This window comes from Monodelphis domestica, chromosome 2 (assembly GCF_027887165.1).
Source record: "Monodelphis domestica isolate mMonDom1 chromosome 2, mMonDom1.pri, whole genome shotgun sequence".
Classification (NCBI taxonomy): Eukaryota; Metazoa; Chordata; class Mammalia; order Didelphimorphia; family Didelphidae; genus Monodelphis; species Monodelphis domestica.
Window position 1 is genome coordinate 506,761,890 of NC_077228.1, and position 59,369 is coordinate 506,821,258.

At 44.1% G+C, this 59,369-nt stretch overlaps 1 protein-coding gene across 1 annotated transcript; it reads left to right on the plus strand.

Moving 5' to 3' along the window:
- The first annotated feature begins 9,797 nt into the window (after window positions 1-9,797).
- On the plus strand, window positions 9,798-53,873 carry SLC13A2 (solute carrier family 13 member 2). The gene is made up of 12 exons (XM_001368620.5): window positions 9,798-10,016; window positions 29,975-30,103; window positions 31,899-32,035; window positions 33,708-33,928; window positions 36,007-36,205; window positions 37,677-37,799; window positions 43,160-43,378; window positions 45,256-45,344; window positions 45,713-45,831; window positions 48,328-48,489; window positions 49,372-49,509; window positions 53,169-53,873. Exons 1-12 carry the CDS (start codon window positions 9,915-9,917, stop codon window positions 53,337-53,339), a joined length of 1,809 nt encoding a protein of 602 aa, XP_001368657.1. The 5' UTR covers window positions 9,798-9,914; the 3' UTR covers window positions 53,340-53,873.
- The last annotated feature ends 5,496 nt before the right edge of the window (window positions 53,874-59,369 follow it).

Sequence of the window (59,369 nt, forward strand, 5' to 3'; positions counted from 1 at the left end):
TTCCTTGGAACCCATACTTAGTATTGATTCTAAGAATGAAGGTAAGGGTTATTAAAAAAAAAAGTCAGTGCTCTTTGCATGGGTTCCAAGGGTCCAAATGCTCTCCTTTGTCTCAGTGACCTTGAATAAGTCCCTTCCCTCATCCTTTATTATAGTGGATCCAGCACTAGACTTGCAGTTGGAAGGATTGGGGATCAAATCACAATTCAGACATTTACTGGCTCTGTGACCCAAGGTGAGGCGCTTAACTTCTCTCGGTCCCAGTTTACTCATCTGTAAAACGGTGATAATAATCACAGCCCCCACCTCCCAGGGTTGTTGTGAGGAGCCAATGAGGTCACATATGTAAAGTGGCAAACCTTAAATGCTATATAAATGCTGGCTATTATTATGAGTCAGCTGGACTAAATGGTCCCCATTCATGGCTCCTTCCCAAATTAAAAATCCTATGAAGTTGCTGATTGCTAAATACAAATGACATTGTGGAAGCAAAAGGCCACCTGGGAATTCGTAAGGCAGAAGAGGAGACAAAGGTCTAGCCACAATTAAGAATGACAGTGGGGGCAGCTGGGTGGCTCAGTGGATTGAGAATCAGTCCCAGAGAGGGAGGTCCTGGGTTCAAATTTGGATTCAGACACTTCCTAGCTGTGTGACCCTGGGCAAGTCACTTAACCTCCATTGCCCAGCCCTTACCACTCTTCTGCCTTGGAACCAATATACAGTATTGATTCCAAGACGGAAGGTAAGGGTTTAAAAAAAAAAAAGAATGACAAACAGGGTGGGCAGTTGGGTGGCTCAATAGACTTGACAGTCAGATCTAAAGACAGGAAGGTCCTGGGTTCAACTCTGACCTCAGACACTGTAAAAATTAAAAATTAATCTCAAATAATAAAATGTTCTGTTTTAAGGAATTTATTAATGATCATTAGAAATCAAGGAATAAAGAGAATACAAAATAAAGACCACATGCCCATGGCTGATCAGCCATTTCAAAATCCCTGAACTTAGCTTACCACCTCCACCACACTTGCTGCATCATGCCAAAGAGAGAGGGGAAGGACCGCCCACTCAATCTTTATCCTCTGTCTACAGGAAGTACCTAATAACAGGAAGTCAGTGGGCTCCCAGGAAATGTAGTTCTTTTTTAGAGTAAAAGATTTTCAATTATACAACATTTCCCAGCTGTGTGACCCTGGGCAAGTCACTTAACCCTCATTGCCTAGTCCTTACCACTCAGAAGCCAGGATGTGATCAGGATCATAAACTCGACCCAAAGTTTGGAGAAAGAAGATGACACTTGACCCCTTGGGCCCCTACCTGGAAGAGGGAGGATAATTTCAACCAGCCAAGGAGGAAAATCAGGGTGTTCTGGGGAGAGGGCATTCCAAGAGGAAGGACTACTTGAAGCAGAAACAAGGATGTTTCCCTCAAGAACAAAAAGCATTGGCTCTGGGATCCAAAGAGCTGGGTTCACATCTTGCCCCTTGTCACTTATTACCTGGGTGACTTTGGCTTAGCGATTTCAGCTTCCTAACCTTGGTATCCTTGGGTGAAAATGAAGCTGTTGGACTAGCTGGTTCCCGAGGATCCCTCTCAGCTCTAGATGCACAATCAGCCCTGTGACTTATGATGCAACAGAAACTAAAGGCTTTCATTTTCTGTCACATAACCTTGGGCAGTTGTGATAACAACAGCTCACATTTATACAACACTTGGAGATTTGTCAGTGTTATCTCTTCAGATTTTCATAATAACCTTGGGAGGTGGGTGCTAGTATTGCCATTTTATAGATGAAGAAGGGGCAGCTAGATAATCTGATGCAATGGATAAAGTGTCAAGCCTGGATTCAGGAAGACCTGAATTCAAATCCAGACTCAGACACTCACTAGCTGTGGGTCCCTGGGCAAGTCACTTAACCCTACTTGCCTCAGTGTCTTCATCTGTCAAACGAACTAGAGAAGGAAATGGCAAACCACTCCAGGATATCTGCCAAGAAAATGGTAAATGGGGTCAGGAAGAGTTGGACACAATTGAAAAAAAAAATTATTAAGCAACAACAAATGAAGAAATTGAGCCTGAGAAAGGTTGGGTTAGCTATTAAGTGTCTGAGACAGCCCTCTTGATTCCAAGGCCAGCACTCTATCCACTTCAAAGTCATTTTGGCTCTCTGGGCCTCAGTTTCCTGTCTGTGAATGAGGGATCTTAACTTGATGACCCTGAGGTTCCTTAAAGTTCTGGTAACGATTCTAGGTCGATGCTCCTATATGTGATTCAACTTCCTTGGGCCTGTTTCCTAATATGTCAAACAAGAGATTAGATGGACTAAATAAACTAAATCAGAGGTGTCAAAACAGGGACCATAACACTCTTGAATGTGGCTAAACCAGAATAAAATATAATTGGGAAATAGTTAACAAAAAGAAAATATAATAAAACATAGATAATATTACATTATATATAGACAACATTACATTAAAACTGAGTCAATATGTGCCCACTAGAATCCTTTTCTAAGGCCATTTGAGTTTTTTATTTTGTTGTGTTTTTAGGCAAATAAGGTTAAGTGACTTGCCCAGGGTCATACAGCTAGGAAGTCTGAGATCAAACTGAACTGCCTTCTATTCCTGTGGCCATTTGAGTTTGAGGCCAATGGACTGGTCTAGAGTTTCTGATTCTATAAGTGACTTAACTTGGCTGGACTTCACTGTCATCTGTCAACTGGGAGGATTAGGCTAGTTGGTATCTTCCATTGATCTTTGGATCAATGAGTCCAGAATACTCCAGAGAGCCATGATTTCATCCCTGGGGTTGGGGTGACCTCCCTCCAGCCTCTCTAAGACTGGATCAATAATCTGGAAGAGTTTCTAGGACCAAAAACCGGTCAGTCTAGCACCATGTTGTATCAATGAGCTCTTCCTGATCTGGTGACAAGAGCTCCATCACTAAGCCTGTTCCCATACTCTTTCTAACATGTGGAGATCTGCCAGGGCTCTCCATGGCATCACCTTCAAGAACTCCCACGCCAGGGCTTCTGAATCTGGTGCCTGTCAGCTTATTTTGATAACTTCACTCCAATAGAATCAGTTTCTACTGTAATCTCATGCATTTTACTTTATACATTTACAAACATGATTCTTCTGGAAGCTAGGTATCACCGTGGATAGAGCACCAAGCCTGGAGTTAGAAGGATCTGACTTCAAATATGGCCTCAGACACTTCCTAGCTGTGTGACCCTGGCCAAGTCACTTAACTCCAATTGCCTAGTGCTTGTTACTCTTCTGTCTTAGAACTGATACTAAGACAAAAGATAAGGGTTTCCAAATAAATCAATAAAAACATGATTCTGAGACTTCATCAGATTGTCAAAGGGGTCCAGGATATAGAGATGGTGAAGAACTCCTGCTTGAAGGAAATCGACAGATGTTGGAAATTAGACACCAAAGTGCTAGAGGATCAGGCTGTGGGTAGGGGTTTCTGGGGATGGCTTCTTAGGAGAGGCAGTTAGACTGAATTAAGACCTTCCCCATCAGCAAGGACCTTTGTGCCTCGTAGACCTTTGGGTCTGGGCCACTGATTCCATGACTGAATTAGTCACTGCCAAAAACTATTGGTTATTCTGCTATGGAAGTCCCAGCTCATCAGATATGCTACAGAGCAATCTTTTGTGAAAGGAAGAGTCAGTTGATGCAGGAAACCTCACTGCTGTCTTATTTTACAAAACTACCACCCCCAGCCTGCCAACCACCACTCCAATAAGTCATCTGCCATCATCATCAAGGCAAGTCCTTCCATCAGCAAAATGATTCCCCCTCGCTGAAGGCTCAGGTGATGATTAGCATTTTTTCTAGCAATAAGTTATTGGATTGTTTTTTGTTTTTTTTAACCCTTACCTTCTGTCTTAGAATCAATACAGTGTATTGGTTGCAAGGCAGAAGAGTGGTAGGTTAAGTGACTTGCCCAGAGTCACTCAGCTAGGAAGTATCTGAGACCAGATTTAAGCCTAGGACCTCTTATCTCTAGTTCTGGCTCTCTATCCACTGAGCCACCTAGTTGCCCTTGCAATAAGGTATTCTTAATTAAGGTATATAATTTGTTTATTTAAGACATCATAATATTTGCACACTTTGTTGACTATAGTATAGTGTAAACATAATTTTTGTATGCACTGGGGAACCGAAAATTCATGTGACTCACTTTATTGTGATATTGGCTTTCATCTAGTAGTCTAGAGTCAAACCCACAGTATCTCCAAGGTATACCTGGCCAGAAGTGAACCTCCCTTCTTTGCAGAAGTAGAGAACTATAAAGGTGGAATACTATAGACTTAAATGAGATATAGATTTGTTTTACTAAGGTTCTTTCTTCCTTCCTCTTTCTCTTTTCTTCCCTTCTTTCTTTTCTTCCTTCTTTCTTTCCTCCCTCCTTCATCCCTCATTCTTTTCCTTTTCCTCCTTTCTCTCTTGTTTCCTTCATTTTTCCTCTTTTTTCTACCTTCCTTCTTTCCTTTCTTTACTTCTTTTCTTTCTTTTCCTTTCTTCTATTCTTTTTCTCTTCCTTACTTCTTTTCTTTTTTCCTTTCTTTAGATTTATAATCAGAAAGACCAGAATTCAAGTCCTACCTCCGACCCTTACTAGCTGTGTGACATAAGTCAAGTTGCTTAACCACTTTTAGCCCATTTCCTCATCTGTATAAATGGTGAGAATAATTACACATACATCATAAAAAGAGTTGCTGTGAAGAACAAATGAAAGAATATCTATAAAGTGCTTTGCAGACCTTAAAGTCTTAGATAGTGCTAGCTGGCTGGCTGCCTTTCTTCATTTTGTTATTTTAGGCTTATCTTTCTAGGCTAGGGGAAATCTATACATAAATCATAATATAAACACATTCATAATAAATATATCTATCTATACATATGACTTATATGAATATATGCAAATAAATATCAAAGACATCAACTTTCCCCCCAAAACTTATATATTTGTTCACACACTTCCTAGCTGTGTGACCCTAGCCAAGTCACTTAACTCCCATTGCCTGTCCCTTACCACTCCTCTGCCTTGGAACCAATACACAGTACTGATTCGATGAAGGAAGGAATAGGGTTTAAAAAAAAAAACTTCAATTGGACAATGTCTTTTAAATTAAATTAAACCAAAGAGGTTAAATGGTTTGCCAGCAGTCACAAAGATGGTAAATAGCAGGGTCTGGATTCAAAGCCAAGGCCTCAACTCCAAATCTAAAATTTGGGTCGATAGATTCAATTGTCATCTCAGAGTTATAGGCTCTGCCATCAAAGAAATAAGCAAGAAGAGGATCATGGATTTAGAATTAGGCTGCACCTCAGAAGCTGAGTTAAATTCCCTGGTTTTACAAGTGGGGAAACTGAGGCACAATGTACTAAAGTAATCTGTGCAAGGTCACCCAAAGTAGATGAGGCAGGATTTGAAGCCAGATCTTCCTGATCCCAAATCAACTATCTTAGTCACTACACCAACCTGCCCTAATAGCAGAAATAATATCCTGTTTGGAAGGGAAGGGAAGACCTTCTTATCAGCAGGCCTCAGTCATTCCCCAGGCCAAAGGTGGCAAAAAGAAAGCAGCATTCTGTGTTCTAAGGCATCAAAACAGTAAAGCTCAGCTGGAATCCTTGGTGTTCAGTTACTTCCCCTCACCCTCTCCCCCAGGTAGTAGCTGATTGATATCTTGGAATGAGGAAGCCCAGAGCCTAAGATAACAGGTAGAACTCACGTTTCTTGGAGGATCCTGGGGAATTTGCATGCTGCTGCCTTGGACTGGTGGAGAGAATGTTGACTCAAGGCTGAGTGTCTTCCTGAGCAGAAGAGTCCATGGGAGAGCTGTCCAGGGGAAGGGGTTCCTTTATTCCTTTTTCAAGATAGGCATTTGGGGTTCCAGACTCTCCTCTGGCCAGACTCCAGACATGGAGAGACAAGAGATTCTGGAAGCTTCATATTTGGTAGGAAGGAGGCAGGGGAAACTGGCTCCTTATCATGTTCCTGATTTCTAGCTTACCTCTCTAGGGACTCTGGGAAAGTCCAATTCCCTGTTGGATGGAGAGGTGCTCATCTCTTTACTCCATACGTTTGCACAGACAGAGTTTGTCCTTCTTCCTCATCATGGGCTCTTGAAAGCCTTAAGCCTAGCCTTTCCTTTTCTTTTCTTTCCTTTCCTTTTCCTTTACCATCTGTTTTAGATTTGGTTCCCAGGCAGAAGAATAGTAAAGGCTAAGGAAATGGGATTAAGTGATTTACCCAGGATCACACAGCTAGAAAGTATCTGAGGTGTGAATCTTGGAATTAATGTGAGACTCGAGGTTGCGACGCTTGACATATGCTAAATCATAGGACCCAGATTTGGACCTAGGATTCCCCCTCTTTTCCAGCCCCCCCACACACACTCTAACCACTGAGCAACCTAGCTGCCCTATCCTAACTCTTTTCAAAACTCAGCTTAATGCCACATCTAAGAGGAAGCCTTTCCTAGTTACCCAGCTTCTAGGGTCAAGTTGCCTTGAATTGACTTTGTCTCTAGTTTGTATATGCTAAATGAATACATGTTGTTTCCTCATTCTTACCTCTTAGAATCCTTAATCTGGCTCTGGTTCTACCTGTTCAGCTCTGATTCTCCTGGTTGTTACTGCTCTCTACCTCCTCCGATTATTTTGTGTTTATTCATCTGTGTATATGGCTTGTTGAAGTCAATTGAAGTGATACCCCTCCTTATACCAGAACTCCAGAAGCCAAATAGTTCCTGATCTACTCTTCTACCCCAGCACATGTTATCTAGCTCTTCCTTGGCCCTAAAAATGTGGCAGCAGTTCTTAATCACCAAGGTCCCCTCCCTAATCCTGTTTGAGTACAATTGGTCAGTAAATCAATGAGCAATATTAAATCCTTATTAAGTTCCTGGGACTGTGCTAAGACCTTTTGTTGTTCAGTCATTTTTTAATGACATCTGACTCTTCATTACGCCATTTGGGGATTTTTTGGGCAAAGATACTGGAGAGGTTTATCGTTTCTTTCTCTGGTTCATTTTACAGATGAGGAACCAGAGAAAAAGAAGGTTAATTGACTTTCCCAGTGTCCCACAGTAAGTGTCTCAGGGCAGATTTGAACTCGGGTCTTCCTGACTCCAAGCCCAGTGTTCTATTGACTTCACCACCTCCATGCTTTTGAGAAGTCCTGGTTGTTGGCCTTTGTACTCAGAGGTCCAAAATGGTATCACTGGTGATGCCTCTTGCTTTGAGTACAAATTAGATTTAAAGGAGGCAGAGCTGCATAAAGTCTTTGGCTCTTCTAGAGTCATCCAAGTCCAGAAGTCAAGATGCCTGGCAATGGCCCATGATGCAGTGGATGATTTTGGTGTCTTCTATGTCTGACCATGCATGCCCTAAGTGCTCCATAGTGACTGCTTCAGCACCTTTATGACTTTTGGAACAAATTGTTCTTATTCAATTCTTCTGACAGGGAAATTCTCCACATCCTTTAGGAAGATATCTCCTTAAGTTACTGTTGGGTTATCCTCTACCTGGTTCAGTCGGCCAGCCCACTCGGAGATAGGGCATTAAATGCTTACTATGTTCCAGGCATTTTGGCCCTCAACTCAGCAACTAAGCATCATGGTGGTTGGAGAATTAGACATGGGATCAGGAAGACTTGCATTCAAATCCTTCCTCCAGATATTTCTCAATTATGTGACTATGCACTTAAACTGAGCCTCAGTTTCCTCATCTGTTAAATGAACATTATAATAATATGTATCTCATTGCATTGTTATGAAGATTATCAACCTGAAAGAAATACAAAACTGCCAAAATAGTTTAAATAGTGGCTTTTAAATTGGAGCAAGATGATTATAGTTGAGAAAACCACACAGTGGTCCTCCTGGGATTATAATCTTGGGGAGCCACAGAACTGAAGCACTGGAATTTCTCTGTAACTACCAAAAAGGGCATACTTCAATAGTCTTTTGAAAAGAGGAAGGGAACAAAAGTCAAGTTATTTGAATTACAAAAACTTAGGAAAGAAGCAATAGCTATAGGGTAGAGCCATGGTGGCAAATCTATGGCATGTGTGCCAGAGGGGGCACTCAAAGCCCTCTCTGTGGGCATGTGTGCCATCACCCCAGTACAGATTTTGCCAGTTTGTTACCAGAAAGCCAAAGGGACTTGGATCCCCTCTCCCTCTCCATGCTCACCTGAGTACATTTCTCACATCACCTGCCTCACTAAAAGGATAGGAGGGCCTAGAGATGGGAGGTCCTGGGTTCAAATATGACCTCAGCCACTTCCTAGCTGTGTGACCCTAGGCAAGTCACTTGACCCCCATTGCCTAGCCCTTACCACTCTTCTGCCTTGGAACCAATACACAGTATTGATTCTAAGATGGAAGGTAAGGGTTTAGAAAAAAAAAATTTTTTAAGGATAGGAGGTCAAAATCAGCCTGGACCCCATAGTGAGAAGTCATGATGGCTATGAGTGGATTTCCAATTCATCAGATTTGATTATTTTCTTTCAAATTTAGTCCTCCTCAGCAGAGGAACTAGACAAAAGCAATTTTCTAGAAACTAGACAAAAACAATTAACAGTCAATTATTTAGTTTAAAAAAGAAAATACTATATATTAATAGTAATGTTAGCTCCAAGGTTGAAGAGGATTAAGGGTTAGGTAATTAGGTTATAAGTGACTTGCTTAGAGTCACACAGCTAGGAAGTGCCTGAGCTCATACTTGAATGCAGGACCTTCCAACTCCAGGCCTAGCTCTCTATCCATTGAGCCAGGATTATTCTTTTTATTTTTAACCCTTACCTTCTGTCTTGGAGTCAATACTGTGTTTTGGCTCCAAGGAAGAAGAGTGGTAAGGGCTAGGCAATGAGGGGTCAAGTGACTTGCCCAGGGTCACACAGCTGGGAAGTATCTGAGGCCAGATTTGAGCCTAGGACCTCCAGTCTCTAGGCCTGAGCCAGGATTATTCTTAATTCATGTTCCTTTCTCCTCAGAGCTTCCTTAGCCCTCTGGGTCTGATTCCTCATTGAGTCTTTAGTGGAGATTGTCTCATATGGTTATTGATCTTATTAATCTCCCAAATACCATCATTTCCTTGAAAGCAAAGCATTATGGCCCAATAGGACAAGTGAGTTGGAGAAGTACAGAGCTAGAACTGGAAGAGATCTAGACCAACATCTCATTTTACAAATGAGGAAACTGAGGCCTCCAAAAAGTGAACAGGCAGTCACTATCTGAGGGGGAGATTTGAACTCACCTTTTCTGATTCCAGAGCCAGCACGATTTCTACTCTATTTTATTTCTTCATTCATCCATGTATGAACATGTGTATTTTTTCACTAATTATATACTTCTATATGTACATATTGTTCCCCTTGATAGAAGGCAAGCTTCTCCTCCAAGGAAGAGATTATTTTGCTCTTTGTCTCTCCCTCTTCCCCAATGGTCAGCCCAGTCCTTGGCACACAGTAGGCACTTCATAATTGCCAGTTGCAGTGAATTGAACAGAAGGTTGGCATCCAGTGGGTTAGAGATTTGCTCTCCCTTAACCAAGGAAAACACCTCCAGCCAACCAAGGAGCCAAAAGCTTCAAGAACACAAAGGGTTAACGCCACCTGTCACCTTAAGAACATAAACGCTTCCTTTCTTCCCCCCTCCCCCCCCCCCCCAGGTCTCTTTACAAAGTCTTCCTGGTCACTCCTCCTCCCTTGTCTCCTCCTCCTTCACTCCCTGAGCCACCCAGCGCACCAAGTTCTCCTCACCTTTAAGATTCCAAAAACAACACCCGGTTTGCCATGGTCAATGGTTAACACTTGACCGCCTCTATATAATCCTTCCCCGGCGGGGCGTCCTCCTGGGTTCAGCACCGGCCAGCTCCCTCCGCCACCATGGTAAACTTTTGGCAGTTACTATGGGCTTATCGGAAGTATCTGATGTCCGTCCTGTTTCCAGTCTTGCTGCTGCCCCTGCCCCTCCTGATCCCAAACAAGGTAAAAGGGGTTTGCTTTCTGGGAGGGGGGCTGAGAGAGTTTGGGGAACTCTGGGGGAGGCCAGCTGAAGGGAGCACGACCGGAGGACATGGGTTAGCCCGCTGGTCTTTCCCTCTCCCTCCGCTGCCAGGACGACACCTGTCAGATTGCTGCTGTCTTGCTTGAGTTGGCTTCTCTTTTCTCAGCCTTGCCCCCGCTCCACACACACACAACCGGCTGGAATTAGCCAGGACGTGTGTGTGTGTGTGTGTGTGTGTGTGTGTGTGTGTGTGTGAGTGTTGAGGAGGATGGAGGCGCTCCCAAGATCATAAATCTATAGTTGGACAAGACCTCAAAGACCATTAATAGTCTACCCCCCTCATTTTACAGATGAGGAAACTGAGGATCGTGGATTCAGAACTGGAAGGAACCTCAAAGCCAACCCCTTCATTTTTGCTAACCCTTCTCTTCTCTCAGAGTCAATACTAAGTAGTGGTTCCAATGCAGAAGAGGGATGAGAGCCGGAAAATAGGGGTTAAGTGATTTGCTGGGGTCATTGAGCAAGAATGTGTCTGAGGCCAGATTTGAAGGTAGGACCCCACTCCCCCATCCCTTTAGGCCTGGCTCTTAATCAACTGAATCAGCTAGTTGCCTCTCAAGCTCTTCATTTTTTTTAAAATGATGACCAGGATCTTAAGAGACTTTCTAAGAACCACACAGGAAGTGTCTGAGATAGGATTTGAACATAGGTCTTCACAACTTTAAATACTTGCTTAAAGCCCTACTGGTAGTCATCTTTGGAGGCAGAATTTGAACTCAGATCCTCTAACTGCAATGCCAGGACCCAGTGCTCTACCCTCTGAACCTGCACATAGACCAGACCCATTTGTTCTTGCTTTGAGAAGAATGATCCCATTCCATGAAAAGGTATTAGTCTTCTTTCTTGTATGAAGTGGAGCCAGGGTAGCATGGTCTCCTCTCTCCTCTTACCCAAAAGATCTCAAAATGTACACAAAAAAAAAAGTTCAAAATCAAGGCTGACTTTTGTAGTGAGATTCTGATGCCTGCCTAGGCTGCTACAGTTGGGATATGCCTAAGAGACCCAAACTAGGACCCTTGATGCTCCCAAATCACACAGAACTGGACCAATCTGGGAGCTACCAAGAGGGAGGACAGTCTTTAGGCTGGCTGAAAAAGTTAACAGATGACAGATGCCCAAAGGGAAAGAAGTATTAAGAGATGCTCTGGTCCACTTCTCAAAGAACTGGGAACACAGGAATGCAGGATAGGGACCTCCAAGGCAGAGTGAAGGACAACAGGGAATGAAGGGAAAGGACCAACATAGAAACCTGTTTCTTGGGCTTCAGGGAACCTTGGCAGTGGGGCCAGGTGAGGCATAGGGCTTCCCAGAGCTGGCTGAGCAACCTCAGGAGGCCAGCTTTGGACAGAGTGTCCTCACTTAAGCTTCTGATTCATCCTCCCCACAGCCACTCAAGAAGCAATCGGGGAAGGCTCTTGTCCTGCTTGCTCAGGGAATAGTAATCCCACTGCTTTCCAGGGATACCTCCAAATACCCAATTTTGCTGATTCGGTCCTCTTTTCAAAGATGAAGGAAACAACCCTTCCCCTGGCCCCTTTGGGGATAGGTTGGCAAGAACTCCCAGTTTCTGAGAAGTATTCTAGATTTAAAACCCAGCAGAGGCTGGGTCTGATTCCCCTAATAAAGGGGAGGCAAACCCTGGGCAGAATAGTATCTCCATATGCCATGGGTCCATAGTGTAAGTTAGAGACCTTGATCTTTCTCACCTTCACTGCCATACCTCTGTATTGTACTTTCTCTCTAACAACCCTGTGTTGTTACCTGAACCCAGGCCAGGCAGGATGTTTTATCCTATTCCACAGATAAGGAAATTATCTGTTAGCCAGATAAACCACCCCCCAGCCCCAGCTCCCTCCTTCCCTCCACTATATCCAATGCGGATGACTTCCTGGTTTTCAGTTATCTCTGAGAATGTGCCCCAGCACCCTGGATCCTACCCTTGGCCTCTTTGGGGCCGTGTTTAGTGATCTCCTCAGACATTCTCCTGCTCCTCCAAAGCGGCGAGGGTCAATTCATCTCCTATTCCCCAGACTTGGTCTTTCTCCTTCCCTCCCTGGATCCCTTAGGCTCTCCTTCTTTCACATATTCATTCTTCATTCAACAAGCAGCTGTGATTTCTAGGTGACAAATCCAGGCACTAGGCTGCTAGGCACTAGAGCTATAAAGGCAAAATAAGGAAATAGCCCCTGCCACCAAGTAGTAATTCATTCATTTATTTTTAATAAAGTATTACTTTCTGTAAAGACAGAAGGGCAGGATCTAGGCAAACAGGGTTAAGTGACTTGCCCAGAGTCACACAGCTAGGAAGTATATGAAGCCAGATTCAAACCCAAATCCTCCTGACACTCAATCTACTGTGTCACCTAGTTGCCCCCACTCCCAAGGAATTTTTTTTAATCTTTACCTTCTGTCAAAATTGGTTCTAAGGCAGACGAGCAGTAAGGGCTAGACAGTGGGGGGTAAATGACTTGCCCAGGATCACACAGTTAGGAAGTATCTGAGTCCAGATCTGAACACAGGTCCTTCTGTCTCTAGGCTTGGCGATCTAATTCACTAAGCCTGTCCTCCCAAGTAATTTACATGTGACTTATGGCAAAACTTCTAGTAGCAAATAAGTAAATAAAAAGTCAAAGTGGGGGAAGGAGAGAACACTGGGCATTATTATAGTGCAGGTACTTAGGAATGCTGGAAGACGGGTTGAGAGAGTTGAAGAGGAGTGGGTAGACAGTGTGCTTGGCACCTAGAGGAGCAATCCTAGGGAATCAATGGAGAAGAAAGGACAGAGGGAGCTGATCCATGATCAAATCTGTGCCTCTCAAGGCATGAAGCTCATTCAATCTCAGATCTAGTCATTCAAGAAGCAGCGTGGGGTATATAGCTAAATGGCTCAGTGAATAGAGAGCCAGGCTTGGAGATGGGAGGTCCTGGGTTCATATCTAGACTCAAACACTTCCTAGCTGTGTGACCTTGGGCAAGTCACTTAACCCCATCGCCAATCCATTACCCCTCTTCTGCCTTAGAATCGATAAGTTGGAAGGTAAGAGTTTAAAGAAAACTACTGATCCCCCCCCAACCAAAGAGTTTTTGTTGATGTGGGGCAGATCAATTCATTTTTACTGCATAAGAAATATCAATATCTCAGCATCCTAGAAATAGCTTTGATCTCTCATTCTCCCTAAAAGAGTCACAGGGAGCCCAAGCAGAGTCCAAACCACATTTTGAGAACCACTGCTTTATAGAAACTCCCTGGGCAGTCTTGCCACACCAGCTCTGAAGTCTCCCCACTAGCTGTCTTTTCTTGGCAGCTCAGAAGGGTAGTGTGGCACCTTGTGGCTGCTGGACAGTCACTGGGAGCTAACACCCCTTCTGGGGTTGTACATGATTTCAAATTCAGACCAACTACTCTACCCCCTCATATTCTTCAGGAAGAAAAATGATGTTCAGAGAAAGTCATTAATCCCTAGTTACAGAGCCAGTTCTGAGAAAAAGCCTGATTCAACTCTGGGACCTCAGACTCTCCATTACATCCCTCCATCCCTTCTTGCTCTCTTACTATACTGCTGTCTCCAGTAGACACACTACCTAGATTAAGAGCTGTTTACTAGGTGGAGTTGCCTTATAGAAGGTTTTGTTATAATTTTGTAATTCATTCCCCCTTAGAGAGAGTATCTAAGGCAGGGTGACCTTATCCCAGTCAATTGACAAGCATTTTTTAAAACCCTTACCTTCTGTCTTAGAATTGATTCTGAGTATCAGTTCCAAGGCAGAAGAGCAATAAAGCCTAGGCAATGGGGGGGAGGGGGGGATAAGTGACTTGCCCAGGGTCACACAGCCAGAAAGCATCTAAGGACAGAAGCAAACCCAGGACTTCCTACCTCTAAGTTTGGCTCCATATAGCTGCCCTTAGACAAGCATTTATTAAGTAACTACTATGTACCAGCCATGGTATTAGACCCTGGAAATATGAATGCATAGAATGAAACAATCTGTACTTGCAATAATCTCTCTATTGTCAGAAGTTGTATGCCAAAATTCCAGATATTCTCCTTCCCCAAGGGTCATTCATTCAGTGGGCTTTTTGTTGTTCAGTCATTATTCAATCATGTCTGACTCTTCGTGAGCCCATTTGGAGTTTTCTTGACAAAGATACTAGGTGGTTTGCCATTTTCCTCTCCAGTTCATTTTATGGATGAAGAAACTGAAGTGAACAGGTTAAGTGACTTGCCCAGGGTCACACAGCTAGAAAATGTCTGAGGCTGGATTTGAACTCACAAAGAGTCTTCCTGACTTCAGGCCTGGAATTCTATCTACTGAGCCTCTTAGCTGCCCCCACATAGACCTATACCAAGGCCAAAATGTCCAGACAACAGAGAGCATGGCAAACATGGTCCACCTTCTCCTGGAGTGCCCGTGGGGATAATAGGCTAAAAGAAACAATGAGAGTGGATTACAGTCTTGAAGGTGGCTGTGACAAAATCACATCAAGACCTCAGCCATTTTTAGGCTATTCCATTTATATTCCTTTGGTCAGAAAGAGACATTAGAATAGCTGCTTGTCTGGAGGTAGAAAGAAGATATGGATTCAAATCCTATCCTTGGTGCTCACTACCTATGTAAAGTTGGAGAAGTCAGCAAGAAAAAAGAGGAAGTTGGACTAGATGGCTTCTAAGGTCCCTTCTACATCCTTGGATCCCTTAATCTCTCCTGCATCTGGTGAGAATGAGAATCAAGGCTTAAACTGGGCAGTCATGCCATTCATCTCCCTTGTTCCTCCTTAATTATTTCCTGAGCTTATCTCTTTCCCCAGTCCACTTAGACAAGATGAAAGAGGACATCAGATGTGTAACACTAGCTATACATGTCTCAAATCTGTGAGACTACACAAATCATTGAACATCTCTGGGCCTCAATTTCCTCATTTGTCAAATGTGAAGTCTTTCTTCCAGCTCTAGATCTGTGAACCTATAAGTCACTTCTCTCTGGACTTCACTTTCTTCACTTGTAAAAAATAAAAAAAGAAGAGAGAGGATCTGTACTCCTAGGGTCCTTTCATCTAGAATAAGATTTTCCTTTCATGTCCTCTGAGATTCTATCCTGCTTGACTATGCCTTTCCTCTGGTGCCAAGAAAAAGAGCTAAGTCATTTCAGTATTCTAAGTCCTGCCTGCCTTTATTTCCCCTCTTGACCTAGAAAATTAAAATCTCCAGCCATCCTGCTTTAGGAACTTGCTGTTGTCGATAGCAGGCAAAAGTATTTCCTGGACACAGAATATGATATAGAGAAAATAAATGTTTGCATCAAAAGGCAACAAGTGGTAAGGGCATTCTGTGCAGGATTTGGGAATAGAATGATCATAGCTGGTGGGAATCTATCCAGTTTGAGTCCATGCTTGATGACCACCTCATTGACCTTGGACCTGTCTCTTAACTGCCCTAGGACTCGGTTTCCTTATCTGTAAAAGGGAAAGAGTTTAGTTAGATGATCTGCCTCTAAAGATCTCTTCCATTTCCAGACCTTTCCTTTCATGAGACAATCTAAGAAACTTGGAATTAGAAGGAACTTTGTTTTCCAGTTAGTCCAATCTGTACCTAAAAACAAACTGTTTCTACAACATGCCCAAAAAGGGATCATGTAGCCTTTGCTTGAAGAATTTGGGGCATAGAAACTAGTATCACCTCCAGGCTACCCCACTGCCCTTTCAGATGGCTCTAATTTTTAGGAAATCTTCCCTAATCTAATAGAAATTTTCCTCTTAACATCTTCAACCCATTGCTCCTGGATCTGCCTTTCTATATTTCTGTCTGTTTATCTATATATCTATCCATATATCTATCATCTATCCATCTACCTATATATCCATCCATCTATCTATCCATCCATCCATCTGCCCATCTAGCTAGCTATCTGTCTGTCTTTCTATCTATCTGTATATCTGTCTTATGTATCTATCTGTCTATCTATCCTAAATGTCTGTCTATCTCCATCTATCTATCTATCTATCTATCTATCTATCTATCTATCTATCTATCTGTATGTATGTATGTATGCCTATCCTATATGTCTGTCTATCTATCAACCAACCCATCCATTCATTCATCTACCTATCTATCTATCTGTCTGTCTGTCTCTGTCTATCTATCCTATATGTCTGTCCGTCTATCTCCATCTATCTGTCTATTCATCCATTCATCTATCTATCTGTCTGTCTCTGTCTGTCTATCTATCCTAAATGTCTGTCTGCCTATTTATCTCCATCTATCTATCTATCTATCTGTCTGTCTGTCTGTCTATCTATCTTTCCTATATGTCTATCTATCAATCAATCCATCCATACATTCATCTATCTCTATCTATCTGTCTGTCTGTTTGTCTATCTCTGTCTGTCTATCTATCTATCCATCTATCTGTGTCTGTCTGTCTATCTATCTGTCTATCTGTCTGTCTATTTATCTATCCATCTATCCATTCATCTATCTCTCTATCTATCTGTCTGTCTGTCTATCCTATATGTTTATTTACCTATCTCCTATCTATCTATCCATCTGTCTGTCTTTCTATCTATCCATCCATCCATTCATCTATCTATCTATCTATCTATCTGTCTGTCTATCCTATATGTCTATTTACCTATCTCCTATCTATCTATCCATCTGTCTGTCTGTCTATCTATCCATCCATCCATTCATCTATCTATCTGTCTGTCTGTCTGTCTGCCTGCCTAATCTCTCTCTCTCTTCCTATTTGTTCTCTATCCCTAGTGTCTTTCCTGAGCTCCAGAAAGCCACCACCAGCTGCCATGGCTCATTGCCACGGGCACCTCAGACTCGGGATGTCCAAACCAAAGCTCATTCTCTTTCCTCCATCCCCTCTACTCTTCCAAAAACTTCCTGATGTCTGTGGAAAGCACCGAGGTCTTTCCCGTCAGCCAGGTTTGCAACTTCAGAGTCTCCCCAGATTCGTCACTCTCCCTCATCCGCAGTCATCGCAACTGTTGCCAAAGTGTGCTGATGGTGCTTCCACAGGACATCTTCTCTCCACCCACCCACATACACACACTGCAGCAGCATCACCTTAACTACTGCAATTGTCTCCTCATTGGGCTCTGTGCCTCAAGTCTGTCCATTCTCCGTCATCCACACAGATGCCCAAACAGTGTTCCTGAAAGCCCAGGACTTCACAGTGACACTTCCAGGATAGGATAAAGTCACTTGTGTTTGCCACTTAAAGGCTTCCGCCATCTAGATTTGGGTGACTTTTCCAGGCTTGTTAGTGCATTACTCATCTTCAGTCAATCTGCATTCCCTTGAAATTGGTCATCTTGCTGTTTCCTAAACGCAATGCTCCATTTCCCATCTCTGCCCTTTGCCCATGTCTGCTTTGCATTCCTCCACCACCTCTGACTCAGTTTCCCCCACAATTCTAAATCCTAAGGCTGATTCCATGACCTGCTCGTGAGGACCAAATGACATAATCTATGTAAATCACTTCAAGGTAAAGATGGATAACCTGAGTATTAGGCACTGGTGGGGGTTTTCGTTAATAGATGTGGTCATGCAAAATATATTTCCACATTGTTTAGTTGTCTCTGTCATGTGTGACTCTTCATGACTCTGTTTGGAGTGGTTTTCTGTTTCCTTCTCCAGCTCATTTTACAGAAGAGGAACTGAGATGACTTACTCAGACTCACCTAAGCCTGGATTCAAAATCAAGTCTGCCTGGCTCCAAGTCTCTGTTCCTCCCTATTATAACTGACATTTTTATAGCTCTTAAAGTAGGGGTTTCTATGCTAGTATCAGTTCTAAGACAGAAGAACAGCAAGTGGTAGGCAATCGGGGATAGGTGACTTGCCCAGGGTCACACAGCTGGTAAGTGTCTGAGGCCAGATTTGACCCCAGGTCCTCTTGTCTCCAGGCCTGGCCCTGTATCCACTGTGTCACCTAGCTGCCTTTATTTCCATTTTAGCCACATCACAAAACACATACAACAATAAAAATAAAGGGCATAAAAAAGTCTGCTTGAATCTGCACTCAGAATTCATCAGTTCTTTCTCTAAGCTTTCTTCCTCAGGGACCCTCTGGAATTGCCTTGGGTCATTGTGATCAAAGTCACTAAGGCTTTGCCAGTTGATAAACTGTTAACAATATTACTATGACTATGTCCATTGGAACTTTTGATTTTAAAAAAGATTTTATTAACTACCTTTCAACATAATTGGTTTTCCTTTTCAATTCTGAATATTTTACTTTATGTGTTAAAAAAAAAAAACATTCTGAAGGAGGTAGCTATGTGGCTCAGTGGTTTGAAAGCTGGACCTAAAGAAGGGACGTGTTAGATTCAAATCTAACATCAGACACATCCTAGCTGTGTGACCCTGGGCAAGTCACTTAACCCCCAGTTGCCTGACTCTTATCACTCTTCTGCCTTGAAACCAATTACTTAGTATTAATTCTAAGACAGAAAATAAGGGTTTTAAAAAAATTTTAATCACAGCAGAGACAAGAGGTTCTGGATTAAAATCTGAGCTCAGTCACTTCCCAGCTATGTGACCCTGGGCAAGTCACTTAACCCCCATTGCCTAGCCCTTACCACTCTTCTGCCTTGGAACCCATACACAGTATTGATTCTAAGACAGAAAGTAAGGATTAAAAAAAGTCCTATGTGGGGAGCAGCTAGGTGGTTCAGTGGATAGAGAGCCAGGCTTGGAGATGGGAGATCCTGGGTTCAAATGTGGCCTCAGACACTTCCTAGCTGTGTGACCCTGGGCAGGTCACTTGACCCCCATTGCCTAACCCTTACCACTCTTCTACCTTGGAACCCATACACAGTATTGATTTCTAAGATAGAAGGTGAGGGTTTAAAAAAAAAAAACATGAGAAGGAATCTCTGGGCTTCACCAGACTGCCAAAGGAGTTCATGATAAAAGAAAAGGTTAGGAACTGCTTTGGGCAGCTAATTAGCACAATGGATAGAGTGCCAGACCTGGAGACAGAAGAATCTGGGGTTCAAATCTGGTCTTAGACACTTCCTAACTGTGTGACCCTGGGCAAGTCAATTAACCCCAATTGCCTAGTGTTTGCCACTCTCCAGTCTTATAACCTATACTAGGACAGAAGATAAGGGTTTGGAAAAGAAAGGAGAGGAGAATAGAGGAGGGAAGTGGAGAAGAGAAGAGAAGAGAAGAGAAGAGAAGAGAAGAGAAGAGAAGAGAAGAGAAGAGAAGAGAAGAGAAGAGAAGAGAAGAGAAGAGAAGAGAAGAGAAGAGAAGAGAAGAGAAGAGAAGAGAAGAGAAGAGAAGAGAAGAGAAGAGAAGAGAAGAGAAGAGAAGAGAAGAGAAGAGAAGAGAAGAGAAGAGAAGAGAAGAGAAGAGAAGAGAAGAGAAGAGAAGAGAAGAGAAGAGATATCAGCTATAATAGCCAGGAACAAGGACTTGGAGCCAAGTAGATTTGATTTTCAATCTGGTCTAGTTCAGCATGAGCAAGTCACTTAAATTTCTCTGAGTCTCCATTTTTTAAATCTGTAAAATGGGGATAATAATTCACAGGTTCTTTTTACAATCAAATGTAATATGCCTTGAAAACCTTAAAAGCTATATAACTGCAAGCTATAATTATTCTCCACTTCACTGGACAAGTACTAAAATTTCAAGTCAAAGAAAAGAAGTTTAAATTGTGGCTCTACCTTGTACAAGAGACCTTGGGCGAGTTATATACCTTCTTTGGGCCCCAGTTTTCTGACCTTGAAATGAGGGGGCCATTCCAGATGGTCTCTAAGGTCCTCTTCCAGTCAGAAGCATGCCAGAGTCATCACATTCTGATGTGGGATTGTGAAATTTTTAGTTTGAGCAATTGAAGCCTCTAAAATCAGCCAATGCTACAAAATCAGGGATTGATTTATTGTTTTGTTGATTGTCTAGAACCAAGAAAATGTTAATAAAGCAAAGTCAACTTAAAAGTACGGGGAATAAAAAGCCTGGGAAACATGTGTGTGTTCACATATGTGCATATGCCAGGACTGGAGTCAGGAAGACTGGATCTTCCTGAGTTTAAATCTAGCCTCAGGCTCTTACTAGTTGTATGACTATGAACTAGTCACTTTACCCTGTTTACCTCAGTTTGCTCATCTGTAAAATGAGCTGGAGAAGGAAATGGCAAGCCATGCTAGTGTCTTTGCCAAGAAAACCCCAAATTGGGAATGGGGGGGAGGCAATTGGATGGCTCAGTGGATGGAGAGCCAGGTCCAGGGACGGGAGGTCCTAGGTTCAAATCTGAGCTCAAACACTTCCTAGCTGTGTGACCCTGGGCAAGTCACTTAACCCCCATAGCCCTTACTGCTCTTCTGCCTTGGAACTAACACACAATATTGATTCTCAGATAAAAGTTAAGGGCTATAAAATTTTTGAAAAAAGAAAAAAGAGCCCCAAATGAGGCCATGAAGATTTGGACACAACTAACAACATGTGTGTTATATACACACATAAACATATGTATTTTTTTCTGGACAGTTGTTTTTTTTTAACTCTCACCTTCCATCTTAGAATCAATACTGTGTATTGATTACAAAGCAGAAGAGTAGTAAGGGGCTAAGCAATGAGGGTAGTGACTTGCCCAGGGTCACACAGCTAGGAAGTATCTGAATCCAGATTGGAACCCAGGACCTCCAGTCCCTAGGTCTGGTTCCCCATCCATTGAGCTACCCCAAGAATAATATTTGGTTTTGTTTTTAAACCCTCACCTTCCATCTTGGAATCAATACTTTGTATGGGTTCCAAGGCAGAAGAGTGGTAAGAGCTAGGCAATGGGAGTTAAGTGACTTGCCCAGGGTCACACAGCTAGGCAGTGTCTGAGAGCAGATTGGAACCCAGGACCGCCCGTCTCTAGGTCTGGTTCTCCATTTACTGAGCTACCCCAAGAATAATGTTTTTAAATAAAATAAAATACATGAGATTAGAAAAGAAACATTTCTGGATCCAGTATTTTGGCCAAGAAGACTCTAGTGGGGTCAGAAAGAGTCAGACATGAGTGAGAAATGACTGAATAACAACAACACACAGTGAGAAAAATCTTTTTGTTCCCAGTTCCCAGGTTCAGAGTCCCGGGAGGTGAGCTCTTTGAGCCCTTCCAGGTCATTTTCATTCAATAAGGATTAATGAAGTTTTCCAGCTCTGTTGTTCAGTCTTTTTTTGGTCACTAAGCCAGAAGGATTTATTACAATCACTGCCCAGGGTAAGCCAAGAGGGGAGGGAGTAGGAGGAAAGTGCTGGCAAGCACAAAAAGGCTCCTCAAAGCCAGAGCAACCCAGGCGATGGCTGGAGTCAGGCTCCCTGGAGCTCTCTATTACCCAACATCCCTCTTCTCCTGCCTGGTAGCAGGAGCCGGGGGAACATTCTTCAGCCCTTCCTCAAGCCTTCTCCATCCCTGAAGACATTTACTAAGCTCTTCCCAAGTCCTTCATGCCCCTAAAATCTCCACCTAAATCTGTTAGCATGAGCTAAGCAAGTTACCTTTAAAGACCTCAGTCTTCTCATCTGCAAAATGGGGCAGACTAGACTTGTCCTTTCTACCTAGCAAGGCTGTCCCGGGAGGACCGAACCAGCCGATGCGCGTAAAAGTGGTTCCTGCTCGCCTCACCGCCACCCACCAGGGCCAGTCTCTACCAGCCTAGGTTAACTATCAAACCACGGGACAGCTCTGGGGCATCTGGGCATCTCCTGCTGATGCTTCCAGTTATTCTTGCCCTAGTAATGGTTAATCACAATGTGGGTCATTTCCCACAGCCCTTCAGGGAACGCTCCGTTCATTCTTCCCTCCCTCCCTCTATCCCCCCAGGGCTGGTCACCCTGAAAGTCCTCTTGCCCTGAGTCTCAGAGTTGGCACCGGGCAGATTTTCCCTCCCATTTTGACTTGGTCTCGTGGCTTTTTAGGAAAGATGGTCCCATCTCCCGGGGATCTCTGAGGGCCCAGGCTGGGGCTCCTCAGACTTTTCCTACTGTCTCCTGTGGAAAGTCTGAAACAAGGATTTGCCCATCTAACCAGCTTAGAATGGCAGACGGGTGCCATCTTGGTTTGGGGGTATTTCTATGGCTGGTGATTAACACCGATGTGCTTCATTTAGTTGATCTGTCCTGATCCTTCCCTGGGACATTTCTGGGAGATGATTGGTCATAGGATGACAGACTGAGAGCTGGAAGGGACCCAAGAGGTCACTTAGTCCAATCCCTTCCCATTTCACAGATGTGGAAACTGAGGCTGAGAAAGATAAAGGTCACTCTTCCAATGTCCAAATAGCAAAAGCAAACAGTGAGTTAGCAAACATCTATGAAGCACTCCCTACCAGGTGGGAGGCAACTAAGAGGCTAAAGCACTGAGCTGGAGTTAGGAAGCCTTGGATTCAAATTGGGCTTTGGACATTTATTGGCTGTGTGACCCTGGGCAAGTGACTTAGCCTCTATTGCCTTAATTTACTGGAGAAGGAAGTGACAGACCCTTTCAGTATCCTTGCCAAGAAAACCCCAGGGAGAGCTGTGGTTCATGAGGTCACAGAGAGTTGGGCATGACTGCACAGCCGTAACATGTGCCAGGCACTGTGCTCCAACCTACCCGAGGTAACAGGGGTAGATCCACTTGCTCTATCCATCTAGGTCATGGGATCTTGGACCTAGAGCTGGAAAGGACCTCAGGAGCCATCTAGTACAACTCCTTCATTTTACAGATGAGGAAACTGAGTCCTAGGAGGATTCAGTGACTTGTCCAAGATCATAAAGGCAATATCCAAGGCGGGATTTGAATGCAGGGCTTGATGAAAAGCACTGAAGAATCTAACTTAGCTTCCCTTAGACTTGCTTTAGGGAAGAAAATCAGACAAGCCTGATAACAGAAACACATAAAGTCGTTTTTTTCTTTTAATCCTCACCCTCTCTCTTAGAATCCATACTAAGTATTTATTCCAAGGCAGAAGAATGGTAAGGGCTGGGCAATGGGGGTTAAGTGACTTGTCCAAGGTCATACAGGTGGGATGTGTCTAAGGACATAGTTGAACCAAGGACCTGCCATCTCCAGGTCTGGCTCTATCCACTAAGCCACCTAGCTTATGAAGTTCATATGAAGGTGGTTTGGGTTATTTTTTTGTTTTGTTTTTTAACAAAAGCCCTTACCTTTCATCTTAGAATCAATACTTGGCATTGGTTCTCATGGGAGTTACGTGACTTGTCCAGGGAGACACAGATAGGAAGTGTCTGAGGCTACATTTGAACCCAGGATCTCCTGTATCCTGGACTGGCTCTCAATCCACTAAGCCACTCAGCTGCTCCCTCCACATGAAGGGTTTTTTTTTTTTTTTAAAGGCAGAGTAAACAACCACAGGCCTGTGCAAGGGCAAGGGATGGCCTGGAATTATGTGAGTAGGTAGGGTTGATAGAGAATGGTTGGGATCCATTCAGGAAGACTCCCTGGAGGAGGTGACCTGAAGCTTTGAATGAAGGAAAGGAGAAGATAGATGATAAAGAGCAGATTGATAGGAAGAGATGGTTTTTGGACATGGGAAAGATCAAGCTAAGATACAGGGAAAGAGAGGACCAAGAGCAAAAAAGCCATGAAGGTTGTTGGAGTTGAACAGATAAGAAAAAAGCCAGCTCTCAGAGGTTCTTCATGGTGGTCTGAAATGGACTTTTCTGAATCTTATTTGGATTATCGCTTGTTTCTAGGTCATCTTCATTGACTTCAGAATGACTTGTCTCTGTATCCAATCCTGTGAACCATCCATTGTAACAGAGAGACAGAGACAGAGACAGAGACAGAGACAGAGACAGAGACAGAGACAGAGACAGAGAGAGAGAGAGAGAGAGATGAGAAAGAGAGACAGAGAGACAGAGAGAGAGAGACAGAGAGACAGAGAGAGACAGAGAGAGATGAGAAAGAGAGACAGAGAGACAGAGAGACAGAGAGACAGAGAGAGAAGCTACCCAGAAAAAGCTGGATAGATAAAACACTTCCCATCCATAGACTCCTTCACCTGTACAAAGAAGAAAGGGGGATTCATTTTCTCAACTCTTTTCTAAAGCCCAGCTTTTCTCTCATTCCTTCCCTCTCTCCTTCCTTTCTTCATTCCTTTTATCCTTTCTTTCTTTCTAAATTTCCTCTTTTTATGTTTCTTCCTTCCCTTTCTCTTTCCCTCCTTCCCTCTTTCCTTCCTTCCTTTGCTTTCCTTTTGTATCTTTTTTCCTTCCCCCACTCCTTTTTTCACTTCTTCATTCCTTTCTTCCCCTTCCATTCTTTTCTTGTCTTTCTTCCTTCACTCCCTCCTTCCTTCTTTTCGTATTTCCTTCCCTCCCTCCTTCCTTCTGTCTTTTCTTTCTTCATTCCTTTTTTTCTCTTCCATTCTTTTTTATCTTCCTTTTCTTGTCTTTCTTCCTCCTTTTGAAACAGTATACTTTTTAATCTACCAGGTCCTGGCTATGGCCAGTTATGCTTGGGATAGCCAAGAAGGCTTTGTACCCCTGTAGCTAGAGATAGGGGGTGCCAAGGTCTGCCAAAAGGACTAGGCCTAACTGGTGAGGAGAGGGAGGGAGTCTTCTTTTCTTAGAGCCCTCTTTTCTGGGGCTGGCTCATTGGATCATAGATTTAAACCTGAAAAGGACTTTAGAAGTCATCTAGTCTGATCCCCCTCATTTTTGTCAATGAAGTAACTGAGGCTTAGAAAATTAAGTGACTCTTTCTCCAAGGTCCATGGTCACTCAGTGAATTAGTGGCAGAGCCAGAATTAAAGCCTGGGTCTCGTGTCCAATGTACTAAGAGCATGGGGCAAAACACCAGGTGGAAAAGGGATCAGAAAAAAGATGACTTGGAAACCTTACAGCATCCTAAAAATGTGTAGTTGGTCATCACAAAAGGCTTCTGGGAGAAAATGAGACTAGAACCAGTTCATTTCAAAAAGGATTAAATGCCAACTGTGTCAAGGCAGCTAGGTGGTGCTGCAGTGGAAAGAACACCAGGCCTGGAGGTGGGAAAACTTGAATTCAAATCCTGCCTGAGATGTTTAATAGCTGTGTGACCCTTGGCAAGTCATTTTACCCTTTGTGCCTCAGTTTCCCCATCTGTCAAATGAGTTGGAGAAAGAAATGGCAAACCTCTCCAGTATCTGCCAAGAAAACCCCAAAAGGAGGTTTTTTCTAACATAAAGACAGGACTACACAACAACAACAAAGCCTACTATGTACAACTAGTTATGTTATCAGTCAACAAACACTGCATACAGCACCCTATACTAGATTTGGAGGGAGACAATGAAGAAGATGGAGAAATCATAGTCTTTAAAAAGTATATATTCACTTGAAGGCAGGTAGAAGACTGATACTACAGTATATATGACTAAAGCAAGGCAGTGAAGGATGAAGGAAGTGGTATCTGGGAGGAACCTTGAGGTCAGAATAGAAGTCTTCAAAGTCAAGGTGAGAAAGGAGCACAGTCCAGAATGGACCAATGTAGAGGTTATAAGGGCACCATGGAAAGAGGGTGGGTAGAGGAGAGAGAGGAGGCATGCCAGGTCAGGAAAGAAGGATGAAAAAGGTAAGTCTAGGGGAATGTAGGTTTCTCAATGGAAGTGCCAGTCCCAGAGACAAGAAGTCCTGGGTTCAAATCCAACCTCAGATATTTCACTTCCTAGCTGTGTGACTCCTAGAAAGTTATTGAATTCTGTTTGCCTACCTTTGCCACTCTTCTATCTTGGAATTGATACTAAGACAGAATGTACAGGTTCAAAATAATAACAATAATCAAAGAAAATATGCAATTTCAGTGAGAGGTTAATGAAAATAAAGATGAAATTCATGGACCTGCCAAAATCTAGCCATATTCACCTTAAGGGTCCATGTGCCCCAGATTAAAAAGCCCCTGCAAAGGGTAGATGACTTGATCCCAAATGCTAGGCTAGGGGCGATATGAAGAGAAGCACACTGAGTCAGGAGAGCTGGAATCTAATCTTGGCTTGGCTACTAAATGTGACCTCTGGGCAAATTCACTTCTTTCTGTAATGATCTACAGAACAAATAAATAGGAAAAATAGATGATGGGCAAATGCCTAGGAAGATGGAGGGATATATAGGAAAATGGATGCTAAGTGAATAGTTCGGAAAATAGATTAAGATAGACAAGGATGGATGAATATATAAGTTGAGATGGAGAGATAGATATGAATAGAGAGATAGATGGGTGGATCAAGAGAAGTTAAGTAGATGATAGAGCTATTCTCCTATCTACAGATATCTATTTACTATCAATAGATACTATCTAGATGATGGAGAGATAGATAGACAGACAGACAGACAGACAGACAGACAGATAGATAGATAGATAGATAGATAGATAGATAGATAGATAGATAGATAGATAATAGATAGATGGATGGATGGATGGATGGATGGATGCATAGACTGACAGACAGACAGATAGATAGATAGATAGATAGATAGATAGATAGATAGATAGATAGATAGATAGATAGATGGATAGATAGATGGATAGATAGATAGATAGATAGATAGATAGATAGATAGATAGATAGATAATAGATGGATGGATGGATGGATGGATGCATAGACAGACAGACAGATAGATAGATAGATAGATAGATAATAGATAGATAGATGGATGGATGGATGGATGAATGCATAGACAGACAGACAGACAGACAGACAGATAGATAGATAGATAGATAGATAGATAGATAGATAGATAGATAGATAATAGATAGATAGATGGATGGATGGATGGATAGATAGATAGATAGATAGATAGATAGATAGATAGATAATAGATAGATGGGTGGATAGATAGATAATAGATAGATAGATGGATAGATAGATAGATGGATGGATAGATGGATAGATAGATAATAGATAGATAGATAGATAATAGATAGATAGATAGATGGATAGATACATAGATAGATATAGATGGATGGATAGATAGATAGATAGATAGATAGATAGATAGATAGATAGATAGATAGATAGATAGATAGATAGATAGATGGATGGATGGATGGATATAGAGGTAGATGGATAGATAGAGATAGGTGAATGGATAGAATATATAAAGATAGAGGTAGGTAAATGGGTGGATAGATAGAGATAGATAGATGAATGGATAGATAGATAGACAGATAGATAGGCAGATAGACAGATAGACATAGACATAGACAGACAGATAAAATATTTATTAAGCTGGATATACCACAAAAGCAGGCCAGTTGGACATTACTGCCCTAAAGGAGCTATACTGGAATTAGGGGAGAGGGAGGACCATAAGGCCCCTTTCTTCCTAAAGATGCTTCTCTTAGGTGTATTATCTTGGGAGTAGGGTAAAACATAAGAACTTAAGGGAAACTCCCATTCTGCTGATGAGCAAACCGAGGTTCACGGAGGTAAAGTGCTTTTGAGTCCCCAATCCCTCAGTTGCCTCCTAATCTCTCCCCTTGTTCCTACTGAAAGCTGAGACCTTGCCAAGATTTCCTTGGGGTGAGCAGGGCAGTGGGAGGAGAAGGTCTGGTCACAGAGTCCACAGGGGCCCCCTGCTACTCTGCCTGCTCTTGGCCAGGAGAATAGACAGGGCTGGGCCGATGAGTAACTCAGCTGTTCAATCATTGCAAGGGCAATTAGAGGGGGAGGAACCTTGGGATCAGCAGAATACCCCCACACCCTGTGGAAAGAAGACAAAGGCAAAAGTGGGGGGAAGGTGGGGAACAGGGCCAGGTTCAAGGCAGCCCCACCCTGAGGTCTTCCCCAGAGAACAGAGGGGACAAGGAGGGAGCTGGGGAGTTGGCCCCTTCCCAGGTCGGGCAGAGGACACTTAGGGGACTAAAGTCTGCTCCTGTGGCCTTGGTTTGGGATTGAGGAGAGTTCTGGCCCTACCAAGGCTGTTGATGGGGAAGGCCTGCTCTGCTTTGCCCTCAATTTCCCAACCCCCAGACCTATTGTACAGCAGCTGGTTTGGCAGGGGGACAAATCATGCTTTTCTTCTGCCACAAAAAGCCCTGGCAGGGAAGGAACTGAATCTTTGTTGGGTGGTAACTATGGCATGAGATTAGAAGGTCTGGCTAAGAATAAGAATTCTTGGCCAGAAGGAGTCAAAGTGTTTCTTCCCTTCCCCCCAATGACCCACCACCCCAGAAATCCTGACCAAACTGGGTAAGATGCCCAGTGATCCCACCCCTGCCATCCTGATCTTAGCCCCCTGTCTGATTTTCTGTTAGCTCCCCCAAACCCCCACATTAGAAGCCTCTGGACTATGGCCATACGGAGTATCCTGGGACCAAAATCTTTGGAAAATGTGCCACCTGCCCCACAGTGGCCAAAGGGCTCCCAGCCTCTTGCCAGTACCAGCCACCCCTCCCAAATGGCCCGAGATTTTATTGGATTTCTCCGAATTCTTCATATTGTCTTCTTCTCCCCTCACCCCAACCCCTAGTAGAGCAGACTTTCCCCAAGCCTTCCCTTGGCTCTCCTATCTTCTCAGGATGTCCCCTGTCCCTATCTCTGCTGAAGCAATTTTCCAGGTGCTGCCCCTCTTTACGGTAGGACCCCTGGGTTCTCCAACCTTCAAGCCTTGCTCCCTCACTTTACCCCCTCACCCAGGACCTTTCTTTCCCTAGAAGTCAAACCAAAGAGATGAAGATTTATCAATGACCCGTGATTACCACCTTCAGAGCTGGGTGCTTTGGCTAGAAAAGGGTCTTCTTGAGAGGCAGCTAGGTAGCACAGTAGATAGAGTTAGGAGGATCTGGGTTCAAACACAACCTCAGACATTTCCTGGCTATGTGACCCTAGGCAAATCACTTGACTCCAATGACCAAGCCCTTGCTGTTCTTCTATCTTAGAATTGGTACTAAGACATAGGTAGGAGTTTTTTAAAAAAGAAGACAAGAAAAGGGCCTTCCTAGCTACACATTATGTCTTCTCTTACCCTATTAGAATGTAATAATGGAACCTTAGTTTCCTCCTTTGGTCTACAGCTCTGATCTTCTGGGATTTGAGTCCAATTTCCCCAGTGTGGAAGTTGGCCCTTTCCCAGACTGGGCAGAAGACCCTTAAGGGACTAAGTTGGCCCCAGTGGCCTGGCCTGGGATTGAGGAAAGTTAATGTCCTCACCATGTCCCACCCCAAACCTCAAAACTGGCCTCCCTGGGGAAAAGTTTTAACAGAAACTCCTTAAGGGTTGGGACTATTGTTTATGTCTTTGGCACATACTTGTGGCTGGTCAGCTCCTCATCTCCCTACTGAGGTTTTCTTGGCAAAGCCTCTGGAGTGGTTTACATTTCCTTCTTTCTCCAACTCATCTTACAGATGAGAAAACTGAGGCAGACAGTTAAGTGACTTGCCAGATCATACTGCCAACAAGAAAGATGAGTCTTCCTGATTCTAGACCCAGTGCTTTTTCCACTACCCAGCCTGGCTGTCCATTGGCACATAGGTGCTTAATACATAAAATAAATGCCTAATAAAATGGAGAGATGAATGAATGAGTAGATGGATTCCCTCTCTGCATGGAGAGATCCTGTTCTTGGTCTCCGATTGCACTGCAGGGCTTCCCTTTCCCTTTCCCCTCAGCTCTGCAAACCCTCAAAGTTGTTTCTTCCCATTCCTCTATTTCCCCTTCTCAGAAGACCTGTTCCCCTTTGCCCCCAGTTTTGGGCAGCAAGAATCTATCCTCTTCCCATCTTTCCAAACACGCAGACTAGAAGAAGTCAGGCGTTGGGCTCCAGGGGGGCCGCCTTATAAAGGAAGGGCAGGGAAAGATGGTGGATGAGGGGAACTTTGGGGTTAGGAGGAGTCACAGGGCAATAAAGGTCATCTCTGGTCCCTGACACCTTTCTCTACTCCCGCCTCCAGGAAGCCAAATGTGCCTATACTATCATCCTCATGGCACTCTTGTGGTGCACAGAGACCCTGCCACTAGCTGTCACTGCCTTTCTTCCCCTTGTCTTCTTCCCCATGATGGGCATCATGGATGCATCAGAGGTGAGTATCTCTCCTCACTCCCATCTCTCTCTGCCCATCCAACTCCTACAACCCAAAAGGGCTTTGGGGGAGAGTGAGAGTCTGAGAAGGGGCTGAGAGGATGCCACTATTAATTGAGAAATAATCAGATGCTCTTAGGAATGATTGATACTTGTAAGCGGCACTCCTTTGATCCTGAGAGGTCATTCTTTTTCCCATTTTTCAAATGACCAGACTGAGGTTTACAGAACCAAAGGCCCAAGATCACCCAGCTGGGTGACTCAGAATGAGACTGGCCTAAGAGAAAGAGTACCTAATTTGGAAGGAGGGGAAAGGATTCTAGCCCCTCAACCCAACCACCCACCACATATATACACCACCACCATCTGCTGTTTTCATCACCGTATGATCTTGGGAAAGTCTTGTAACTTCTCTGGATCTAGCCAGCCTCATCTGTAAAATGGGCAGAATGATTATTTACTTGTCTTAAGAAATATCCTCTGGGAGTCCCTCTTAACAATAAGATCCATGACTCAATAATAGACAGTCTGGGGCTTTGTCTTTTGGGGAGTGGAAGGAGAAAACCCTATTAGCTGAGATGGCATGGATAGCGCCATGTTCCAGTTACTGGGTGATCATTAGCAAATCACTTGACCTTTCCAAGTCTCCTCCATGAAATGGGAATATTGACCACTCTAAAGTGCTACATCGGTGGCAGTTGTCACGAGCCTAGGGACCTTCTTGGATTATGATGGCATCCAGAAAAGACGTCAGCCCCTCCTTTCCCAAACCATTCTTCAGTGTCTCCTTCCCCATCCCTAAGCTAGAAGGAACTCCGTGAAGGCTTTGACCCAAGAGGACATTTTTCATGTTCTTCACAACTGAGTTTTCAAGGCTGAATTTGTCCACTGTCAAATGCCCGTAGAGACTCTGGAAAAAAATTCCCTGCAGACATTTTGTACTCTAACCCCAAACAGCTGGATGACGTGCTAACACTCATGTTTCCTGATTCTTCACATCTTCTTGAGCCTATTTGGCCATGGAACTCATTGGGGCTTGAAACTTGCTGACAGAACCTGTAAATACTAATGGGGAAGGAGGGGAGAGAGTGGTTCAGGCAGGAAATGTCTGGGGACAACAAGACCAGGGCAGCGGGCAAGGAATATTGGAACAAAAAAGGGAAAAGTGGCTCCTCTGATCCATGCATATAACTTAGAAGGGAGGGTATCATGGCCCTTGAAGCCAGAACCCTAATGATCACCATCTAGGCTTCCACAAGGTGCTATCGTAGAGGCTTTGGGGAGAGGAGGGTGGGAAACAGGGTCCTTGGTTCAGATCATACCATTTTTAGACAGTTGGGCAGAATTCTTCACAGTTTGGCAGAAATTGGATTAATGGAGCTGGTCTTTGGTCCAAGCCCCAATTGAAGGCTAGAAGTGGCCACTTCTGGAAGCCACTGAGAGTCAGACTAGGTTTAAAACTGGCATGCCACTGCAAACCCCAAGCCTGTGGTTATTGCCAGTGGTTGTGGGGTGGGGAAGATCTTACCCTTTCTGGCTCCTGGACTCTTTGGGCAGCAAACTGGTAACCCTTCTGGAACCCTCCTCAGAATGATGCTGTTTAAAAAACCGATCCAAGCCCAAATAAAATCCAATGAATCACAAAGGAAATCAACTAGTTTGAAATGCTTCCCTGATCAGATCAAACAAATTCCTGAGCACCCTAGTGGGAACTTCCTAAAAAAGGGGAGGATGGAGAGAGTTGCCCAGTTTTCCATTCACTTTCCTTTCTCACCTGTGGGCTTGACTTGTACCAGGTTTCCATAGAGTACCTGAAGGACACCAACATCCTTTTCATTGGGGGCCTCCTGGTGGCCATATCTGTGGAACACTGGAACCTTCATAAGCGCATCGCTCTTCGAGTTCTCCTCATCATTGGCGTGAGGCCAGCATTGTGAGTCAAGAAGGATGCCACAGACCAGGACGAGAAACAGAGTCTGAGCAGTTATGGGGGGGGGGCATTAGACATGGGTCAAGGCCTCTATGTGTTTTGGGGTGGGGTTTTTTAATCCTCCCCTTCCATCTTAGAATCAATACTGAGTATTAGTTGAAGGACAGAAGAGCAGTGAGAGCTAGGAAATAGGGATTTGCCTAGGGTCACACATCAAGGAAGTATCTGAGATAAGATTTGAATCCAGGACTCCCCATCTCCCAGCCTGCCTCTCTATCCACTGAGCCACCTAGCTGCCTTTCCTCCATGTGTTTTTGGAAGAGGAAGGGAGTTATTATGAGTAGAATGCTAGATTTGAAGGAATACTTAATAGCTATTTGCTTAAACACTCTGCGCTTCAGTCTCTTCATCTATAAAATTAGGTGGTGGGACTCAATGTGTTCTAAAGATCCTTTCAGTTCTAGATCTATAATTCTATGATACTATGTTCCCCCCTCTTCCACCCAACCCCCATCATTGACCAGAAGACTTTAATGCAGTTGGGTGGCTCAGTGGATGGAAAGCCAGGTCTAGAGACGGGAGGTCCCAGGTTCAAACCTAACCTGTGTGACCCTGGGCAAGTCACTTAACCCCTAGCCTAGCCCTTACCATTCTTCTGCCTTGGAACCACTACACAGTATTGATTCTAAGACAGAAGGTGAGGGTTAAAAAAAGAAGATTGGGTTGCTGAGAGGAGGGAGACAGAGAGATAGTGAAATGTTAATGCAAAGCCAAGAAGATGCCCTCCTTACTTCTTGCTGAAAAGGGGAGAGATTGATTTTTGTTATTGAGTTTTAGTCACACCTAACTCTTTGTGACATCATTTGGGGTTTTCTGAACAAAGATACTGGAGTTATTTTCTGTTTCCTTCTCCAGCTCATTTTATAGATGAGGAAATTAAGGCAGAGTTAAGTGACTTGCCCAAGGTCATATAGCCAATAACCATCTGAGGCTGGATTTGAACTTACAACGAGGAATCTTCATGACTTAAAGCCTGGCACTCTATGCACTGTGCCATCTGGCTGCCCAAGAGATTGATTTTATGTAATATGTATGTGTGTATCTATACTTATACACATATATACATGTATATACTCACACATGTATATTTATACATATATGCCAACACATGTGTGTATATTTACTCATGTGTGCTAACGTGTGTGTATATCTGAATGCACACCTATATACTCATTCACATTTATACTCACACATATCTATATTGTCACATATACTTACATATGTGTACATTCCCATACATGTGCACACACACGCTAGCTTTTTTCTTTATAGTCCTATTGGGGGTGTCAGGAAGACAGAGAATGCCATTATCCATGGCGGGAGGCTGGGCAGCTCTCCTGGCAGTGGGGAGTCCCAGGGCGTGGAAGGAATGTCCGGGCTTGGGGGATGTGAGTGTCTCAGGGTGAGAGCAGATGGTGGGAGGTAGAGCATCTGCGGCTGCATCTCCTCCTCCTTTGGGTCTTTGGGGTGTGTGAAGGAGGAAGGCTTTGGTTAACCCATGGCCAATGCGAGCTCTAGGATGAAGCTCTCCGGGGCCTGGCTGAGCTTGCCCTGGATCTCTGTTTTCCTAAGCTGGGGAGGAGCCCAGACCACCTCATACCATGCCTCTCCCTAGTTTGATCCTGGGCTTCATGATCGTCACCGCATTCCTCTCCATGTGGATCAGCAACACGGCCACCACAGCAATGATGGTGCCCATCGCTCACGCCGTCTTGGATCAGCTACACAAAGCCCCAGAGCAGAAGCATGGTGAGGCAGGCCACGTCAACATCTCCTTTGAGCTCCAGGAGCCTCATTGTAATCCTGAGAAAGAACCACCGAGCCTGACTGAGAAGGGTAAGATCATGCCTTGGGCCTTGGAGAGGGTCCTCCCTTCCTGAACATGTTTCATCCCTAGAATTTGCCTATTCTCTGAGAGGGAGAGAGAGAAAGAGACAGAGAGAGAGACAGAGAGACAGAGAGAGAGAGAGACAGAGAGAGACAGAGAGAGAGAGAAAGAGAGAGAGAGAGACAAAGAGAGACAGAAAGAGAGAGAGACAGAGAGAGAGAGAGACAGAGAGAGAGACAGAGAGAGAGAGACAGAGAGAGAGAGAGACAGAGAGAGACAAAGAGAGACAGAGAGAGAGAGACAAAGAGAGACAGAGAGAGACAGAGACAGAGAGAGACACAGAGAGAGAGAGACAGAGAGACACAGAGAGAGAGAGACAGAGAGAGAGAGAGACAGAGAGAGAGAGAGAGAGAGAGAGAGACAGAGAGAGAGAGAGAGACAGAGAGACACACAGAGAGAGACAGAAAGAGAGACAGAGAGAGAGACACAGAGAGAGAGACAGAGAGAAAGAGACAGAGAGACAGAGAGAGAGAGACAGAGAGAGACAGAGAGACACACAGAGAGAGACAGAAAGAGAGACAGAGAGAGAGACACACAGAGAGAGACAGAGAGAAAGAGACAGAGAGAGACAGAGAGGGAGGGAGGAAGAGACAGAGAGAGAGAGAGACAGAGACAGAGAGAGAGACAGAAAGACAGAGAGAGAGACAGACAGACAGAGACAGAGAGAGAGACAGAGACAGAGAGAGACAGAGAGAGGAAGACAGAGAGACAGACACACAGAGAGAGACAGAGAGATAGACAGAGAGACAGACACACAGAGAGAGACAGAAAGAGAGACAGAGAGAGAGACACACAGAGAGAGACAGAGAGAGACAGAGAGGGAGGGAGGAAGAGACAGAGAGAGAGAGACAGACAGACAGAGACAGAGAGAGAGACAGAGACAGAGAGACAGAGACAGAGAGAGACAGAGAGGAAGACAGAGAGACAGAGAGACAGAGACAGAGTCAGAGAGAGACAGAGAGATAGACAGAGAGACAGACACACAGAGAGAGACAGAAAGAGAGACAGAGAGAGACAGAAAGAGACAGAGAGAGACAGAGTGGGAGGGAGGAAGAGACAGAGAGACAGAGAGACAGACAGACAGAGAGAAAGAGAGAGAGAAACAACAAAAGGAGGGGTGGGAGAGAGCACCCAGGGAAGCATGATAATATCCCTGGAACTCAAAGGAGGACTTCCCAAAGCCAATGGAGGAAGGAGCCATCACTGTAGCCCTAGGAAAATGGATCGGGGTGCAGAAAAAGTACTGCCCTGGTGAGGGATTGGGGAGCCCTGAAATCTAGTTCCTGATCTGCCCCTTATAAGCTCTGGGGCTTCTCTTTTCTCCTTTTTAATTATTTTTTAAACCCTTATCTTCCATCTTAGAAGTCTGAAAGGGAATTCTTTATTCTCTTAAAAGTAGGCAGGAGAGTTAATCCCATCTTCACAGAATCAATGCTATGTATTGGTTCCAAGGCAGAAGAGTAGTAAAGGCCAGGCAATGGGGGTCAAGTGACTTGCCCAGGGTCACACAACTGGGTAGTTTTTGAGGTCATATTTGAACCCAGGACCTCCTGTCTCTAGGCCTGGCTCTCCATCCACTGAGCCACCCAGCCACCCCCTCTCCTTTTTAATTATCTCAGGTACACAAAATGACAGTGTTGGGTCCTCTAAAGGCCTCTGAAGTCTTTAACGCTATGACTCTAAGATATCAAAGATCTATCAAATCCTTCCCAGGGACTCTGTGATGTGGACCCAAAGCAGAACCCTCCTCTGAGTCAGAATCCCTTGGCTGGACTTTGAAGGAAGAGAAACCCACCTCCTCCCAACACTCCACTAAGCTAATGGCAGCCAGGGATCTCTATTCAGATCTCACACCAGTTTTCTTCCTTCCCCCTTGAAAAAGCCAATAGAACCCTTCCTCTCCTCTCTGCCGTGAGATGGAAGATCTGGGCCAGGATCTCCTCTTACTAACCCCACTGTTTTACAACAAGGGAAACAAAGTCTCTCGCCTCCACTACCCTGCTCTTCGTCTTCCTCCACCCGACAGAGAGCAGCCCTGTCCCAACATCGATGCCTCCGGACTACAAGGAGAAGGAGGAGGAGAAGCAGGAGGAGGAGAGGGAGAGGGACCACCTCAAATTCTCCCAAGGCATGAGCCTCTGTGTGTGCTATGCCGCCAGCATTGGTGGGATAGCCACCCTGACAGGCACCACTCCCAACCTGGTGTTACAGGGACAAATCAACTCGTGAGTATGGGGCCCCTCCAGGACCCTCCTCCAGATCAGCTGCCTGCCGGGTCCTTAGGGGGCCAGGGATGGCTGTTCTATGGCCAACCCTCCCAGCTCTGCCATTCGAGGTCCTCTGTCCGCCCCTTCCATTCCCACATCCCTTGTTCTAAAGCCCTTTCCGCCTCTGCCACTTGACATGCCAGGTCCTGGAGTCTCCTCCACTGCTCTATCTATCTCCAAGTCTCCTCCCAGCTCTGATACGCGCTACTCTCTGCATTGGGGTCCTTTCCATCCCCTCCTGATGCTCCCTGTATTTATTACATCCTAAGTTCCCGTCTGTCTCCGATCATTTCTGTTTTCTGTCTTAAAGTCCCTTCCAGGGCTGACACTCACGGTTCTATGTTCTAAGATCCCTTCAAGCCCTGGAAATGAGGAGGTTGGACTAGATGAGGGGTCCTTAACATGATATCCACAGAGCAAAGTCTATGTATGGATAGATTTCAAGAAAGAAAATAAGGGGAGCAGCTGGGTGGCTCAGTGGATGGAGAGCCAGACCTAGAGACAAGAGGTCCTGGGTTCAAATTTGACCTCAGATGCTTCCCAGCTGTGTGACCCTGGGCAAGTCACTTAACCCCCATTGCCTAGCCCTTACCACTCTTCTAAACCAATACACAGTATTGATTCTAAGATAGAAAGTGAGGTTTTTTAAATAAATAAATAAAATAAAATATATTTTTAGTTAATGTTTTAAAGAATATTTTAAATATATTCTGAGAAGGAATCCATTGACTCCCCCAGGCTGCCAAAGGAGTCCAGGACAAAGTACAGAACGTCATTGGGGTCTTAATGAGATGGTCTCCCAGGATCCTCCTGATTCTGCCTCCTAAGACCTCCTTTGTTCTGTATTCTAAGGTGTCTCCTATGTCTGATGGCATAGGTCCTATCCCCCCTGCCATAGTCCCTGTCACAGTCCCATGTCCTTTGTGCCCTCTGCCTTGCAGTAGAATGGAGAGAGATCTTGAGCGATAGAGCAATGGATGTCATGGATGGAAGAAGCCCTAGAACCTGGAACAGCAGAGTTAGTGGAAAGAACCTTAGAACAAAGAATGAACTAGATTTCCCCAAACACAGTATTTCATCTCTCTCTCCCTGCATTCGCACCCACTGTCCTCTATCCCTGGAATGCACTACCTTCTTAGTGAAATTTCTCTGAATCTTTTTCACCTTCCTTCAAGACTCAGGGCAGATGCTCAATCCAGTTAGCTAATTACACCAGGGGAGTTGCCATTGCTGAATTTGCCAAGGTAATTGTTCCATTGGCTGGCACAAGCAATCTGGAAGCCTGCGCCCTCTCCGTTTGGGAAAGGCAGCATCCCTGACTCCCCCTGGGCTTGCTCAGCTGGTCAAGCTCTCCAAGGCACCCACCCAAGTGGGCCAACAAGACTTTGTGGCTATGGAAATGATCGCTGTCATTCCTCTAACCCTACAGGCTCTTCCCAGACAACCCCAGTGTGGTGAACTTTGCTTCCTGGTTTGGTTTTGCCTTCCCCACCATGGTTCTCCTACTGCTGCTCTCCTGGATATGGCTCCAGATCCTCTTCTTGGGATTCAAGTAAGTTTTCAGACCAGTCCAAGGCTCATACTGGGCAGGAAGAGACACCAGCAAAGGGTCTAACCCTCAAGAAACTTAAAGTCAGGGCAGGAATTCATCTGTCCACAAATGAGCGTTTATTCATGCCAGGCACTGAGATTGGGTTTAAGGATACAAAGTCGACAATGAACCGATCCCTGCCCTCAAGGAGCTTAAACTCTCCTGCAGTAACCATCCTTGACATTTGCATACAACACCTGAGGGTTACTCAGATAGATACTGAGTATTCTGGAATCTGTTTCTGCATGTGGTCCTCACATTGTCCAGTGAAATAGGAAGTGCAAACATCATTCTCTCCATTTTACAGGTGGGGAAACTGAAACCCAGAGAGGTAACATAGCTTACTCAAGTTTAAATAGATCATGTTTATCATCAAAGCCAGGACTTCAAATCCTAGTGGTTTGGTAGTCAAGTTTACAATTGAACCAACATAATATCACAGGGAGAGCCTAGAGGAGACCATGGAGATCATCCAGTCTAATCTCACCCCCATTTTATAGTTGAGAAAACTGAGGCTGATAATGGGATGAAATGACTAGGTAGAAGTAAACAGCTAAGCAAAAATTTAAAACCAAGTCTTTTGGTTCCAAATTCCCACCTTTGCTTTCCTACCAAATAACTTAATGCCAAAGTCTCAGATTTAGTTAATCCAATTAATCAATCAGTCATTCAGTCAATAAATACTTATTATGCAACTACTATGTGCCAGGTACCATTTTAAGTACTAGGGATACAAAAAGAAGCAAAAGACAATCCTTGCTCTCAACTCACAATTGAATAGGATTCATTAAATAATATATAAACCAGGCATCCAGGTAGCTCAGTGATTAGAGAGCCAGGCCTGGAGACTGGACGTCCCAGATTCAAAGCTGGCCTCAAATACTTGCTATCTATGTGACTCTGGGCAAGTCACTTAACCCCCATTGCCTAGCCCTTTCAGCTCTTCTGTCTTAGAGTTTTTGATTCTAAGTTGGAAGGAAAGGGTTCTTTTTTTTTTTTTTAATAATATACAAACTAGGGAGCATCTGGGTGGCTCAGGAGATTGACAAGAGGTCCTGGGTTCAAATCTAGCCTCAGATACTTCCTAGTTGTGTGATCCTGGGCAAGTCACTTAACCCCCATTGCCTCTCCCTTGCTGCTCTTCTGCCTTGGAACCAATACTTAGTATTAATTCTAAAATGGAAGGTAAGGGTTTAAAAATAAAAATAATATATAAACCATAAGGACATACATTATACTAAAAAATTCAAGGAGGTTACACAAAGATATGTATGCATCATTGTTCCATCTTGCTGCCATCTGCTGGGTCCCCATCTTGGCTGGTCTAGGGTAATATGATTGCACACATACACTCATAACTGATCCCAGAAGATTGGATCTTCCTAGATGATAATCTCATTATATAATTATATATTGGTACATATGTGTGTATAAATACATATATTTTAAAACATATTCTTAACCACCAGGTGGCCCACAGAACTTAGGGGTTTTGGGGTTTTATATAGAATTAAACAATAGGGAGCTGGAACCTCTTACAAATGGACCAATCTGGAGTCAAGTTTAATCAGAGGGGTTAGTAAAATTCCTCTGGAGCCAGGGGCTGTATTGATGAGCACATATTAGCTATCTTGACCTGCAAATCCTCCATTTTCCACTGGGATATAGAATCCTGATCAAACTAGATCTCTTAGAGTTCCTCTTTTTTTTTTTATTTCATTCAGAAGTACTCCTTCTACTACAATTATTTTTGAAACAACCTCCCTCCCTCTCTCAGTGAGCTCAGTATTGGTCCTGTCGGGGATATGAAAATGTGGGTGCCATAATCCCTACCCTCAAGAGGTGCAGAGTCTAACCAGGGAAATGTGGCATCAATATACCTAAAGTTAAACATCAATACAAGAATGAAGGGAGAAAAAAACCACCAAGACCAGGGCATTGAGAGATTAAGAGTTTTTCATTAAGATTAAATCTTAATTAAAATTAAGATTCCCAAAACTGATGCCTATGGTTAATTGCCATGGGACATTGACTAAGCATTGGTTCTTAGAGTACTAGTTTGATGGATAAGCTTCCACCTGAGAGAAAAGAAGAACAAAATATCTGTAAAATGAAGGACTTGCTCTAGATGAAGTCTCCTTTAGTTCAAACATTCTGGGATTCATAGGATCATAGTCTAGAGTTGGAAGGGACCTCAGAGGCACCCTCACCCAACCCCTTCATTTACAGAGAAGAGAGATGGAGACCCAGGGAAGTTAAGCAATTTACCAAGGTCTTTCATTGTTGCTCAGCCAATTTTCAGTTCTGTCCTACCCTCTGTGACCCCATTTAGGGTTTTCTTGGCAAAGATGCTAAAGTTTGTTGACCATTTCCTTCTCCATTGCCAAGGCCACATACATTGTAAAAGGCCAAAGGTAAGATGTGAATTGAGGTCCATTGACTCCAAAGTTCCCTTTTCCCTATGCAGTGCTGATGCTGGAATAAAGTCTCCTCCCTTCTCTGAACTTCAATTTCCTTATCTGTAAAATGAGGGAGTCAGTGAGCACTTAGGTCCTTTCTAACCCTAAATCCAAGACCCTAATGATATCAGATGGCCACAAAGAGCCTTCCCAGCTCTAAGGCAGAGAGTCTTTCTGTATAAGAAGGAAGATGTAGATAAGATGAGGAGGTGTCTAATAGAATTAGAGTTGGGACTAAGAGACAGGACTAGGACACTAACACTAGAGTGAGTGGAATATATTCCTTCCCATTCACATCCCACTCCTTCTTGTCCTGAATAAAGGTCTTGGGGACTGAGGGCTTAGCTCATCTAGCCCTTCCCTCTAGGGGATCACTGGGAAAGCCAGATCCAAGTGAATCTAATTACCTTTCTATCTAGAGCATTTCCTGGAGCCTGGAAAAAAATGGTCCCCCTTCCCCATCTTTCCCAAGCCAAATAGTAGTAATAGCAATACGAACAACCCCAATTATAGCCTTTATAGCACATCACAAATACTGTTTAATTTTATCCTCACATTTCTTCCATACAATAACAAATATAGAAAAATGTTTTGCATGATTGTACATATAAGAACTATATCCAATTACTTACCTTCTCAGGGAGAGGGAAGGGTCAAAAGAAGGGAGAGATTTTAGGACTCAAAAAAAGTTTTTTAAATTATTTTTAGATGTAATAGGGGGAAAATAAGTTTATTTTATTATTCATTATTCCTTGATTATTTTATTGTTTAAATTTTTTTATCCTCAAAACAAACCTGGGAGATGGAAGATCTTTTTAGCCTTATTTTATATATGAGGAAACTGAGGCAGAGGTTAGATGGCTTGCTTAATCATAGTTAGCAAGTGTTTGAGGCTGGATTTGAACTCAGGTTTTCCTGACTCCAAGGTAAGTACTCTATCTCCTGTACCATTTAGCTACCTCTAATACTCTAAGGTAAAGTGGATTCAAGGAAATTTAAAATAAAATAATAATTTATTATATGTAAATATATAATAAGTATACAATCTAAAGTAATAGTTATGTAAAGTTGTCATTGATATCTAATATAAAACATGTGTATGAATATGTGATTAATATATAACATATAATTATCCCATGTAAAATATATTTCGCATCAATATGTAACAAAATATATACCATGAAATATTTCTGTAAATATAGTATGAAAAATACCAAATGGGTGAAATAAAATATTTTACATTAATAAATGAATTCTAAATTAATGTATTATATTAGCTTAAAATACAATAAATATACAACATAAAATATTTCTATAAATATACATGGAATAACATTTCTATAAAGATATAATTAATATGTCGTAAGAATAATATTTTATATATGGTATAGCATTTTATATTATAAATATGATAATATAACATGATACTTTCTTCTGTATGTATATAATAAACATATAGCATAAATTAATATTTTATAAGAATATATGTGTGAACATAAATTTTACATACACATATGATAAATATAAACTGCAATATAAAATATAAAATATTATTACTCTATGATATTTTATTAGAGAAAAAAGAACCCAGTCCCAGAAAGGCTGACTTGTAATTTCTCTGTTCTTGTAACTATAGTTCCTCTGCCCTAGCTTAGCCCATATGATCCTCTCAAAGCTGGAAGGCTCAATGGTCTCATAACCCCACATGAAAACAGCATCTTTCATCCCTAAATATCCTCCACTGGATTTTAGGATTCACCTGCTGGCACTGTCCATTCTACTTTCCAAGAGTGATACGTCTTCCTACATGATAATAAATGCTATAATGTAATAATATAACAAATATTATTATAAATTTAAAAATAAATATCAATATAATATTGTAATATAATAAATACGAACTCAGAGCCAGAGGAAGCAGTGTTTGAATCTAGGTTCTTGACTTCCTCTCTTCAGTGTCCAGTCCCTATAAAAGGAAGGGGCTGGTAGATGATCTCTGAGATTTCCTTCCAGTTCTAACTATAGTTCTAAGCTCTTGTGAATTTAAGGAGGGGATGGAAAGAGCAATCTCGTACAAAGTGCATTCCATGACCTTAAGGAAAAAAAAAGAAAAGAACTCTAAAAATCCCCAAAGATGAGTCCATTAATCAAAAGGTTTCTTCCTTCTTTCTCTTCTATTCTGAAATATAAGCTCACTTTGTATTGTGGTCCTAGTAAAAAGAATATTACACCTGGAGTGAGAGGACTTGAATTCAAATCCTGATTATGACTTGCTGGCTGTGTAGTATTGGGCAAGTCATTTCCCTTCTCAAAGTATCAGTTCTGTCCTCTGTATAATGAAGCGGTTGTTGCAGATGGTATATGACAAAGATCCTTCCACCTTTGAATCCTTTGACCATTCTTCTAGATGAGTTCCTGATCTGGGTCTATGAACTTTTTAAAAAATGTTTTGATAACTATATTAATGATTTCCTTTGTAATCCTATGAATTTGTATTGTAACCCTACATAAAACTATGTAATTCCATAACCAGTATAATTGGTTGCCTTTGTAATCTTACATATTTTATTTTATTCATTTGTTTATTAGTGAATTTATTTTATTCATCCTCATAATCCTGAGAAGGGGTCCTTTAGGCTTCACCAGACTGTCTGTCCAATGCATCCAGGACACATACACAGTTAATCCTTTCTAAGAAAGATAAAACATTGGGAGACAAGCCAGTGGGTTGAGAGTCATTTCCCTTCTTTGACTTTTGCCTATCTGTCTGTGAAATGGGAAGATTAAAAAGATAAACCTTCCCCTACTCTGAGAGCAGTTTTCATTGAAGATGTGCATATGAGCATGTCCCTTTGCCTGTAGCTTCCGGAAGAACTTCAGTTGTGGAAAGCAGAGTCGGGAAAAAGAGCGAGCAGCCTACCAGGTTATCCAGGCTGAACACAAGAAGTTGGGCCCCATGAGCTTTGCCGAGATAGCTGTCACCTTCCTGTTCTTCATCCTAGTTGTTCTTTGGTTCACCAGAGAACCTGGCTTCTTCCCTGGATGGGGCAATGTGGCCTTTCCTAACCAGAAAGGGGAAAGGTGAGACACCCACTGAAGGCTTTATGTTTGGGGCAAGGAAAGGGGAATGGGGGTAATGAATGGCCCTGAAAGTGAGCAAGCAGATCCCACTCAATTGAGAAGCAATGGACTGCAGGGAAAGAGGGGAAGGAAGGAAGGAAGGAAGGAAGGAAGGAAGGAAGGAAGGAAGGAAGGAAGGAAGGAAGGAAGGAAGGAAGGAAGGAAGGAAGGAAGGAAGGAAGGAAGGAAGGAAGGAAGGAAGGAAGGAAGGAAGGAAGGAAGGAAGGAAGGAAGGAAGGAAGGAAGGAAGGAAGGAAGGAAGGAAGGAAGGAAGGAAGGAAGGAAGGAAGGAAGGAAGGAAGGTTTAAGGAAGGAAGGAAGGTTTAAGGAAGGAAGGAAGGTTTAAGGAAGGAAGGAAGGTTTAAGGAAGGAAGGAAGGTTTAAGGAAGGAAGGTTTAAGGAAGGAAGGAAGGAAGGAAGGAAGGAAGGAAGGAAGGAAGGAAGGTTTAAGGAAGGAAGGAAGGTTTAAGGAAGGAAGGAAGGTTTAAGGAAGGAAGGTTTAAGGAAGGAAGGAAGGTTTAAGGAAGGAAGGTTTAAGGAAGGAAGGAAGGTTTAAGGAAGGAAGGTTTAAGGAAGGAAGGAAGGAAGGAAGGAAGGAAGGAAGGAAGGAAGGAAGGAAGGAAGGAAGGAAGGAAGGAAGGTTGAAGGAAGGAAGGAAGAAAGGAAGGAAGGAGGGAAGGAGGGAAGGAGGGAGGAGAGGAAGACATCCTTCCCAGACATGATGGCCATTGAGCTCAAAGAAGGTCTTGAGACATAAAGACGGACAGAAGGGGATGTTGAGATCATGGGATATGGAGATGAGGAGGATTTTGTATAACATCTGATTCAGAGGGTCTTAATTTGGGACGTGGGAACTTGGTTTTTCTCTCAATATTTTGAGAACTGTTTTTCAATATAACCAGCTTCCTTTGCCATCCTCTATATTGTGTGTACTTAAAAACATAAAGGAGTCCATAGCCTTCACCACACTTCGTAAATAGCCCACAACCCCCCCAAAAAAAACGTTTGAGGATCCCTGCTTTATATTTTATGGGATTGGAGGGGAGAGATAGATTGTGGGTAGAAGTGTCTGGGGAGGGGGCAGGAGAAGGGATGGATTCAGAGGTAAGAGGCAAAGGGACTCAGTTTGTTTTGATGCAACAAACATCTTAGAAAAGTCTGCTATATGTCAGGCACTGGAGATGCAAAGCCCAGAATAAAACCAGTCCCTGCCCACGAGGAACTTACATTCTACTGGGAGGGTACAGCACATAAATAGAAGAGTAAATATAAGGTAACTGGAGGAGGAAGAGAGCTCTAATAATTATAATTGCCAACATTTTTATAGCACTTTTAAAGTTCTTAAAGCATTTTATTTCATTTGCTACAATAATAGCAGTTTAGAGATGCCTGTCAGGACCTTTAAAGAAGCAATGAGGAGGAGAACAAGAGGAGGAGAAGAGGAGGGAGGGAATTTCAATGTCAAGGAACAGCTTCTATAAAAACAGAAGGAGGAGATGAGAAAAGTGGAATATATTACAGGATCCTCCTAGGCAGTGAGTGTTGCCCAGGTACCAGGGGTGGGACCTGCCTAGCTGTGGAGATAAGGAGGTCCTTGAGTACCATCCACAGTAAGTGATGGAAGGATTCAGAGGAGAGGAAGGTCAGTGGAGTCTGGGAAAACATTGTAGCCACATGTGACCCTTGACTTGAGCCTCCAAGGGTGGGTTGGATAGAGAGACCAAGGGGCAAAGGCCAGAGCTCCTCTTTGACCCTTCCGGTGGGCCCTCCTAACTGACCCCTCCCCAAGCCTTTCCACTCACTGCCGGAATTCCCCTTGCCCTGACTCCCCCTTGCAGCATGGTCTCCGATGGCACCGTGGCCTTCTTCATCAGCATCATTCTGTTTATCGTACCCTCAGAGCTCCCCATCTTCTCCCAGCAGCAGGGTAAGTATTTGGCCACAAAGGAGGGAAGAAAGGGAGATGGTGGAAGAGAAATGGGCAAAATTTGGAGAAGGAAGAGATCTCAAAGCTATCTGACAATGTGTCCCCCTCCCTCCCTCCCTCCCTCATTTTACAGAGGAGGTAAATAGAGGCCCCGAAGAGTGACAGTCACATGCAGTCAGTTATAGTCAGACAGGCACTAGAACCTGAGATTTCTAGGACCCAAGAGAAGGAACTAAGTTCTGGGGCTCTTCCCAGTACCTGGGCAGAGGATCCAGAATGGGGATCTCTAGGAGAGAATTAGAGGAGAAGGGAACATGTCACCCAAGGGGAGTTCTTTCAATGACCGAGCTCCTCTTCTTGGGGACCAGGCTCCCAGAAGTTCAAGGCCCCGCCTGCCCTCCTCAACTGGAATACTGTGAACAAGAAAATGCCCTGGAATATTGTCTTCCTGCTGGGCGGAGGCTTTGCCCTGGCCAAGGGCAGCGAGGTAGGCACCTGCACCCCCCCACCCCCCACCCCCCGCTCTGAATCAGCTAAGCAGAAGAGAGAAAGAAACTGGAGGGTAGCTTAATTAATTAACTGGATGGGGAAGCTCACATGGCACAAGGGCGGAAATCATTTCTGTTCCGAAGTCTTGGGAGGGAGGAGAAAAGAAGTCATCTGATTACAGCCTAAAAGACTAGCATGATCTATTTTAGAGATATACCATATATTACAGATGCATGTGTGTATTATGTATACGTGCCTGCATGTATATGTAACATCCACAACTGTGATTTCATCAGGGTAGGGAATTTCCAGTGAGAAATCCCCTTTATATTAGGGCGGTTAGGTAGCCCAGTGGATAAGAGAGCTGGGCTTGAAGTCAGGAAGACTCATCTTCCTGAATTCAAATCTGAGCTCAAATACTTATTAGCTGTGTGACCCTGGGCAAGTCACTTAACCCTGTTTGCTTCAGTTTCCTCATCTGTAAAATGAGTGGAAGAAAATTGCAAACCACGCCAAGAAAACCCAAATGGGGTCACGAAGAGTCAGACACGAGTGAAAAATGACTCAACAACACATTACTTTACCCCTATCCCTGCCATCAACATTTCCCCCATTTTAGAGACTTTCAGAGACAAAAAAAAAAAAGCAAAGCAATTTTATAGATTTCAAAGCACTTTTACACATATCTTATTTGGTTCTCACAGCAATTCTATGAAGTGGGTACTATTTTTTTTAAACCCTTACCTTCTGTCTTAGAATTGATTCTTAGTATTAGTTCCAAGACAGAAGAGCAGTAAGAGGTAGGTAATGGGGGTTAAGTGACTTGCCCAGGGTCACACAGCTAGGGAGTGTCTGAGGTCACATTTGAACCCAGGACTTCTCCTCTCTAAACCAATAGGTCCAATTATTATCCCCATTTTACAAGTAAGGAAACTGAGGCACATAGCAATGTAGTGTCTTGCCAGGGTCACCAGATACCCAGTGTCTGAGACAGAATTCAAACTCAGTTCTTCCTGACTCCACTCTATCTGGTTGCCTCTGGGAAAAAAAAGCACGAGCTTGTTCTCTGAAGTCAGATCAGGTTCAGGGACCTTTTGCTTAGCTTAATCCAATAACGTTGAGATCTGTCTAGCCTTCCCTTCATCCCACAGGATGCTGACTAAGCTCAGAAGATTGCTTCATTGGCAAGAAGTTAGAGCAGCCACATTCCCTGCTGTAGCCACAAGGGGACGACATAATCACACCCATCCCAGCTTCTGGGGCGCCCAGGATGCACCAGTCCCGTAGATCTTGTCCCAGGGTCCCCCAGAGTCTCTCTAGGATCCATCTGAGCGAACTGTGAAGGGAGGAGGCTCCCAAAGCTCTCTGTGTCTCCCACACACACATCCCTGGACAAAGGGGACTCCCTCAGAATTCAGTTCTAGAAGGACCTTGGACAGTAGCTAACCCACCTCCCCCCCTCCTCTAGTACCATTGGGGAATTTGTGTATTTAATTGGAGAGAGGTGGCATTGCCTAGGCACCTGACCTGGGCATGGATCCAGCTTTCAATGGCCCCAGCAATTCTTTTATCTCTGAGTTCTAGGTGGCAGAGAGATGGCTGATACAGTGGGGGAGAGGAGAGAGATGACCAGAACAAGGTCTCCCTTTCTGCTTAAGAAACCAGCTCAGACTGTACTCCTTCCCCTTGCCCCCAGCATTAGTGGGGGGAGGGAAGGAGGCACACCTAGCACAGGAATGATGATAATAGGGAGTAGAGGTGGAGACAACCAGGTGATCCCCCTTTCAGAGGATTACCTTTTCCCCATCTCTTTGCCTCTTACCTCCACCATTTTGTTTCTGCATTAGAATGTTTCCCATTGTCTTGAGAAGTCTTTTTGGCACCAGGAAATATGGAGCCAGGGGATAATAGTCTGGTCTTCTCCCTGCCCTAACTGGTCCTAGGTCAAGGAAGGGGCAGGGAGGAAGTGGGGCCTGGAACCCAGGTCTCTCCTTTCATTCTGTTCTCTCTTCCTACTCAAATCATTGGGCTCAATCTCTTGATCTGCCAAAATGGAATCAAGATTCCCATTGCCTACCTTTTTTGCATTTTTCCTTGGCAAAACAAAACAAAAATGGAAAAGGAACAATGTTCTTGTTCCAAAGCTAAGAGACAGGACACACAACATCTTGGGGCAGCTAGGTGACTCCATGGATAGAGCTCTAGACTTCAGAATCCTGAGTTCAAATCTACTCAGATACTTACTAGTTGTATTATCTTGGGCACATCATTTCATCCTGTTTGCCTCAGTTTTCTCATTTGTAAAATGTGCTAGAGAAGGAAATAGCAAACCACTCCAGGATCTCTGCCAAGAAAACCTCAAATGGTGTCGCAAAGAGTGGAACATGAACCACATAGCATCTTGGCCCAACCCAGGGCTCCTGGATGAGGTGACCATGTTCTCCTAGTTCCTCAAGTGAGTGCCATGTCTCTTCCTATTCCTTGTGCCCCATAGAAATCAGGCCTGTCCCATTGGCTGGGAAGCAAGCTGACACCTCTGCAATCAATCCCTTCTCCAGCCATTGCCTTCATCCTTTGCCTCCTTGTGGCTACCTTCACTGAATGCACCAGTAATGTGGCCACCACCACCCTCTTTCTGCCCATCCTTGCTTCCATGGTAAGATACTGTTCTCCCCCATGTCTCTGCGCATCCTGCCTTTCAGGAGTCCCTCTTCCCTCACATCTCCTCATCCCCAGGCTGACCTGGAGCACAAAGTTTCTTAATTTCTAAACTAGGCTCCCAAGATGCCTGCAATTTGTGGAAGGGAGTGCAGAATCCCCAGCCTCCTTGAGCTGCCAGGCCCTGGTGACCTCTGGATGCCTGGCTCTCTGGCCCCTGACTCACCTCCACCCCCTACCCTTCCCACCCCCATTCCCTATCCCGGCTGACATCACCAGATGAGAATCTAGTTGGTTGTTCTGTCATCCCCCTCCCAACCCCTCCCAATCTGAGTCTTGGTCACCCCCAAAGTGACCAGGTAAGATTTCTCACCAGGGGCGTCCCTGGGCCCCAGCCCTTTCAGGGAGCGTTCCCACAGCCCTTTGATGGAATCCCTGTGGTCCCTTTGAGATCAGTTTTATGGGCCCCTCCCCTCTCCACACCTGAAGGGAAGGTCAGCATAGTCATCCCCTTAAGTAGATCTAAGGCCCAGAAAGGTGAAGGGCCCCTCTTAGCTCACAAAGGACCTTCTTAAGTGAGGAACAAGCCCCAAAGCTCTGAATCCTGGGAGATTCAGCCTTGTCTGAGAATGTGGGACCTAAAACTGGCCCCACCTCCACCTTCCTCTGTGACCTTGGCCAAGTCACTTTCTAGGACTCATCCTCAGTCTCCTCACTTTATCTGTGAAATAAAGGGATGGGATCTGGTGGTATGGTTATACCTCCTTCCCCTTCCCACCTCCTTACCTTCAGGAGAAGAAGACTTCCTGGTTCTTTCATTTCCCCCTACTATTTCCTGGTGGTTCTTACCTCCCATCCTGCTCTTTGTCTTCCTTGCTAGGCCCAGGCCATCTGCCTCAACCCACTCTATGTGATGCTCCCCTGTACTCTGTCAGCCTCACTAGCCTTCATGCTCCCTGTGGCCACCCCACCTAATGCCATCGTCTTCTCCTATGGGCAGCTCAAAGTGATTGACATGGTAAGTAGGGAAGAAGAAGGCAGGGTGGGAAATGCTCCCAACACACATACAGACCCAACTCCATCCTCTCTTTTCTCTTACCCTGCTCCATGAGAATAGTCTAGAGTGAGTAGTGAGAGAAAGGTAGAAACTGAGGGTCCTAATAGACCACAAGCTAGATACCAGACTCAATTCCAATGTTCTCTCCTACATACCCCCTTAGGTACCAATCACATGCATGTGTTTTGTCTTTACCCATTTACATACATGTTATCTCCCCCATTACTTCAGGGGGGTCTACTTTTGCCTCTCTTTGCACCCCTAGCTTTTAGCAGAGTGCCTGGAACATAGTAAACACCTAATAAACACTTGTTGATTTATTAATAGAAGACATGAAAAAGAGGCAGCTAGGTGGCTCAGTGGATAGAGCACCAGGACTGGAGTAAAGAAGACCTAGCTTCAAATCTAACCTCAGATAATACCTAGCCATATGAACCTAGGCAAGTCACTTAACCCCGTTTGTCCTTCAGTCTTAGAGTTACTGAGACAGAAAATAAGGACTTAAAAAAGAAGACATGAGAAGATCCCATTCTTAAGAGTCCAGGTGGAGATGCAAAGGAAAGAGGGTGATACAAGCAGCACCTCAATTAGCAAGAGAGAAGAAGGGCATCCACTCTCCTCCCTTCTCCAAAAACTATAGCATGGGGCAGTCCAAAGAGTGATGAGCTGGCTGTGGATTCATATCCCAACTCTGACACTTAATATCTGTAGAATCTTGGTGGGCAAGAGATTTCACCTTCCTTGGGTGCCTTAATTTCCTTGTGTGCAAAATGAGAGCATTGGGCTAGATGACTTCTGGGGTCTCTTCTAGCTTTCGAGGCATGGTCCTGAGGTATTTGCCTTTGATTCTACTTCTTCCTCCCTTCCCTTGTCCCTAAAAATGTAAGTTCCTTGAGGGGAGAAACTACTTTGAATCCCCAAGCACCTATCAAAGTGCCCTACTTATGAGAGACACTGAGGCATTTAGTCTTTGTGGGTTAGGTTGGGATGGGATGGGATGGGATGGGATGGGATGGGATGGGAACAGAAGAGAAGACATGGGATGGAAAAAGAAGAGATGGGAAGGGATGGGATGAGAAAAGATGAGATGAGATAGAATGGGATGGGATGGAATGAGATGAGATGAGATGGGACAAGATGGAATGGGAAGAGAAGAGGTGGGATGGGAAAAGAAAAGATGCAATGGGATTGGATGAGGGAAAGAGATTGGATAGAATGGAATGGGATGGGATGGAATGAGATGGGAAGAGGACAAATAAGAAGGGATGGGAAGAGAAGAAATTAGATAGAATAGGATGGGATGAAATGGGATGGGAGGAGATAGAGAAGAAAAGAGACAGGATGGGAGGGTACAGGATCCTATAGGAAAATATTCTATAAAGTACATACCTTCTGTCCTGAGAATGCCATCCCCAACCAGGGGAACATTTCAGCTTCTCTCCAGAGCATGATTAATTCTCTGCCTCTGGATCCATCTTGACTATCTTGACTTTAAGAGGGATCTCGGGTACTTGGAAGAGGTCTAGAGGGAACCTATATAGATATATACTGGGATATAAACTACTATCCCCAATTTAAAAGTTCAGTCACTGAAATTACTTCTCCCAGAGAAGAGAAGGCTGAGGGAAAACTGAGTAATATGAACAGAGAGATGGATACTGGTTTCAGGACTTCTTAACTGGAGTGGTAGACAAGAGGACTGGATTTGGAGTCAAGAAGTTAGAATCCTTCCTTAGACTCTTATTGGCTGTGTGGTTCCAAGCAAGTCATTTAACGTCTCAGCCTCTGTTTCTACATGTGTAAAATGGGTATAATGTTAGTACCTACTTTACCCCACTGGGTTGTTGTGAGGCTCAAGTGAAAGAGTATATGTGAAATGCTTTGGAAACTATAAAATGCTATAGAAATATTAGTTATCAGATATTTAGTTGTGGGGTTTGCCATGGGACACTTGAGTTTGACTGAAAGGACAATTTTCCGACAGTTGAAGGCAGAGGCATGTTCTTTTCCTTCCAGAGCCATTGGAAGGGATCCTAAGCAAACACATGTCTAAGTGGTATTCAAGAGCGAATCTGCCCAGGGAGCAGCTAGATTACTCAACAGATTGAGAGCCAGGTTTGGACACAAGAGGTCCTGGGTTCAAATCTAGCCTCATACACTTGTATCACTGTGGGCAAGATACTTAATCCCCATTGCCTACCCCTTGCCATTTTTCTGCCTTGGAACCAATACCCAGTATTGATTCTAAGATGGAAGAGAAGGAAGGAAGGAAGGAAGGAAGGAAGGAAGGAAGGAAGGAAGGAAGGAAGGAAGGAAGGAAGGAAGGAAGGAAGGAAGGAAGGAAGGAAGGAAGGAAGGAAGGAAGGAAGGAAGGAAGGAAGGAAGGAAGGAAGGAAGGAAGGAAGGAAGGAAGGAAGGAAGGAGAGAGGAGGTTAGGAAGTGAGGGAGGAAGGAAATGCCCTCTTTTCCCAGAGGGAGAATAGAAGCAGCCTTCTACCCTATGGCCCAGCTGCCTTTTCATTCCTGACATTCCATTCTTCACCAGAGGAATCATGGAAACACCACTAGAAGGGGCATCTGGGTGGCACAGGGGATAAAGAGCCAGACCTAGAGTCAGGAGGATCTGGGTTCTTATCTGACCTCAGACACTTCCTAGCTGTGTGACCCTGGGCAAGTCATTTAACCCTGTTTGCCTAGCCCTTGCCCTTCTGCCCTAGAATTGTCACTAGAATAGAAAGTAAGGATTTAAGGGGAAAAAAATTAAAAGGCCATTGGACTTGAAGTAAGGAGACCCTGAACTCAAAACCTGGCTCAGATATCTATTAGTTTCAAAACCCAGAAAAAATCATTTAAATCTCTGTTTCTCGGTTTATGCATCTGCAAATGGAATAGGGGATGGCCTCTGAGTAAGGAAGGAAACAAGATTTCTAGTTTCCTTGTTAACTGCCTTCTATATACCAGGTACTGTGCTAAGTGCTTTATAAAACTTATTCATTTGATTTTCATAAGAACTCTGGGGAAAAGGTGCTTTTTTTATTCACATTTTGCAATTGAGGAATTTATGGCAGATAAACATTGAGCAATTTGGCTAAATTCACACAGTTAATAAACTACTAAGTGTCTGAGGTTGGATTTGAACTCATTTGTCTTCCTGACTCTCAGGCCCTGCCCTCAACTACCCTCTAAGATCCTTTCTAGTTCTAAATTTACAATTCTGTGATCCCAGTTCCCCAATCAATCAACAAATTTCAATACTAAACCCTAGGGATACCAAGAACAGTAAAGACACTCCCTGCCCTCAAGGAATTTCCATTCTAATGTCAATCATTCTTTTTTTTTTTAAAGCCTTGCTTGCCATCTTAGAATCAATACTAAGTATTGGTTCCAAGGCAGATCAACAGCAAGGACTAGGCAATGGGAGTTAAGTGATTTGCCCAGGGTCACACAGCTAGCAAGTGTCTGAGATCACATTTACCCAGGACCACCCATCTGCAGGCCTGGCTCTTTATCCACTGAACCACCTACCTGCCCCATCTAAGGTCATTCAAATTGGACGGGGGAATATTATTGAACTACTCATTCACTGAGCCCTATTACCTTCCATCTCTCCCTTCTCCCAGGCAAAAACAGGATTCCTTCTCAATATCATTGGCGTGCTGACAATCACACTGGCCATCAACACTTGGAGCTACCCTATCTTTCAACTGGACCAATTCCCCACCTGGGCCCAGGGCAACGATACCTCCTGCCAGGTTAATGGCCAGGGCAACACAAACTTCACTTCCCCTTAATCTCTCTGGGGAGGAAGACAGCTCAGAGAGAAGCCGGTGATCCTTACTTGAACACATACACCCAGATCCTTCAACTTCCATCTGGGCAGGATTGGAGATGGTGAAGAAGTGGTCCCAGCATTAGTATGTGTGAGCACATGTGTACATAGTAGTGTGTGTTCATGTTTCTTGGCCGGTATGTGTGTCATAGGGCATGTATGCTCTATATTTGTATTTGCATGGCATGCCTGTCTGTGTGTGTTTATGTGTATCCATGTGACAGCTGAATGAGGGTATTTTGTGCCAACACCTCCTTTGGTTTCTCAACACACATGGCCTCAGCCTCTTTTGACTATATTTATTGAGACTCTAATGAGGGTCCAATTGGAAGTTCACATGTCCTGACTGACTTGAATTTCAGTCCCTCAGCAGGGTGCTTAGCCACTTCAGGACCTGGCTGGACAGACAGCTCCTTCTCTTGAAGAGTCTGGAGTGGGGTAGGGGAAGAAGGAGGGTTCAGAGTATTTGACACATTAAAGATTTTTCTGTACCTTAGACTATTCACTCTCATTTAAGGGCTGACCTCAGCATCTCTCTCTCTCTCTGAACAAATCAGCCTGCACATTGGCCCCAGAGTTGGGGGTGTCTGGGCAGTCAGGAACAGAGGAGAGGGAATGCCCTGTCTTGAGACTAGAGTGGCCCTTGTTCTAGTCAGAAGTCTTCTCTAGGGTATCAGCAGAGGTTATTGGAAAGAGTTCTACCTCTCAAGTCAAGCAGAGGACCTGAGTTAATATTTTACATTTGTTGTTTAATCCCTGGGGTGATGTAGACAAATCACAATCTCTTTGGATGTCAGTTTAATCATCTGTAAAATTGAGTTAGTCTAGATGGCCCCCAATCTATGATCCTAAAACATGGGTTCAAATCCTGTTTGTCCACTGATTGCTTAGGCAGATCATTTGTTTTCTTTGACATCACTTTTTTTAATCTGAGGAGGTTGGACTGGATGACTTCTAAAATTCCTTCTAGATCTAAATCTGTTCTAGAACTTGGTAAGAAGAGAGAATGACTGGAGAAAGAGAAGAGAGAAATACTGGAGGGAGAGGAACTGACTGTGATGGGCTTGTTCTCAGACATGGGATCGTGGGCTTTGGAGCTGAAAGAGATCACCTTAACCTAATCCTTTCATTTTACAGATGAGGAAACTGAGGCTCAGAGAGAAATAACTTGCCCAAGAACACAGCTAATATGGAGTTAAAACAGGATTTAAACCCAGATCATCTAGACTTTAAATTTAGCACTTTTCCCACTGTACCAAGATTTAAGGAATCATTTCAGCCTCACCAAAAGGCATCTACCATCCCAAACAGTTGCCCAAGGGAAAGATGATCGGGGAGAAAGTTAACCAGGGGAGACAGGAAAGATTCACTCCCCTTTAGCAAGCCCAACCTGTTGGGGTTGTGAGAGAACAGAACAGCACAATTGAGCCCCTGGACACCAGCTCCTTGTGGCCCAACACTGTGGGGGTGTGCAGCCCCTCCCCCTGCCCCCATGCCAGCCTCTCCCCCTGGCATCCATAGCACAGAGAGAAGGTAATGCCTGGCACTGTTGCCAGGGCCAACCGGAGTAGGCGCAGCCACCCAAGAAAAGCAGAGCTGACATCACCACAGCCAGGCTAATTGGGAGCTGCCGGTCCCTGCGTGTCTTTGGGAAAATCAGCCTACCCCTTCCCAGAGCACTCCCTCCCCATTTACATAAAACCCGACACCCCTGCCAGCTCCAGCGAGCGCCGTCATCCGGACCCTTTCTCGGGCTGGTAAAACCGGTCAGGGAGGGGAGGTAGTGCCACCCAAAGGAAGGGGCACAATAATTTGCAAGGCAGCCCCTTTCCAACTTCCCTGAATAACTGCACTTGACGCTGGAGAAGAAAGGATAGAAGGTAAACTTAAAGTAAACATTTTAGCAGACTCTTTGAGGTTTACCAAAGACTTCCCTAGCAGCAAGCATCTAAAATACTCGGGTGCTCTTAATTATACCCATTTTCTAGAAAAAGAAACTGAGGCTCAGTGAGGGCAAATGATTTATCCTGTAGTCACATAGCTAGTGAGTCACAGCCTAGACTCAGAGATTTTAGAGCCAGAATCTTAGAGTTTTCAAGACACACACACACACACACACACACACACACACACACACAATTCCATTTTACAGATGAGAAAACTAAGGTACCCAGAGATTTGAACCTAGATTGCTAGAGTCCAGGCTTGAAGCATCACGATGGAAAGAACACTGAATCTGAAATCAGAACCTGGCTTCAGATCCCATCTATGTGACCTGGAGAAGTTACTTCACCTCCCTAGGCCTCAGTTTCTTCCTCTGTGAAATGAGAGGGTTGGACCAGATGGCTTCTGAAGTCCCTTCCAGCCCTAGATCTGGGAGCCTATAAAAATGTCTCAGAAGTGTAACCATCTGCAGAGCCCAAGGCCAGCCAGTGCTACCCTATAATCCCTTCTCCCCTCCATGGCCCCCAGATTCCTTATTATTGACTCTTAGCATCTGAAGGTCCCTAGTATTTCACTGATCAATGTCATTTTTAAGTACACTTGCCCATTTTTCAGAAGCTTCCAAAGCATCCCCCCTGCTTGTCATTATCTAACGCTTCCTACTGCACCCACGACGCCCTAGGGCTGCCCACTGGAGCTATGTTTGCCCTCTATGGAGAGAAAAGGAAACAGGTATGGGCAGGAAAGCAGGTGAGACTCCCAATAACTGTAGCCTGAGAAAGCCTTCGCACCAGACTCCTGCTCCTTGGCATGGAATATCACAATTTCAATCACCTCCCACAGAAGGAGGGTGAAGAGTGCGAGTGTCCAGTGGGGATTGGACAGAAGGAGAGATGGGCCAGGGAGAAGGGAAAAAAGAAAAATGAGAAGGGAGGGGGCTGCTGAGATGGGAAGAAGGCAGCTGTCCCCTGAGGGTGAAGCAGGGGGTACATCCTGACAGCACTTGCCAGGAGATTCCCAGAGAAGTGAGGAGTTCTCTGGAGCCAGCTGTCCTTGGTCCCTGGGGGCCGGCATTCCTCACCCATGAAGTACAGGGATATAAATCACTTCCCCCACCTCCACCTCATAGACACAGCCACACCTGGGAACCCTGCCCCCTTGGGGGACAGCCCCCACGTTAGGGATGTGATGTCCCCACCCTCACTCCTTCCCCAGATTTGGGCTTTCCACTTTCACATAGCCCACCCCTTTATTAGAACCATTCTGCCCAAATGAAAGCTTACCTATAACCCCACAGGGTAGTGGGTTCACTCCAATCCTTAGAAACCGCCCCCAACCTCAAATATATACCCATGGTGGAAAAAATAAAGCCCCTCCCTTGATCTCCACCCACCTACCCACATTTAATCCCATATTAGGGCAAACTCAATTCACTTAGCATTAGACCAAAACATAGTTCTACTTTAAATGTGGATACTCTCAGGGGCAACTAGTTGGTTCAGTGGATTGTGAATCAAGATTAGAGATGGGGGTCCTGGGTTCAAATCCAACCTCAGACACTTCCTAATTATGTGACCCTGGATAAATGATTGCTTAGCCTTTATCACTCTTCTGCCTTGGAATGAATATACAGTATTGATCCTAAGACAGAAGGTAAGGGTTTTTTAAAAATTGTGGATATTCTTAATCCCTGCCCACTGCCCTCAATTCCTTTGAAGATCTAGCCCCAGAAAGAGAACAAGGTCACTCTTCTCTGGGGAAGTCAGCCTACTTTTTCTTTTCTTTTTCTTTTTTTAAATAATATTTCATTTCCAACACACACACACACACACACACACACACACACACACACCAATTACATGTCCAAAGAGCTTCAGTATCATTTAATTCTCCCAAAACAGGCAAGGGAAAAAGGAGGATAGGGGAGTGGGGAGAGAGACAAAAAGACAACAAGTTCCCATGCAAATACTTGGATCCTGCCAGGCTAGAGGTGAGGTGATGGGGAGCAGGGAGAGGGGTCCACTGTTCTAGGATTTCCAGCTCTTCCCTCCCCCCATCATTGGGAGATCTGTAAGTATGGCAGAAATAGCCAGGTCCCAGTCGGGTCAAGGTGATCAGACCTGGCCATTCTTCTGGGCTCAGGCTGCCAGGCCTCACCCAGCCATTCAGAAAATAGCATTCTCAGCAGCAGCACCTGCTGCACTAATCACCATCATTAGACCAGCAATAAAGCGGCACCAGGACCAGGGATCCTTTGAAGGGCTTGTTGGCCTCCAGCTAGACTTGTACTGACATCCCCCTCCCATCTAGGGCCATGACAGGTGGATAGGACAGAGTAAGGAGGCTGGCAAGTATGAGTGCACCCCCTTCTCCTGTTTTCTGCTGAGATTTTGGAGGGACTTTAGCAAGGATCAACTCAGTGCAGAAAGAATTTACTGGCACATAGTAGGCCCTTCATAAATGGTTATTGACTGACCAACTAACTTAGAGTGATCTAATAATTGAACTGCCTGCGTGAGGTGGGAAGAAGTAGTGAGGTCTCCATCATGGAAAGTATTCAAACAGAAGATGGATGACAACCTATCAGGAATGGTGTAGAAGGGATTCCTGCTTTGAATGAGAGGTAGAACTAGCTAATTTCTGAGGTCTTTTATTCTATACTTATTTAATATTCCATATCTGTATATGCCAGGTGAACTCAGGAAAGCATCCTGACCTCGCTGGTCCCCATTGTCCCAAATTGTAGAATTCCTGAGAATTCACTTGCTCCTTGCCTTCTCCCTCCAAGACTATACCGGGGAGCTTCCATCTTCCAGGCTAGATGCATCAATGAAAACCCCAAGTCTGCCTCTACCCTTACCCGAAAGTCCATCCCAGGACCTGCCTCAGCCTCAGGGGTAGGGGCAGGGGGTGGGAGGGAGGAGAAAAGAGCCAAATGCTGTCTAAGCAAAGTGCCTCACCCCAGCCCAGTCATGGAGAAGGAGGAGCCTTCTGGGAGGAGAGGAGGGCCCTTGGTCCCAAGTTAGGAAGAGAGGGAGGGGACCTGGGTCTCTCTGGCCTCACACTCCCATGATTCACCCCTTAAGCAAATGCCTGGGGCTCCTGCTCTCTCTGGTCTTTCTTTTAGTTGGATGGTGCTAGGGGTGCCATTGAGTATTCGGCAGCAAGATTCCTGCCACTCAAATCAGGGGCGTAGCAGGGGACTTCTCCCTTGGGCCAACTGGCTTTCCAAGAAGGATGAAAGTTAGGCTTGGGGGAGAAAGGAATAAACATTTATATGGCACCTAATATATAGCAGGCACTCTACTAAGCACTTTTTACAAATACTACAACCTCACAACTCAGCAAGATAGGGGCTATTCTTATCCCTATTTTACAAGTGAGAAAAATGAGATAGAGATTAAGTAATTTACCTGAATTCACACAACTAATCTGTATGCCTCCTAAGGAAGAAAATCCCCCCAAACTAATCAGGGTCAGGTAACACCCCCCCAATAAAAATATCTAATCCATCTGGCCTGCCCTTTTTCCCATTCCTTCCTTTAATCAACCATTCCTGTCTTTGAGCATCCTTCATCATCTAGAAAGTTGCTGAGTTTGAAGTCACAGGTTGGAATCCACCTCTTGGATTTGTCTCCTCTGTATGCCCTCTGGGAAATTAATTTACCCCTATGTGCCTCAGTTTCCTCATCTGTAATAAAAGGTTGAGCAATATGGATTCTGAAGCCTCTTCCAATTTTAAATCAATGAACCAATGATATATTTGAATTCCCTCATTTAATGTTCTTTAAATTCATTCTAAATTTAAACTCCAAATATGATGAGGACATCCATAACTACAGTAGAACTGAAAAAAAAAAGGACTGTGTATAAAACTTCCTGTCTCTGTAACTGATGACTTCCTTTTCCCTTTAAATATATAGTAAATTTAGTGTGGAACATTCAAAGCTGTCCTATTTGTCTGTGTTTCCTTTTGATCTTCCTTCTAGTTTCTTTCCTACATTTAAAAAATACTTCAAAGGGCCCCTTCTCTTCTTCCCCCTTTTTT

Bases quoted from the DNA above. Each gene is read 5' to 3' on its own strand.
- SLC13A2 (XM_001368620.5), top strand. From the start codon at position 9,915: ATGGTAAACTTTTGGCAGTTACTATGGGCTTATCGGAAGTATCTGATG. The intron at 32,036-33,707 runs GTGAGTCAAGAA...GCCTCTCCCTAG, and splicing joins ATTGGCGTGAGGCCAGCATT to TTTGATCCTGGGCTTCATGA. The intron at 49,510-53,168 runs GTAAGTAGGGAA...CCCTTCTCCCAG, and splicing joins AGCTCAAAGTGATTGACATG to GCAAAAACAGGATTCCTTCT.